We start from the raw sequence: 72089 nt of genomic DNA on the forward strand, positions 1-72089 counted from the left end.
TGTAACCAGCAGGCGGAGCGGGGCTTTCTGGCGGGGGTGATGAACGTCGGGGATAATCGGGGAATGAACGGTGGTTAGAGCCGGAAAAGCGAGGAGGGTAGTCTGCTTCAAATGATTCGTAGCCGCGGCGTTCATTCTGGAGCCTGCGACGACAGAAGCGGGAAATATGGCCTCGGTACCCGCAGTAATAACACACAGGGCGGGCTGGGCGCCAGTTGGGGTAGTATGTCGGCGCTGCGGCAGGTGGTGCCAATGCAGCGACATGAGCAGTGGTAGGCGCCGGTGGCGTAGGCGCTCCAACTGCGGGCGGCAAGGACGTGATCTGGGCGTACGTTGGCACCTGACAAATGGTAGGAGCGACCGATGTTGGCGGGGAATAGGTCATTGAGGCCAGCTCTTCTTTAACAATGCTACGCAGGCCGGCACTTGAATTATGTGGCTCAGATGCAGGGCGGCACAAATTACCTTGAGCCGAGAGCTCTTCACGAATTAATTCGCGAATAAGCACACGGAGGTCAGCTTCGGCAGTGAAACCAAATGAAGTGGGATCAGGCTGCAGGCGTATTGACTGTAGTTCGTCAAGGCGTTGACAAGTGGATATGATGGCATCGATTGTGGTAGGGTTCTGCACGGCCAGGGCGTTGTAGGCGAGTGGCCCAATACCTTTAAGGACGTGCCGAACCCGCTCGGCCTCTGGCATTGTGTCATTGATGCGCCGACAAAGTGAAAGTACATCTTCTATATAAGAGGTGTAGGTCTCATTAGGCCGCTGAAGTCGGGCTTCTAGCTTCTTCTTGGCGGACTCCGTGCGAACAGTAGGAGCGCAGAAAATCTGGCGTAACTTTTGTTTAAAGGTAGCCCAGTCCGGAATCGTCGACTCATGATTTAGAAACCACGTTTTGGCCACATCCGTCAAATAAAAGGACACATTAATTAATTTAAGAGAATCGTCCCATCGGTTGAAAGCACTGACCCGGTCGTAGCTGTCGAGCCAGTCATCAGCGTCGTCGCCGCGGAGACCGGCGAACATCTGCGGGTCGCGCTGACGGCTACTGACAGTCCAAGTGGCAAGGGGAGCTGGAGTCGAGTTGGTAGCAGCCGGAATAGCGGAGTGGCCCTCTTGTGTCATGACGATGGTGGTCGGGGTCAAACGGCGGCCAGAACGAAGCTCCAGGTGGATGCAGGTGACGAAGCAGCGGGGAAATCAAGGCGCACCTCCACCACGTGTAAGGTAACGCGAAGGTCGGACTTGGGGAATCAGGCTTTATTACAGACCTGAAGCCTTGGTCGCACACTGCAGCCAAACACACTCCGCGATGACGATGGGTATCTACAAGAGGGAGCAGGATGAAGATGAAGCAGCACGTTCAGCAGTGTGGAAGATGAAGCGCCACACAGTGCTCACAGTATCTAAAAATGATTTGATAGCAGTGGATCATAAAAGATGTTTTCGCCAGTTACCTGCGACATCCTGAGAATGCACTATTTTGCTTCCTGTGACTGTGGCGAATGTTACGTTAGGCTTTTCATAAAGGCTGTTCAGTAATTCACGAAGTGATCCAAGGTAACATTCTGCATAGCTGCTGGGTAGGCCGCCAATGTCCCAGTACCTTTAAGTAAGCTGTAAATGTCCACTAAACGAGTTAATTTTTTTTTCTCGGCTACTTCAATGGGGCCGTTGCAACCTAACTGTATCTGTTTGGGGCAAGAGGCCCTAAATATCGAACGTCTGCGTTCTACCCTAGTCGTTTGAAATTACCCTGCTATTGAGCCCCCTCCCCGTTCTCGACTCTTTTTTGTTTCTTTTTTGGTAGGTCGCAGTTGCAGGCATACTTCAGGCCGCGCAGCGACTGGCTTTCATGCAAAAAAGTGCGGCAACGCCCCGTGCGCAAGCAGCCAAGGCCAATCGCCCTAAAGTACATTGTTAGCCGGGGAAAGTTCTTTCCTTTCTTGTCTCCCAGCAGGAGTCCATTTGGACGCTTCTTTCCTTTCCTGCATGAGCGTGCGACTCCTTCTCCATCTGCTAGCAGCAGGCAAACAGTGCACAGCACGCTTCAGCGGAGAACATTGCATAAAGCAACTTCGACACGGCAGAGAGAGGGAAAGAGGAAAAGAAAGCGCCAAACGCAACGAGCGAACGACGTCATTAGGCCGCGAAGGAAAGGAAGAGAGAAATCGCCCGGCCGAGACTAGCTTGCATCTACAATGATGCGCTGGCTTGGCTGGCCTGTACGCGGAAGAAATGAAGCGTAAGACTGCGTAACCTAACGGAGGGGGCGGCGGCACGCGCGAACGACCGGCTGCAGCAGCATCTCGCGCCGCGGTTCCGCAAGGCGCTGCCCGTTTATCCTCTTGGTCAGCGGCCCAATGGAGACGGCCGCGTCCGGGTCCGCGGGACGCTGCAGTCAACAACGCCGGCCGAGCGCTGCGAGGGGCTGCCTGGCGCGCCGCGGTCGGCGGGACGACGTCGCGTTTCGCTCCCAACATTATCATTAGCGCACTCAGCTCATCGTACGCGTAAAAGAACTCGTGTTTAACACACGAGTTCTGCACGTGGGGTTTGCAACTCGGTACTGGCGGCATTTTTCTTTTTTCTTTTTAGATTTTCACTAGCCTTTTCATCTGAACTTCGCTTAAAACTTTGTGCCCCCGCACCAGGCCTCGCCTGGATAGCAGAGCAGAGTCCCGTCTATGGTTTGAAGAGCGTACTCTGCATAGGATCCTACTCATAACGGAACCTACATAAATAACCGCCCCAGTGGGAACCCAAGGCGCTTAAAAGTCTTGGAATACGAAACAGTAGTGAACAAAGCAGAAAAAGACGGTAATATTAGGATACGCGGGTTTCTGTAGTTGATCAGCTGGGGTGTAATTCGGCAGGTGCTTCACACCGTTGTTTCACGTGTGCATTTTTTTTGTCATTTTCTTTTTCTTTTTGGAGCGCTACAAACGAATGCAGCTAAAGACAGCGTGCAGTGCTCGAGTCACGTGCGTTCCCATAATCATTCTTGCTCAGAAAAAGTGATTGAATGATGGAATAATTTAAATGAATGATGGAATAATTTAAAATACCCCCCTCAGAAAGACTATATGCGCTGTGAGCGGCGTTGCAGTTTTCAGTTAAACTGAAAAAAAGAATGTAAAGAAACTGGGGCATATGCGCTGGGCATATATATATATATATATATATATATATATATATATATATATATATATATATATATATATATATATATATATATATATATAGGCTTGCACTTAAAGTGTGCCTAGGCTTGCACCTAGGCAAACTTTAGGTGCAAGCCTAAACTCTTCACTATCTAGACCTGCTTCATCTACAAGCATAATGTCTTTTGCTCGGAGACAACCATCGCCTCATCACAGCAGTTTCTTGAATTAAAGGTTTTCGCACGGTAAATGAGGATGACGACGTTTGTAACAGTAGCAAGCCACTATCAAGTACTAGCCGTTCAGAACTGTCACAAAAAAAGTTTCACGTTCAGGTTTCCGCGTTGGCTGAGTGGAACTTTCATCGTTGGTGTTTCTGTACGGAATACGTATTGAAGGTCGTCCAGCTCCCAGATTTCGGCAGCGTTAATTTTTTGTTATCTCTCCGATTAGACACCGAGTTCTTACAAAGCATTTGATGCCTCTATATTGTTCATTTTGACTGTAAGAAAAAACGGTATGCAAGAACAAAATACACCTGTGTTTACCACGGCCAGGTACCAAAATCCCCGTGCGTTTGGCGGTGTACTTCGGGTGGTGGAAATCGCTTAGGAGACTCCAGTACGACGTCCCACATGCCCATGCGTTGCTTTGGTCCCTTAAAACCCACATACCATACCATACCCCATACCCTCCATACCATACCATACCATACCATACCATACCATACCATACCATACCATACCACACCATACCATACCATACCATACCATACCATACATTACCATGCCATACCCATACCCATACCATACCCATACCCCATACCCCATACCCCATACCCCATACCCCATACCCCATACCCCATACCATACCATACCATACCATACCATACCATACCATACCATACCATACCATACCATACCATACCATACCATACCATACCATACCATACCGCACCGCACCGCACCGCACTATACCATACGACCGAGGCTATTCCGACATGAAGGCGGCTATAGGCAGAGAAACCCTTGTTCCACTTCCCACAGCGACGCATGTGATGATGTTTCATACTCCCCGGTTGCCCTCGTCTTCGTTTTTCCTCGTTATTTTCAGTTTTTGGCCAAGCCAGTGGTTAGAAGGAAACATTTAAGTTCCGTCTCAAAGCCCGATCACTGAACCAGCAGGCACCTCGTTGTTTTTTCGCCAATATATTTTACATTTCTGGCCTTACTTTAAACATCACCATTTTTGTTTAAAGTACCTGCACTTAAATTGATTTTGCTAAACAAATAAGCCAAGTTATACAATACGGGATTTCCCGCACACATGAATGGTGCATATTTCATTAAATATTCAGGTAATGCTTCCTCAGAAATTAATATTCGTTGAGAGCAACTGAAAACCTTGCTGTCGAATGAGCACCAGACAAAAAAGTCCGAAGAACTTCCAGGACATGAAAACTGTAGTGAGAGCACCATGAAAGGCAGTGCTTCTAACCTAAGGCCAGTAGAAAACAAAGGCAAAATAGTTATGCGCTTGCGTCTTGTCGCCCGATGGACTTAGACATTAAAAAAAAAAGCGAGATTGTTTCTACAAAACATTCATTCAACTGGTATCCAGCCGTTGCAGCATTCGTTGTCACTAACACAATCTGACGCATGTCTGACATGCTCTACGCATGTTTTTTCGTGCACATGCACAAATAGCAGCAAGCGGCATTGTGTTTTGTTTTCATCATAGAGCTTGATAGCGTGCATCGAGCTGTAAAATACCTACGTGTCCTGAAATGTGAAAATGACCAACTGCGAAGTATTTGTCTAAAATGAAGGAAGCGATGGGCTGCGTTTCCGCTCGCTGTGAACTGCACTTCCTGAAGGCGATGACTTTTGGCTCAACATAACAGTGCTTTGCTTAAAGTAATCTGCATGTTCTGTACATCTGTAAATTTATGGGCAAACTCTATTAGAATATTACTTTTTCTATCGATTTTCTATCGAAGATTTCAAGATAGTAGCAACCGTGAAATTAGTCTGTGAGAAGCTGTCAGGTCAGGCGATTCGTTAGAACTTTTATAAATGGGAGCGTCTGGCAATAAGACATGAACGCGTTCCAGTCCGCGAACAACAGCGCCACCACCTCCCCTTACTCCCAAAGAAAAAGAAAGAAAAGCAGCGTTCCAGCTCTAAAAAAAAAAAAAAAAAAAAAAAAAAAAAAACAGCTATATGGGCACATTATCTTTTCTTCCTCGATGTCACAGCTGAAACTTGCATTCTCTTTGTAGTCATCGCATCTTCACCTGCCCACTTCGCTCGTAGCTGCTAACACCATATCAGACTGCATCGCTGACGGCATCTCTGACTGCAAACTAAAAATTATTAAAAAGGATCGATATCCACTTGAGTGTTGCTACACTTTTGCAAACAAAAGAATCGCAGGCCTCTTCGAAAAATCGCAGAATGTCATATTGCATTTCAGCTGCCAGCCTAAGGAGCTTGATAGTGCTAGACGGCTGTACTTTGTACCCGAACTGCTATGTTTGGTGTGGAGCTGTGGAGAGAATTTGAATAATTCTAATTCCAGTTTAAGAAATCAGACACCATGCCAGACTGCTCAAAACGCATTGTATTTCTACTACTTTGGTTGCGTAACGAATTTTAATGTAGCAGCAAGCGCTGCCACTGGTGGTATATAAAAAAATAAAAGGAAAACCATGTACGGTTGCTCATATTGGTGTTCTTTTATACTACAAGTTAAATAAAACCTGCAAAACCGATGCAGCACTAGGATTTAAGCTTAACAGTCACGATTTCCGATACACACGTAAACGAGACGATTGTCTTTACTAAAACCAAGCAAAGGAGATTTAGTAAGCATGGGCTTATATATACGTGCCTAGCAAGGTGCAATATGGCACTGTCGCGGATTGGCTTAAAGCCGGCTTGCTGCGCGTCCCTATCTTCGAAAGTCGCGTTTATCTTTTATTTTCGCAAGCTCCCTCATAAATTGCACCACCTAACGCTCTAGATATGTGACCAATGTAGGTATACGCCACGCAGCCAGGCATGACTGTAACAAGAAGATGCTAATGGAAATGCAGGTTTCAACTCTGTGAAGCCGCGCTGCTTTGTCGCCGCATCTCCCGGAACAGAAATGTTTCTGTTCGGATCAAGCAGTCTACGCCGATGTAAGGATGCGTAATGTCCCCTACCTTTTCCCCACCTTTCTATTTCGTGCTTGTGTTAACATCAAAGTAAGGTTGCTACTCACTGCAACTTACGCGTAAAAATCTCAAGTTCCACCAGCGCAGTCTATCGGCGACATGTAAGCCGCAAAACTGTTTTAATGTGGCACAATTGTAAGCGATATGTTGAAAGGCTACAGCAACAAAATAGGATATCAGTGTGGTAAGTATATGAGAAAATAACTCTGGAAACAATGCAACTCCAAAATCGAAGAGTCGGGCGCATATCATAACATCTGCTAATCCATATTGCAGAGAAAATATGCCTCTAAGTAATCCTTTAGAGGGCCATTAAGCCCTAGTAGAAAGGAAGTTGCACAATACTCTTGTGGGTGCCCTTTATAGATTTTGCCGCTGCCTGCGCTTTTAGATATTTATCGGTTCGGTAAAAGTAGTGAAGCTCTACGGCCGATCGCAGACGACTCGTTGCTTCTAAGCGCAGTACGGGAGTGGTCGAGGGAAGGAGCTCACTCGCATTACTGATTAAAGGACGTGTACCTAAACTAGCCTGTCTTGCAACGTCTCCGTTTCCTGGTCGTGAAGAATGCTCTACATTGGACCCTTGTACATGCTGCGGGAAATCACGCAACTGGGTCAGATAATCGCTGTAAAATAAAAGCAGCCCGCAAACCGCGATTCTGCGGCCGCCCCGTTTCCGAAATCGGTTGCGTGAAAACGGACCCGTTCCGATAGAAATAGCAGCGGCATCTTCGCGCGTAAATAGAAGAAAAATGATTATCTCCAGAGAAAAAGAAATACGGTGCACTAGCGAGTTTTATTTACTTCGCCGAGATGTGGCATCATCTGCGGCCGGTCAACCGTGTTCTCTTTTCTTGTATATTTTGATCCATTCCCGGAATACAGTCGATAAAGTAACCTTGTTCATTTACGTAATGGCGAGATGCTCGCCGAAGATGGCTAAGCTTGTCTGGGTCGCCCTTAAGCAGAGAATGCAGGCAGAAAAAAAGAAGAGAAAAAGTCAGGTTTGGCATCCGATACGATTCTACGCTGCCGTGATCGAGAAACCAGGACACAGAGATGTATAAGGAATACATGATACAGAGTAGAAGAGAATGCATGACAATAGAAAGTTGCCTGTTGTCATATGATGCCCTGGCCAAGAAATTAAAGCTGAGTAATGAAATAATATAGACTGTAAGTGCCCTGTATATTTGACATTCTCCAGCTCTGTATAGATGAGCGGGGCTTGTCATGGGCATAAATAATGTTTTCTCGGTTGGCAAGATAAATTGGCTCTTGAATTTTGAACGAAGAGTAGTTTTCGTTCATTTCTTCCTGCCCAATAATGATAGGAATGTCTGATACGAGTAACGGCAACATCTACCGATGCCGATGAATGCTAAAAAAAAAAAAAATGCAATTGCATGTGAAACCTGCAAATTTGGCTGGAAACATGTGAGGAATTTTGAAGCAGCAGTAAATGTGATTTCGCAAGCAATACTAGCCAAAGGACAAAGAGAATGAGTGACCGCGAATCGCTTTATGCGCTGAGCGTCGAGCATCATGAATTAAAACATCAGTTTTTTTTTTAATTTCTAGCAAGTGCATGATGTGAAACTTGTTAGAGGACATACGCAGACTTTCAATATTAGACAGCCTCCTGCCATGGCCTTCAATCCTATGGAATCGCCGCATTCCTTGCAGTCTGGTATCACACTTACTATCGAGTTAACTGAATGTTGCGGCGCCAGAGATTCTGAGAAATAAACTTTGATAAGAAGTTATCGAGAGCTTCGATTCTGCCGGCTGTTTTAGACCCCATTGTGCCTGGCAATTACCTCTCAGAAAAGTGTGTGTTGTGTGTGTGCATTTGAGCTGTATGGAAAAAACAGCTGGTAGATTAAGAACAAAAGCGAAGGTAATGCTGAAACACTGCACGCTGCCTTATAGACACTTCGTCTTCGTTTAGCAGAGATTTTAAGAAAATATTTTTTTATTGCCTGCTTTAACATAAATGCAGTAAAACCAGTAAAGAACTCAAGGACGTGCGAAACTTGTATTTTCACACCACATTAAAAAGTCTTCAATGCAGGCAATTTATCAAACAAGCTCAGCCGTTCGGACAGGTCGGCATGTGCTCTGAAAATGCTCAGAGGCAATGGTGGTCTCAGCGCTAACTTCGTCATTTCCCGCAGTTTGGCTTTCCTTCAACCCTCCTGCCTTCCGCTATAGTGTCAGTGAAAAAGGCCTTCAGAAGTATGAAAATTTGTCCCACTGAGTCGCAATTTAAGATGACGCTGGCTTAACGTTTGTGCATGCGCTTCGAGAAATGCACGTATGGAGGACTACAGCCAAGAATTGCTTCCCGTCCCGTATTCCTTGCATCGGCGAGCGGCAACGCTTTGTAACGATGCGAGGTTGTCTCGGATAAGGACGGCGTGCTTAAGGCTGCGCCCTTCCTTCTAGTCCTAACACTCGTGCTTGTTGGGCAAAATGTTTAACATTGTATAAGCATCTCGCTTCTCTTTCAGACCGCTCAGCGTCTGATATACTTCTGCAATTTCCGACAGATGGTCGGCACCGCCTGTCTTCTGTTACGTGCTGGCGAGTGCCATGGGACAGGGATGAAGGGTCTTGACGTAGCCAGCAGGAACGTGATTGGCTAGGATGATATAACGTATGTTTAACTCACTGCCTGCATTTCCAATCAGGACAATAAACCATTTAGGCCAAGATATTAGAAATTAGAGAGAGGGTTTCTAAAATTAATTCGGAAGCAGATGGTGTCAAACAACTACAATTTTATATATTAAACATTTTGTAAGTTGGAACATTCCTCGAAATGTAAATCTACCTAATTTGTCGTTTTCTGACGAAATTGAGCGTTAAAAAGCGTGAGCTGAATTCACTAACATACCTAGCGGTCTTACAGATTTCCAGCACAGCCATTAGCAGCACTTCTTTTGTCGTGGCCGATGTAAAGAAAGGTCTCCCATTTAGTTCAGGCACGCCCTGACACCACATCTCACTCCAGTCATTACCACTATCAGTTGAATGTTACAGTAAGATAGATGAATACAGCGAACTTATCTGTAGGTACCGAGGGAACACTGAATGCACGGTTCCTTTGAAGAGAATGGCATAGGTAGCTTGGGCCAATAAGCACTCAAAGCCCAGCATTTCAGCCATTGGAACCTGTTTTCAACTGGGCTGTAAATCGCATGCCATGAAATAAACATTTTAGTAATTTAATTGTTCGAATAATCATACAGTCCTCAAAGATAATTACAAAATCTACGCTCGCCTATTATTGCCATATGAAAAAAAAAAATACAACAATTTCAAAATTGAGCTATAGATGTATTTGTTTGTTTATTCATGTATTGACAAATATTGTTACTCATGGGGCTGTTTCAGCGGTGGGACGTAACAGGAAAACGAGCAGGTTTTCAATCGAAATATTATAGAAAGAATACAAATTTCGCAATAAATTTCAGTCATATTCTATGAAACGGAGTTATTTGCAGTTCGTTTGTAATTGGGATCGAATTCATTATTTTGAAGGCAAGTGCAGGTAAATCACACAGAGAGGAAAACAAAAGGAAGAGTAAATTTCCTGTGTATACTTTGAAGGGCATAAAACGCCAATGCAAAGCTTGACAGAACATTTTTAGCGTAAAGTACAAATAGCTCTTTCAAATCTTGTTAAAATAGCAGCCTGTAACAGAGATTCTGGTAAATTATTCCATTCTGTCTCGTCCTCGGTAAGTAAGAATTCTCATATACATTAATGCGCGAAATCGAGGTTGGTAGCGATATTCGTGGCTTGGTCTTTGTAGCTTAACTCGTTTGAGGACTATTTATTACAAATGTCTAGATTATTGTAATGTCAAAATATATGCATGCACCGACTCTATCACAGAGATGCTGCGCCTTGTTAGTGTGCCACCTCTAGCAACGTCGGCGGTTATTGGCCAGATTGAAATTCCTTTTCCGCTTTTCCAGGAAATCAAAGAACTATCGGTACTGAGGGATTTCCTGGAAATCCCTGCTAGAGGTGGCTAGAGGTGGCACACTAACAAGGCGCAGCATCTCTGTGATAGAGTCGGTGCATGCATATATTTTGACATTACAATAATCTAGACATTTGTAATAAATAGGCGAGGTATTTGCATGGCCAGATGACGCAGCAAGTAATGACGAGATTGAACATGGGCCCGTATATTCCGAGTTTGCGTCGTTATCGAAAGTGTCGCTATTTCACGTGGCCTCGAGTCATCTGATTGGCGGAAACGCCGGAACCGGGTGTTGCCACTGCGGAACGGGATGAGTTGGCAACATCATGTTCCGGCGTTTTCACCAATCAGATGACTGGAGGCCGGGGAGATAGCGACACTTTCGATAACAACGAAAACTCTCAATACGGACCATGAAGGCGGACATGACAAGTGCTGACAGGGCCGGCGGAGAGAGGCCCGTCCTGTCCGCCGTCAGGTTCGTCTTTTCGCCCTGCATGCAAGCAAACCAGAAAGCCGGGACCACCACCAGAGGTAATTTCCCTGTATATTTCTCGTAAGCCCGTTATACTTTGTGGCACGGGCAGAGGCTCTTTATTTTTCTTTTTTTTTTTGCATGCCTCATCATAATATATGTATATTTCCCGTGTAGCGGCGATTTTCCTTGCTACGTCCTATCGCGTGTACATGTACGCCATTTTCCGCGCACACGCACGCCTCAGCTTGGAGCTCGTACCGCGAGATATAGGTGCGTTCCGCAGTGAAACCGCCGAACTAATTGCTCCAGGTCCTTCAAATCAAAACTACGAGACCCCGTTTTCCTTTGCAACAGGAGAGGGGAAGTGAAGACTTGCAAGTGGCCCGCTATTGTCACCGAGAGAGCAAAATTGCTTCACGCCAGTGCGCATTCAGAGATCTACCGAGTGAAGAAACGGACAGAGTTTATCGTCGTACGTGAATTCTCGGTTCCCACAGCGATGCCATCTCTTGCCAACGAGCCAGCGTTTTCTTGTTATTTCGTTGCCCGTGTAATTAATGTATATATTTTAATACACCATCTCCTATCCCTGTGCTCTTTCTGACTCTTGGTCTCCGCACGCGAGCACGCGTCGCACTGCCTGTAGGAAAAGCTCGGGGCGGTGCGCGCCGCACACGCGGAGCGCGCGTCGACAAGGTCACGGTCGCTGTCTCTGCTTTCCATGCAAATATTGGATAACCTTTCTTCGCTTGGCAGACGTGACACTTCGACATACGCACTCCCGCCCACTCTCTATCTCTCCCCTGTCCCTTCTCTCCTGCGACACATACACGTACACGCACACAGGCACGCGGCGGCGAACGCGACAGCCGCTTACAGGAAAGGCTTCGTCTCTGCTGCCCTTCTCTGCCACGCGGGGGAAGTGCCGGCACCAGAAGGCCTCCCTCGGCCGACCTACATCTCGGCGCGCGCCTGGTGTGAACGAACGGGCGCGAGCGACGGCGGCCGTCGTCCGTGCGGTGAAGCCAGCCGACGCGGGGGCCGAAACTGAAATCGCGCGGCACGTTTCTTCTCCGACCCCCACTCCCTCCCCCCGCCTTCACCTTGTCGCCGTTTTCTTTCGCGGGGCAGGGCGGTCGTGCGATGCTAGCGTGCCAACGAGACAGCAGGCGCTGGCCATTTGTCGCGGTGAAACCGTTTCTTTGGGCTCGTTCTTTCCAATCTCTCTTCCCATTTTAACTTGCCGTTTCTTTCTTCCTCGGTGCGTAATTTCGTGCACCCCTATAGGATGATTATTTTTTTCTTTTTTTTCTGCATCATTCAGCTTTCTCTAAACGTTTGGCATCGGTTTCTCTGTTTGGCGCAGCTTTGTTTGCTCTGCTTGGAGGGGTCATGGTGGCAACTGAAAGAGCAGGCCTTGCCCTGCAGCTTGGTGTTCGGTGAGCGGCGGCAGGAACTCCTAACCGGGACACAGAGAACACGGTCACCATGAGAAATACCGTTCTTGTCAACATTCCATAAGTGGGACGGGATCTACCAGGCTGGATTAATAGTCAAAAAGTAAAGAAGAGGGTGGAAACAACGATGCCTGTAGAGTTTGAGAGCATACATGGACCACCGTTGCTTGTTTACTCTCCTTTTAATTCATTTATTGAAGCCCTTAATGGGCCAAAGGCATCAGCACGGCGCTTCAAACTTCCTCAGATTGATGTAATTCTCGGACCGCTCCGGGGCTTTGGAACGAGTTCCAAGGGAAAGGCAAGAACCACACTATGTCTCTCTGCAAAAGACCGGGTGGATATCATATCTCAATGCGGCATAGTTAAAGGCCTCGAACTCCACAAAATCTGGCGTTGGCGATGTGCACACTGTGAGCGAAAAATCACCGAACGTGTCTATGGTAGGCGCAAGTTGGTAGTCAGCACAACCGGGCACTGACCACTCGTCAGGTTGCCTGACATTACGAGACCACGCAAAGGGCCGAGTTGGCAGGAGCTGCCAAATCGCGCTGCTTCTTTGAGTTGGGAGAGTGAGGCTAACTGAGCCTTCCGGTACTGTTCGATCCCACGCCGGGCACGCTACCCTGATGTCGCGCCGACATATTCATACGCCACGGATGAGCGAAACTTTACGATATTTGCCAGGTGGTCTTTCACACGATGGGGTAGCTTAGGTCTGTACGCTAGGAGTACGTTTTAAATAATACAGACTCGCATTTAGGGATTAGTGGTGAATAAGCGAGTAGCAGAGTGCATGCACGTGAACTAAGTTCCTTAAGGGCAGCCGCGCGGAGCTTAGGTGACCCCCCCCCCCCCCCCCCCCACACACACACACACACTTTTTTTTCGAAAAACAAACTGCATAAGTACGACATGGAAGACAGGAAAGAAACTATGCGTTCGGAGTCTCATTTAAGTCCTGCTTGCACAGTTTTGCACGGTCGCATTTCGCGAGGGTGCGCCATCCGCTCGCATGTGTCGCCGCAGGAGAGAGCTTTAGTGGACGTTAGTCCCTGATGTGTTTGTTTCGCTTTCTTTTCTCTTTGTCCGTGCGCGCATTCAGTGCTTTCTTGTGTTCCTTGAGATGTTCTTGTGAACGCAAAAAGGAAATGAAAAACCAGCTGTGGGGAAACAACGAAGCAAGGCAGAGCGGGTGACAGCCATGTGCTTAACCACGCGTTCGCACGCTCTGTCTCCCTTCTCGCGTCAAGCCGCGCGTTCCGTCACGGCGCTCCAGCGGTGCCTCGGCTCGTCCGTTACGCCGTCCGACAGGCCCGGTGTCGTGCGGGGAGGCCGACGCTGGCGCTCTCTCCCCCACCGACGCCGGCGACCACCGCGCTCTGGCTGTGGCTCGGCCGCTGGTGGCGGCGGCACACTCGGCAACGAGAGAGTTTTCGATAAACGAGCTTGCCCTAAATCTGAAGGGACGCCGCGGCCGCCTTCTCCGTGGAGCAAAGGAGCATGCATGCAGCATCCCCTTCCACCGAGCCGGAGGAGGAGGAGTAGTTTTCTTTTTTTAGCCACGCAGCAGCATCTTTCTGGGAGTTATTTTGTTGGCTTCTGTATTTTTGTGCTTTGTTTTTTCCTCCCCCCCTCCCTGCCTGGGGGTGCCGCGGCAGTAGAGAAATGCGCCTTCCCTAGCGTTCTCGCTCAGTATGAAACGGGCGCGTATCGTCCTATTTCGGCGCAGAACAAGAGAGCTCGCAAGCAACGCTCATCGCGCTCCGCTCTTCCCTGCGCTTTCGTGTGCCCCGACTTTCAGCTGTGCCCGACACAGCCAGCCAGTCACCGCATCCCTCCGACGCTTCGCAGCTCGCACAGCAGTCGCCGAGAGACCGCCACCGCGACTGTCGTCGAGTTTGCTTCGCTTGCACCTGTCGCGACTGCTAGAGACTACATCCCGGGACACTCGAGAACTCCAGGACTTGATCGCTCCTCAGACTTCTCCGTGACTGTGCTTTCCCGGAGTGGTGCACCCACGGTTACCTACGACCACCGTGCTGAACTGCTGAGCACATCGACGACGGACTTGCAGCGAGCATGAAGGTGAGTGCCTTTCATATTTACACGTCGCGGCCGAGTCATTTCTGTGATTGTTGCGAGAACACACTTTGATTTCGTTCGTTAATAAGAGGTTTTAAGGAGAAGAGGACAGCACTGCTGTATGAGGATTTGCGCGTTTCCTTTGCTTGTGAGTCCCTAGAAAATGTTTCCTCTGCGTCTGCAACTAATTTTGGTCTTTAAAGAGGGAAACATTTTCCTTTGACTTCACTGCATGAAGAGTAGGGCGATCATTCTAGCGAATCATTCACGCAGCTCTTACATGTAGCCAATGCCTTCATCCTGAGCGTTCATTGTGCTGCACGCGCTAAAATGCAGCAATTAAGAGTTTGCATTGCAGTAGCACAACTGCGCTCTGCACAAGAAATTGCTGAAATTGTTTCACTCAAAACTGGCAGAGCAACTTCGGTGCAGTGTCATTTATAAAGCGTGCGAAAACAATGAAATACTCAATGCATGTAGCTTTTTCTTATATTTTGTTGTCGTGAACCGCATTTCCTAGGCAGCTAGCTGCTAAAAAAAGGGGGGGGGGGGGGGGTGGCTAAGTTTTGAGCTAATATCAGGTACACGTGTTGATAAAATGCAGTGCTAGAAAATTTCTAAATTGTATTTTTTGTTCGCAAAAAATCACGCACTGCAACTTCAAAACCTTCCCCCAGGAAGGGAAAACTTCTTCGTCAGTTCAGTCATTGGCGCTTCAAGCCGATCTTCCTTTGTGGTGGAAATTTTTACAAAGTGTTCAAACTAAATTTTACACAGCTTTTCTAAGTTTCTATCAACCCACTGAACTATCTTAGGCCCAAAACCTGTTGTAAAATATAAAAAGTGGCTTCACATTTTGCCCATTATTTATCTCATTTCACTTTTAACCCAAGGTTGCACGCAGTGAACAGCCGGCTGCAGTGAACAACACCAATGACCCATAATGACGTTGTCCGTGCGGGGCGTGTTGACAATTCAACCTCCCATTCTTCCGCTGACAAATGTTTGCGTTACGTGTGCTCTCTCTGTAGAGAACGTAAACGAATGCGGACACGGTGCACAAAGCGGCTTTCTGCGTGTACTCGTGGCGCACTCGTTCACGTCATCGTGTTGGGTAGCAAGTTTCAGGGGTTTGAAAGGAGACAAAATATAGCGTCCTGATGCGCATTTTCGGCAAATAAATATAATACTCCGACCCAAAAAAACACTGTATAAATGGAGAGCACTTAGTGAGCAACACAGTTGAAATGGTGAAGAGCTCGATGGCAAACCTAAGCTGCGAACCACTGAAGCTTGTGGAATTAGAGAGCATATTTTATTGAGTCGAACACAGCAATAAAATCACATTTTGTAAACGTACTCTTTCAAATCTACCCACGTAAACATGAGTGATGTACAGGTCGAGGGAAAAAAAAAAAGACGGGGAAAAGAAAGAAAGACTGTCCTGGCCACGTCACTTCATTTGTGTCGTGTAAATTTAAGGAATATCAAATACTACTTGAACTCGGTTCCACGTTGTGTAAGTGACATTGTGGAGGTAACTGTTCAGTGCCGATTAGACGCCAGCAGTGAATGGTTGTAGAATCATGTTTTTCAGTTTTTCCCACAGGCCTGAGGTATTGCAAAATATAGAACAGGGAATTCTCTTTGCGTGGCGCCTTATAGTTAGAAGGTAGAAGGAAGGAAATGAGGGTAGGTTAGTCACGCAAAGCCCGGTTGACAATCTTCCACGCAAGGAAGCAGTAAGGGAGCGAAAGTTGTTTGACTTCACCTGGCAGTACGGGACTTGTCAGTGTTGTCGGCAAAAAGGGCGCCCACAGTCGATCAGTTCACATTTTGACATCCAAGCCTGGCTCTCTTAGTTCTCTTAACGAGAGCCTTGATAGCTTCCCCGGCAGACGTAGGTTGAGTGCAAGGTCTAAGAACCCCTCCCTCAATTAAGGGGCGTGAGTTCAAGCGGCGGAGCGATGCCTTCGGAGCTGTACTTGGCTGCCATAGTGGTGACATCGGCAAAGCAGGTGCTGGCTTTTGTCTTCGCACCTACCTAGCTCACGCGCTGAAGCAAGCGCCATAGCAATCACAAGGGAAGGCGGACCTGCGTAATGCCCTCCCAGCCAGAGGTGGCACGAGCGACAGCAGCTCGAATGAACCAGGACCAAATAATTGCAGCTATCAGGACCAGCGCCCGCTGGAATCTAGTGTTCGGCGCACAACGATTTCAATAAACCTGAAGTTCTTACTGGCGCTGTATAAATATACATTTCTTAGTATCCAGGATGCCGTGACATAAGTCTACACTTTTCTATGAAGGCAGAGAGAAAGAGAGGGTGGGAGGAGAGAAACATAAGGCAGGACACTTTAGCCAGGCATCGTTCTAACCCCGTTTCGCCTCCACCCCCCGCCGCACATCTGAAGGCATTCTGTGAACTGTGTGAGGCTGAGGTGCGAAGACCCTCTTAGAAAAATATTCAGTGCTTCTAGACGTCTTCTGAAGTAGAAAAGAAGACGAAGAAAAAGAATGATCCGGGCTCTCATTCCCATTACTACCTAGGCCAGCACTTGGGTCTCCTTGCTCAACCCGCGCCCCTCTCCGCTCCCCATGAAACACGCAATGCCGAGGAGCGTGAACCCCGTTTGAAAATTGTTGATAAGAGCCATCGATGTTCTCGGCATTGGTCGGCATGTTGCGTATCTTTTCATCTATTTCAATAATTTGCCAGTGCATCTGCCAGTCAGGAGCGAGTTTTGATACTTATTAAAATTCGCGAATTAGGCATTGGATACCAGAGTTCCTCTAAGGTTTGTAAATTTCAGGATCCCGGAGCGCACTTTGTATGGTGTATTTCTTGATAATAGTCTAGAGATGAGCTAGTTGGTGAAAATAGAACGTAATCAATGAACAGGGTGAAGATACCGGACAGCGAAGAGTATGGTTTATGGTTTCATGTACACCGGCAGTATCCGCCGAGGAGAGTTCTGTATAACAGCTTCTTGACAAAATAGAAAATAATTATAAGACTGAGGAAATCGTACCCTAAGTTGCCCCTTTGTATATTCCTCCTTTTCTCATAAAATCAAATAATAAAACACACACACACACAAAAACGCTTTTTTTTTTTTTGCTACCGTTAGCACTCGGACGTTACTCTAGACGGGATTTGGAAATTTCTACATGCAGACAAGAGTGTAAAAGGTGCAGCAACGGCGGAAATGAAGGCAAAGTAAGGTTAAGGAACGGTATGCTTTAAATTTTGCAACAGGTCGCGCTAACAGCACGACAGGGGTTGACTTTGGTGTCGAAAAGGTTTCAACAAGTTTGGCAAAAGAAAAAAGAAAACGAAGGCTGGAATCGGAGAGAGCTTTTCCCCCTCGCCCGTCGGAGAGGCGCGTTAATCGGGGCCGAAAATCCCGAGCGCGCGGATGCCGTAGAGGAGCCAGGCAGTCTGCTCCGCGGGCGAGGGCGAGGCATCGCAATCAGGAGCATCGGCACGCCGAGTGCCCCGAAGGTTAGTTGCGTCGGCAGCTATGCGGGCCGGCCGAAAAAAAATCGCACCTTCCCTCCGCCGGACCAACGACCTCAAAGGAGCTCAATGGCATTCGTCGTCCCCCCCACCATGCACGTAGTAGGCAACCAGCCAGCTGTGTAGCGTTGCGCGCTTAGATCTCCTATGAAAAGAAACAAAAAATGAGAGACAAAGTCGGGGGCTCCTCAGCACGGTCGCCCGGCTCTCCGTTATATGGTTCCGCGCGTCGTGTGTCGGAATGGCCGTGCAAAAGGCCTCCTGGGCAGCAGGACTGTGCAGCACCTGAAAGTATAATGCTCCTCACAACTACCGTGTAAGCTCTGGCAGTGATGGGTGCTTTAGATTCGCGAGCACGGTTTAAAAGCCCGCGTTTGATGTTCGCTCCGTTAATATCTGTGCTCGAGGTAACACAGGCTGTGCACGGCGTCTGAAAGCCGCCTCCGATGATGATCAAGATTGGATTCACGGATAGAGCCTCCAGGGCATAAGTTACGCTTTTCGTCCTTACGTATACATTGCGGCTCGCAAATGCTTTGGACACGCGGTGCGGATGATTCATTCAGAAGCAACGTCGTGGCCGTGGTTCGTTTCAGCCACTCACGACCAACGCCCACGTTAAATTAAAAAAAAAAAAAATTTTCTTTGAAACCATAACAACCACAGCAGCTTGATATCTGATGAGGATAAAAGTATATAAATATCCGATGACCACATAAAACCGCTGTTTATTTCTCAATCAAGTATGCAGTGTTTAAGCAGCTTCTTCACACACGACTGACCGTGAATATTCAAACTGGGAAGCCTGCTCGGGAAGGAAGAGTCAGTTACGGAATATATTTACTAAGTATAAAAGTTTAGAACATTGACAAGTTGACCTCGAAACATGTGACCGCCGAAAGTCGGAACTCACCAGTTTTTACCTACGCTTGCCCATATTTCCACAAAAAGGAGAACGTAGAAGGAACGAAATCACCATGTGTGGCCTGGAACTTCTGAAGCACCGCGCATACGAAGCGTGCATAGCGGCGTAGGATACGTTTCTCCAAATGAATGTCCTTCTGCGGCTTTACTGGAAAGGCGACAAAACGAACTCCTTGATATTTACTTGCTGTGACAGCGCTGCGAAACAACAACATGAGTGTGCGGCCGCTTTGAGAACTCCCTTTGGTGTGCGATCCACGTTTCTAGGGCAGGCTGCGTGACTCGTCGCGTATCCTGAGCACTAAACAAGACTGCGGACATGGTAACGGATCCTGCACCTGCGCTTTATGTACATAAAAACTTGCCGAGTCCGACAGAACGGTATACCACTGGCGTCGCAGACACGCGGACGTCGTGACTACCACTTCTCGGAGACATACGCAGAGAATTCCAGTCTCTTTAGCGCGCAGTCCTCAGGTGCGCGCTGTACTGGTCACAGGGGAGACTGCCGCATGTCGTCGCCAAACACAACACGTGCTCTGTGTAGAGGAGCTCGACGGGCGGTCGTTGCGGGGCCCTCGGGCGGAGGAATGTCCCGATTTCGCGGTCCGCCGCGGACGCCTTTTCTTGCGGCTCCGACAGACGCCCCGGGGCGGCCGCCGAAGAGGAGGCCAGCTATTGCTGTCTGCGCTGGGCACCGGCGCGGGCCGAGGATGGGTGGCAGAAGCTTGCTAAGAGAGGCTCGCGCCACGCCGACACGCATCGGCGATCCCTCAAAGAAGGCTCGGTTCCCACACGTGCCGCTTGGGGTGCGCAGCCGCCGACTCCTCCGGCTGTGAGACTGCGTGCTTTCAGCTTGTGGGCCATAATGGGTGCATCCGTAACGCATACGCAGCTAAACCGCCTCGGTGGGAATTATCCAAGATCGAGAACGTGCTTTTTCTAGAAATCAAGCTGCCACGAGTCGGCAGCGCGTTGAATTGGGCTGGCACTGTCTTTGCGGGGGTTGTGTATATGTGCGCACGTGCGGTCGTGTATGTGTGAGGAAGGAGTGCAGCGGGAGCGTGTCGGTCAGTGTACCTCAGCTGCATAACGCGCTAAGCTGCGCGCCGTAGAGACGCTCGTGGTATAATTAGGTTCTGGCACGCAACATATATAAGGGCGCCTGGAAAGAGGCGGCGGCTACTATGCCACTGTAACGCGCCTCGTTTCGACCGCAACACTATATGCGAGCACTGGAACGAAACATGAAGACGTTAACTGCAACGCAACAGCGGGCTGTGTATCTACACTTCCTGTTTTGCGAGTGCTGTACGCATAGCATCTGCCTTATATCGCCTGCGTGGTTCTTTTCATTATGCTCTGAATATCATTCATTCGCTGAAATGGCGTGAAAGCACGCTTTCGTGGTTACATGGTTTAGCTGTGCTTCCGGTGCGCGTATTCGTTTCATTTATTTTGCTGCAACGCGGCGAACGTCCGTACCCCCTATGTTCGCGAATGGGTAGACGGAATAAGGAGGAGGAGGAAGAGGATGGGGAGAAAAGAACGAAGTAAAACGCATTAACATTTAAGCAGCTGAAATTTGATGCGGCGAAATATCTGCGATTCAGAATCTCCGCCCTTTTAGCATGGTACGATCCATGAAGCGCTGATCAGTAATGGTCAGATTTCACCGCATCGGACACTTCTCTTTGACGTTAAGTGCAATATTACGCCAGGAAAAAGGCAAGTCGATTGGAAATGTAAGGCACGCGGATCCCAACAGCTGCTTAGGGTTCCAGAGTACGATGAGGAACGCTGAACGCACTTCTTGTTGACGGCTGTCCGTGGTCGCTGAAACAGAAACTGAAGGGACGGCTGTCAAGTGAGAATAAGGGCGTACGCACAGTTACGCCTTCGTATCACACTCCCACTACCTGCAGAAAGCCACGCGCATCTCTTTCTCTGAGAGAACGGCGAATGTTCAAGCTCGCAGTGGCGTCAACCTCAACCGTCTCCTATGACTGCTCATTTATCTATTTGTTCGTTCAAAACAGATTGCGGTTCTTGGTTGGATATGAAGCTCAGCTTTGCGCCGCAGTAAATGCAAGTATGCCGCATCGACTTTTAAAAAAAAATAAAAAAAGAAACGGATTTTTCGCTCTCGCGGTGGTGGCTATCGGAGGCCGTCATGCCGTTTCAAATACAACTTTAGAAAGCTGCCGAAGTCAGCGTCTGAACTCACGTGACAGTTTCACTTACCTTTCCTCGTGTGCCTCTGTCAAAAAAAAAAAAAAAAATGAAACTTGTTTAAACTATTATTTGAAAGCAGAGAGAGTACGACGGTCCACCTGCTAACTTGAGGTCGCAGCCAAGGAAAGAAAGCGCCTTCGCTCTACGGCCCGTCCCTCAGAGACCAGCCGCCAGGCGTTGGCAGCGGACCGTGAACAGCGGAATCTTCGGGATGCGCTCGTTCTCATCCGAGTACTTTGCAGACGCAGTTGAGCAAGCACCCTTTCCAGGCCAATATTAACGCATGGCCGGTGCGCAGTTCGCTCACATGGAACAGCATACAATGGCTACCGCCCGCGGAGAGAGGGCCCATTTATCGTGCGCACCACGCCTGAGCACAATGCCATGCATGAATTCATTACCCCGCTAGTTTTCCAATTATAGAACAAAAGTCTGCTTGTCTGAGCTCGCCGAGGAGATTACTTGCTGTGACGTTTGTTGGGCGCAGCACAAGGCAATGTGCTCTCCTTGTGCCCCTTGAGACAGGGGAGGGGGGGGGGGGGGGGCATATATGGTCGGCTGACGCAGGAAGGGCTCGAAGCATTTGCTCTCTTTTCTGACCATGACCTTTCCCGCTTCTGCTCCGAGCCAAAAAATAAATAAATAAACAAACAAGAGAGACCACGGTTACTTCTGAAAAGTGTAAATTTCTCTTGTGGTTAATGTTTCAAAAATCCCCAAACGATAAGTCTTTAGGCTCGTGCGCAACGGGAAACTGGAGGCGTAGCCTTAAATAGTAGCAGCGCCTGAAATCCAAGCAAAACGAAAGCAGTGGGTGTTGCAAATGTTTTGGTTTAGAACGACTGGAGTAGCAGTTTAGGGCAGCTCAGACAGATTGTTATGGCTATGTCACACAAGGAAAGGCACTCTGCAAACGTGCATAAAACCGGAACAGGGCTTGATACAAAATATTTTGGCTTCGGCGAGTTGGTTAATTCTTTAAGTGCTTACTTTCGCGAAGAGGACATGGACGAGACAGGACGTGCGAGCTTCAGTGCGCGCTGTCGTTGTCTTATGTGTTCCTGTATCGCCTTCTCGCAACTACGTAAAGGTTGATCAAAAGCGTCAAAGTTCCCACGCCGCATGGTCTGATTTATTGCCAATGTAGCGGAAAATATATACCCTCCCTCCTACCTCGAGGCCTAATATCTATGACTGATGGGAAGAAGGCTCATCCATACTCATGAGGGCTTGAGGGCTAATGGTATTCTTATAGGCGCCATAAATGTCTGATTAGACTGCTTGAAAACAGGCCCAGTAGCCTATGAACACTTTACCAACCCTGCTTTTTTCAATGGCTTGATCTGCAAAGGGTTCAGAAAAATGTATCCTCCCTATTCTCCAAAGGAAAGTGAGAAAAAAATGGAAATTTTCCTACATCGACAGGTCACCGCATTCCCATGACAAATATACTACCTTCAATTAGAACGCAACTTATGTAGGTGAGAAAAGTACGGAAAATTAACTAATTGGTTCGCGCACTTCCCCTGAGCGGTCACGATAGCCTGATGTTGGATATCAGAAGTTGTGAGCGATGCAGCACAGTCCTGAAGATCGAACAGATCGGACTATTCGGTGCTTGTCCGCCAGCCGGCTCACTTCAGAGCCGATGTTCGGAAAGAGGGCTTGCTTCCGTATGCGCATAGCCCCCGAGTATGACCACACATCTTGGACGAGCGAGGATCAAAGCGGCCTCAAATTGGCTTAGCATACATTGTTCGCAAAATTTTTAAATACTGTCCACAACAGCGCAGCGGAGACAAAGCAATCATGATCTGAAAGGGAAGCGATCGGCAAAATTGCTTATGGTATTTGTGCTTCCTGACTTTATTTTCCCCGGCGATGTAGACTTTGGCGTTGACAATGTTTCTTTATTTTTTTTCCCGCGTACTTATTGCTGGAGTCGCCAGCGATTTTTTTTTTCCTTTTTTACTGCTGTAGAATATTTTAATCACGTGCCATCGCCTGAAATGAGAGCTACAACGAGGCCATGGGCGTTCGGAAAAAAAAAAGGGGGGGGGGGGGTTGAAAAAGTGCGATTTAATTTTTTTTTTTAAATGCGCATAACCGCTTTTCAGGATTTCTAGACAGTTTTATACGTTGCACATTCTATGCAATCTTGTCGGTTTTGTTACGGCAATGAAATAGGTATTGACTGTGTTGTTATTGAAACTCCGTTATACTTAGTGGCACGGGCAGAGGCATATTATTTTTTTATTATTTTTGGACAGATCCACTATAATATGTATTGCTATTGAAGATGCCAAAATGATTCTCAGGAGAAAAGTTTAAGGCTTTCTTTTTCTGAATTCCAATCAGTTTATGCAGCGTTATTGCCAGAAGTTTTTTTTTTTTTTTTTTTTTTCATTTCCGGCTTCGTTTAGGGGAAAATTACGTCCGTTACGTAGAGAGTGTGTAGCACTTTCCCGTGGGCCAGAGTCCCACCCTCTCTTTTGACGAAGGTTCACCCACACGATGCCCTAACCCCTCAAATCTTACCCGTAATACCCACACACTCATCTCCACCGTAATACTCATCTACCACCGTAAACACCGCCGCGTTGGCCCCTCCTCCCGCAGACCGTACGCGAACGACACGGCGGCTCACTAGCGCCGACGTCAGAAATAAAGAGTGTTAAATTTATTGCCATCTGGAATACTGAGCCGAATATCAGGATTGAATCACTCTTGAGGATCACTGACAAGTGGCAAATTGCTGGCAAGACCGATAACCGCGATACTATCAAGTTTCTGCTCAAGCCAGCTGCCGCCGGTGCATTGCGGCTCACCGCTCTTCTTATACTAGCTCTGCGATTAATGCGTCGCCAAAGTTTATCATATCGTTATCTTACGGCGGCAGAATAGGATTCACAATAAGGAAGTTTTATATGTACTACACCATTTCGACAGTGTTGATCAGTTCCAAAGCGCCGACCGCCGCGGCTTCGAAAAGAAATAATTTAGGCCTATCGACGATTAGGGGGTCACGCAGCCCGCCGTCGTTCGCCGCGCTCGCACGCTTCACCACTGCGGTAAGTGTAACGTACCTCAACCTGCTTGCAGCATCCCGCGATGCAAGCGTTGCGAACTTGTGCACTTTCATGATAAAGCTAAGACCGCGCATTTTTTGACGTTCCGCGCTCAGCACCAAGCCGCGCAAACGATACTGCAGACATGGCGTCCGTGTGTTGTGCGATGTCAGTGCTCGTTAAAGAACCCCAGGTGATCGAAATTTCCGGAGTCCTCCACTACGGCGTCTCTCATAGCCTGAGTCGCTTTGGGACGTTATACCCCACAAACAAACAAACAAACAAACATACTGCAGACGCAGGATTCAGTACGCAGACGCTTGGCTGTAGGCCGTAGCCGAAGACGCCGGGCGGCACAGTATAGACACCGCCTATTCAATACGGGCAAAAGAGTACACTGTTGAAGCAGACACGCTCGTCCGCTTCGCGCCCTCAGGTACCGACGAGCAGTCTCCGTCAACAGACGCCGCCATAACCTCGGTTAACGACGCAAACCGAGGTCGCCAAACTCGGTTTGCGATAACCGCGGTTAGGGGTGTAACCATGGTTTGGTCTGCCGTGTAAATAGGCTAACCCCGGTTCCGCGTAACCGCAGTTACGTTAACCGCGGTTAACTCTGCCCGTATAAAGAGGGTATAAATCGACCGCTCAGAAAGCTTCCATGTTTGTACTGCATTGAAAGTCAAAGACAGGTCAGTAGTGTTCTTATTATGCGATAAATTTCAACGGGTCCAAAATAGCACCCAACGTTTTTTCGGTCCCAGCCAAAAAAAAACTGACACCAAGAATTTTCTTTGATCTCAGTTGTTTAAAAAGCAAAAAGTTGCTTTCTGCGGTTTCATTCCGTCTGTCCACCTTTTTCTCACTCCCTGGCCCTCTATGAGCAACGGGTGACCCTCAACTATCAAAAGTTCTGCGGACGCTCTTGAATATGGAACTGCGACCGCATCTTCTATCTTCTTTATTTTTCGTTTTATGCCCGCAAACGAATGCATTTTTAAAGCAGAGCGGTAGCGCCTCCACCTCGAGGCCCGCTCAACGATCTTACAGACAGGTGCAGCGGATTTGCAGATTACTGATACCAAACCATTCTTTATTCTAAACGCTCTTTCTGCTTTTTCGCATCACGTTCTCGTGTTTTCATGCACAGACTTTACTGTGCCGCCGTGTCCACTCGTAATATTTGCGCTGGACGGACATTCGAACTCTTCGACGCTGCTGCTCAGAACGATTACGCGTCGGCGACGCAATAACGGCGGTGGCGCGTAACTGTGACGGTGGTGCGGCGACAGTGCAGCAATTACGCAATTTTACGGACCGTTATGGGCAACAATGCGGAAAGTATAAAAGGAAAGCAGGCGAACGAGGCGCGCGCCACCCCTGACCGCATTCCGCGCACGAGGAGGGACGCGCTGTGCGTCAGCGCGTGCACTGCGAACGATAGCGAGCGTGCGGGAGGGAGCGGCTCCAACGGGAGGTCAGGACAGAAGGCGCAGGGACACACCGCTCCGGGCGGCCAGAGAAGGATCACCCGAAATATCGACAGCCGTGCCGAATGGCTCGGCAGGGGGCACACGTATCGGCCGGAGTGCACGCGTTGCGCTGACGTGCGAAACAGTAGCGCGAGAGACGGGAAACCGCGGCGAGCGTCGTCTGTTCCATCGTTCGTTGCTCCTCGAGTACGGGTGCTTTGAGGGCCTGCTTTCGTTTTGCGATTTCCTCGGCCTTGGTGGATGGAGGTGAAGAAGGAAAAGAAAACGGCGACGGCGCGCACTGGAAATTTTAAGAACGACGACTGAAGATAAAGCCGGGTCTATATAGACTATCTGTAACGGTTCTCGCAGAAGGCAGGTTCTTTCTTTCTTCTTCCTTTCTTCTGCGGCTCTTCGTCTCTCTGCCTGGCGCTTTGCTTCGTCAAGGGCCGCTCCTTTCATTCGTTCCCTTATTCTATTTCGGAGCAGTTTTGCAAGCAGGTTAGGTTACCCAGGGGCTCAAAGGGCTCGAATTATTCGTACCATGCACGCCACCGGTGTCATGTGCCAGTGGGGAACTGGGCGAAGGATTTGGGTATCATCCCAGCCATCTCGGCTTTCTACAAGAGAGAAGCGAATACGAAAAACGTGTAATTTGGAGCGGCGAGAGCGGCCAATGTGAAGATGGGCTTTGTGTGCAAGGCTGTGTGCACCACCGACAACCCTAGGAGGGCTTTGGGAGGTAGATAAAACCTAGAACTGAAACCAGCTTATTAAGTTCAGGATAAAACAAGGGTTGCACGGCTAAGTGGCCCTATGAGAGTGACTCTCGATGCAACGTGGCTGTGGCATATCAAATTAGATGCTTTCTGATTCCAAAGCTAAAGCCGCTCTGCGATTTCTGCTGTATTAGCTAGGAGCGCCGAAAGTTTGCTTTGCTGTTGATGTTTTTGGCAGTTAAACACTACATAAGATTAGAAATATACCTACGAAAACGGCATTTTATGCATCTTTTGACGATAATTCATTGCAAGAAGCACAGAGCTGCTGGCAGAACAAAATTCTGATCATTTTTTGTTTAAGCAAAATGGTTATTTGTGAACAAACCTGGTGGTCTTCAAGCCTATGGGAATTTACGTAATTACACCGATGAGAGCTTTCAAGGCAATACTGGACGCAATACCGACGAAATCTGGGCTCAACCATGCTGAAGCGCCTTAAGGTTAGTGGCATAGATAACTAGCTTGAAGACCGCTGCATTCAGTTATTACACAAAACCACCAAAAACGGGGTGCATCAAATACCTGTGAGTTCTGCTGCGACCGAGTAACGAAGTTCAGCTATGATATATACAGCGGCTTTGTTATGTGGTTTAATGTTCCAAAGTACCTCAGGCTACGCGGGATGCCGTAGTGGAGGGCTCCGGAAATTTCGACCACCTGGGGTTCTTTATGGTGCACTGACATCGCACAGCACATGGACGCCTTGCTCTTCGCCTGCATCGACAAGCGGCTGCTTCGGCTGAGATTCCATCCCGCATTGGGCACAACAGTGGAGCGCCCTAACCGCTGAGCCACCACGGCGGGGTGTTGTAGAGCTCCATTTTTTTCCTCTTTTTTTTTTTTGTGTGTGTGTGTGTGTGTGTGTAGACAGTTTTAGGTTTGTGTCCTATCCCATGACATCCGGCGGTATTGTGGCTTTTACATATAACTATACCCTTAGGAAATTGTTGTCGCACACAAGGATCTGCTTGCAATGCTTTATTGGCCAAACTACTGCAGTTCCTAGCCCAGCAACGTCGTATGACAGACTTAAAGCTGCACCTGCTTTCTTATTAGCGTCATCCTGACGAGCTCCAATCATTTGCGTCTAGTACAAATACTTGAACCGGGAGACGTATGCATCATACTAAGTTACGCATAGCACTTGTCGTCGTTGCGGCCGTTCAGTGGTTGGGGCGCTTGGCGACTGATCCCATGGAAGCAGGTTCGATTCAGGCTGCGGCGGCCTTATTTCTTACTTTGATGGAAGCGAAAAGCAAAGCACCCTTGTGTTGTACGATGTCAGTTTACGGCAAAGAAGCTAAGGTGGTAGACACTCCCGAAGCCCTCTACTATAGCACCTCGCGTAGCCTGATTCTTTTTGGGACGTTAAACCTTATAAATTAAAGTAAACTGAACTAAACATTGTAGGTTGACAGATGTAGCTGATGGGATGGTTTAAGATCTTATATTGTAAGGCAGCACTTGCACGAACGTCTGTTCTTTTCTAGAACCAGCTGGCACACAGCGCGCGACGCTCCGAGCAGCAGTCAGCGATGATGATGATGATGATGGATCGACACAGATGAAAGAGGTGAAAGTTCACGCACTGCGCTCACAATATGAAGATACATCGAGCTATGCTTGAGCTACATGAACGCAGAAGGCAACTTTAATCGAGTTTACGCTATTACACTTGGACGGCAAGTTTTATATAACTTCCCGGAGAGAAACCTTTCCGTTGCTACAGGCGCCGGGCATAAAAATAGCGAGCTCGAAATATATCATTCCACCCCTAGCATTCGCTCGCATAAGGCCTATTTTATTGCGAAATAGTCCCCTTTGCGCGTTGCAAGAACCTCTTTGTACCGCAAACGTATCTTCCATCTCTACTTACGGCAAAAGCTCTATGCATTCCCGAGATTTCAGGGAGACCGTTTTTAGATTTGATCATGTTTTACAGTGTTCACCACTGTAAGAAGGAAAGAGGTGCGCTTGTTCTTAGCTTGCAATATTTTCCTTCTTTTCGTGAAAAATATTATAAATACGCCCAAAATTATCCTGCAGGAAGTGTGCGCTCATATTTGCATACGATATGTACATTCAAAACATATCCTGGGCCACAACTGGCTGGCATTCTCTCCGGGTTTCATTCTTTTTTTTCTGCATATATCATAGCCTAAGTCGCTTTGAGACGTCGAGTCCCATAGATCGAAAATCCATATTTTAAGGCGAGAGCCTTTAAGCTCTCATCGTTGTCAGCAGGAGCTGTTGGCTCAGGTGGCCGACAGAAGCTGTCACGCTTTCGAGAGCAACAGTTAAAAATAAATTAATAAACCTTATCTCCACCAGGAATCGAACCACCATCCCGTGCACTCCCAGCCCAGCGCTTTACCAAGTGCGCCACGCCCTGGATCGTGAAACGCTCTTCATAATTCCCCTTGTCTACCGTGAGGATGACAGTGGGATTCCGCGAGTGACAGATACTGCGCTTTTCCTTCCATGTAAACAAATTATAGAACGCCGGTGAACTTTGATGCTTTCCATGAAATGCTGGTTGTGTTCGACAAGGGGCGCGCGATGTACCGTCACGACAGGTCATGACCGTCACCATGCGATTCATGCCTCCGATCCAGGCGTCCGTGCGGCGCCTTTCATTTGCCGCTTCCTCGAACGCCGCACCACACAGCAAACAGAAGCAGACTCAGATGTCTAGGAGGCGCTACTGCAGGAGGCATCAGTGGCGTTTTAAATTGATTTACAGGATAGAAAAGGCGTAGTACCTGTCACATTTCTCCGCGGGCACATGTACCACGCCGAAAGGGAAGAGAGGAAGGTGGGAGTAAAAGAAGAGAGGGAGATATAGGGGCCGTAGTGGAGGGCTACGATCCACCGCGCTATAATGGCTTTCGCCTCATCGCACTTTAGTGGTCCAAAGTGCCCTCTACAATTTTTTGTTTCTGTCATTGATCGCTCTCACCATGGAACGAGAGCTGCCGATTTAAATATCTTGGCGCCTGTCCGACGTAATATCAAACGTAGCAGCTGCCAGCGTTTAAAAGGGAAATAATGGACCAGATATTAATCGCTGCAAAGTATACGCGCCCTATCTCATTTTGCACTAATTAAACTATGGCAGAATTATTGGCGCTCAACTGATACACTGAGGAATACTTTCGCTCTCAGTGAACAAGTTGTTTCCTTGAAGTTGCAAAATCGACTTTAGAACCACAGAAAGCCCTTGCACTATTAGCCACAAACATTTAGGAGACTAAGAGAAATATTTAAACGCAGAATCGCCCGTTTTCTTTCCAACTTCTAGTGGCTAAGCTCTCGAAATTCTGGAGACTTCCGAAATGACCGGCAATGTAGCGCGGGAATAGTGCCAAGGAGTGCGCCACTTTCACCGCGCCCCGATTCGCGAGAAATTGAAAGGAGACATATGCATCGTGGGCAGATTATTGTTCCCACACGTAGAGTTGAGCGCGTTTTTTTTTTTGGGGGGCCTGTAAAAAAATCAATAATAAGCCACTGCAACTTTTTTTAGGGGGGGGGGGGTACCGTTTGATCGAAACTTTTTCCCATCTCCTGTACCCCGGGGCGTCCACCAGCAGTACTTGTTTTACATTATTCTTGTAATTTCCGCCCCATTTTTCTTAACTTCTAATACAACTTACAAAAAACGGATTATATTATTGGTCATGAAGCGTATTTTCACCCATAGTTTGCGCAGAACATACCTAGCTCAGTCAGACGCATAGATAGCCGGCATGCCTTCGAAAAGCGAAAGCCTACTGGGGCCAATCGGTGTAATGATTCTCCTTTTTATGATGACGATAATGGAATTCCGCTGTCGTAGAGACACTGACTTTCTTGTTAAGCGTTTATAAGGAAAGACGCCGAACAAGTAGAATGATCTAATTAAATACTTTCAAGGCATGCAGGTTACCTTGTGAGGAGAAACAGGATCAGAGGTAATCGTACATGCTGCTAAGCGTGTTAGGCACAAATGTTTCCAAGCATAATATAACTAGCGAACGCTTTTCTTTTTTCATGAAATATAGAAGAGGGGCTGCTTGTTGTATCGCCTTAGGACGTGGTAAGCTCTGCCAGAAACGCGGCCCAGCAACTGCACGCCGCCTCTGTTGATTGAGAGGGGGGGGGGGGGGGGGTAGCCGCGGTTGGTCAGCTGATGAGCGGACAGATGTGATGTTGCTGCCATGGCAGAGCGCTGGGCTTGTAGTAATTTGCGCGAGCATTTACCCCCACTCTATGATTTGGCCTCGTATTCGGCAGCACTAGCGATTGCAGTGGCGCTTCCACATGCAAAGTGCTGCCAGCAACGGGCTGAAGGAAATTGAAAGGAATAAATGCGCAAAAAAAAAAAAAAATTAAGGGGGCCACTTAAGCTCTGCCTTTAAAGGTATATGACGCGATAACGTAGGCTACCACCCGACATTCGAAGCTCCGCTTCAACTAAGCCGTATGAATGTGCCTGCGTGGCCGAGATGTAGCATGCCTGACTGGGCATCCAGGAGCACTGGAAAGGTTCATTGTTATTCCACGTTCCCACCTCAAATGAGAAACATAAGTTGACAGCTCCTATCACCTTTCTGATGTCGTGTGGTCTCATTAAGTCGCAAAACCAGTGAAGAACCAGTGCTTGTCCATGTCAGCTGCCAGCTAAGGCCTGGCAGCGCCATGCTCGTGATTTTTCACTCACTACGCCGCCACTGACGGCGACACTGACGCCGACACCTGAGTTTCTGCGTGACGAGCCATTTACCCGATATTGCTTTAAAAAGTTGAATAAAAACACGATTACGTCACTGAGTCCTTCAGTTTACAACGCGCGTTCACTACACCTGCCTTCATTCAGCTTAAGCAAACGAGCCTTCGTGTCTTACGGCCAGTGTGCCATCTCGGAATTCGTAACCACTTTGCAATCCGAAAGGTTCGCCCTACCTATGAAATAACGCAATTTCTTCTCAGCCAAGTTAGTTCTTTTTTGGTCGTAGGGCCCTCCCTAAGTAGTTTGCCGTCAACCTGAATATTTTAACGTATTACTGTATTGAATGAAGGTGAAAATGCAGCCGTTCAGTTTGTACTTGCAATTATAGTTGCGTTTCATTTATAGAGATTCTCCTTTCACTCTGGCGAACCGCGGACATCACGCTGAACTGGTGCGCGAAACTGGTTGCATCAGTGCGAATGAATGGATATCATAACTACAAGCAAAGAGCAGTGGCAACCATGACGTTTTGAATTTCTCGGTTTCCCACGTCCCCGTTCCAGCGTGTCCTTTTAAAAACCGCATATTGTCCCCATTCGTCCAGTGCCTGCGGCCATTTAAGGAACTCGTTCTAAGCGACAGCGCTGGGTAAGCACGAGGAGATACTATCTAGCAACTCTCTGCTCTGTTTGCCAGCGCGCGGATTACGAAGCGACGGGTGGCCCACCTCGTTCGACAGCGGATAGGCTGTCTGGGATGCCGGCGAGCTGTGGAAGTCGCGAGGGCAATGCCTGTACGGCGCGGCTTCTGCCTAACCACGGGCCTCTCCCCGTTCCGCGCGGGCCGAGTACACAGGCCTGTACATCTCTTGCACAACTTGCCCGTCAAGTACCCCTTTCAAGTGTCAACTTTCAACGAGAGGCTGCCGCTGCGAGATTGTCGCAGCGAGCGAGCAGCGCGCTGGCAGGTCTATCAATCGTGCGCGATGATTAATATACCCGCCAAGTACTCGTACTTCGGAGACAGCAGATATATTAGACTGCTTGGTTGAAAGAAGGGCACCTGCCTTGGTTGGAGCTTCCGTGATCCGCTTACTTGGAGGTCGCTCAGATGTGGCACTCCAGCGGTTTATTCGATGATAAGCGGATGAGAAAATTCGAAAAAGAAGGAAGGGTAACGAATACAAAATATGCAACCGCATTGGGCCAATCAGTAAAATGAAAAGAAAAATTAAAGATATGAAAACTGTTTGTTTTGCTCTTATCCTTGCTGGCTACATGTGTTAGAAATCACGAATTGTTGTTCTTATCCTCTTGAAGGAGGTTCACCACTTCTATGTTTGGTCACATATCGTATAGCTGCTACTGCGACGTGTTGCAAGACTCCCATTACGACTCTGCTTTGTCCGTCTACGTGAGCAATATATTTCGTTTGTGGGAACAGCTGCAGGAGCCAAATACGTATAAATAAACTAAGGTACAACCTAACTGCATTAACGTGAAGCACAAGTATATATGTGAGCGGGGTATGTCAACGAATGAATCAACGAAATACATAGTGCTTTATTTTTAAGGGCCTCGTACGTTACCTCACTTTGACCCGAGAACCATTTGGTTTGCATTTGTTGTGACATGCATTGCTGCTCGAACAGAAATGAAAATAGTTTGCATAAATATGGGTAAGAGGGTCGCAAAACGGATGAGTGGACAACAGAACGTCAACATTTTGTAATTATTATTGAGCGGAAAGTTCCCTGCTCCGCGCACATAGTAGTTCAGTTCAGTTCAGGCGTTCAGTCGTGTCCGACTCTTCGTGACCCTATGGACCATGTCACGCCACGCTTTCCGGTCTCTCACTATCTTCTTAACATCACATAGCTTCATCTGCAATGCCTCGAGAATGCCATCTAACCATCGCGTTCGCTGCCTACCCCTTCTCCGGCGACCCTCAACCTTTCCCAACATCAAATCTTTCTCCAGCGACTCCTCTCTTCTCATCAGATGACCAAAGTAGCTGAGCTTTAACTTTAGAATTTGACCCTCCAATGAGCAGTCAGGGTTTATGGTCGACAATATCGACTGATTTGATCTTCTGGCAGTCCAAGGAACTCTTAAGAGTCTTCGCCAGCACCACAATTCAAACGCGTCAATTCTTCGGCGGTCAGCCTTTTTCACAGTCCAACTCTCGCATCCATACATCACAACTGGAAAGACCATAGCACGGGTTATACGGATCTTGGTTGGCAGACTAATGTCTCTGCTCTTTACTAGGCGGTCAAGGCTAACCATTGCTCTCTTTCCCAGAAGCAGGCGTCTCCTAATTTCATGGCTGCAGTCTCCTTCCGAGGTAATCTTGGCGCCCAAGAACAGAAAATCTGTCACAGCTTCCACTTCTTGTCCATTGATGCTCCAGGACTTGATAGGGCAAGACGCCATGATCTTCGTCTTTTTAATGTTCAGTTTAAGCCCAAACTTCTCACTCTCTTCTTGTACGCGCATCAGAAGTCTCTTGAGTTCCACTTCACTTTCTGCCATTAAAGTGGTATCATCCGCATATCTAAGGTTGTTGATACGTTTTCCAGCAATCTTTACTCCAGCTGAAGACTCGTCCAGACATAGTAGAGGCATGATTAATTAGTGCAGGTCGGCAGGGAGAACAGGAAAGCGAAACATTTTTTGTGTGTGTGTGTGTGTGTGTGTACAGCACCAATTACAGGTTCAAGAAGTTTTGTCGATGAATGCGTCGGCTGGTGAAGAGCTGAACACTACCGTTCTGACGAATCCTCTGCAATAAGAAAGTAAATGAAATAAGAAGCAGAGTTTTCTGGAGCTGGCGCATGCAAGGAGAGTGCAGGAAAGAGGATATAGAAAAGTGGCCTGTTAATTAGCAGCTTAAAGACGAAATGGCTAATATATGCTGATGTACTTCAAAGAAACCTATTACTCACTTCTATTAGCAATAGATGTGCCTCTTTTCGCAAATTTTCGCTGCAGAGTGCCTTCTTATCTTTTGAATGAAGATGCCTTTTGTGCAAACTGTATTAGCTGAATGCTGGAAACAAGTCCAGACACCTTCCCGTTGTGAGCAATTAACTCTAGGAATATTATAAAATACTTTCATGGACAAGTTGATGCGAGTAGTCTAAGCTTCTCATGCATGGCAAAAATTTTATCTCTGCGCTCGCAGCGAGTCGTTAAAGCACTATTATAAATAAACGGGCTGCGGTTTTGAAAATGATTGTGAGGCAACTGTGGAAAAGTGTGGGACGCTACCTGATGAGAATATTGATTTAAACGATCTAAGATTTCGATGCGCACAACATGTTTGCTCCTTAAATTTGTCCTGGGCTCACAGCGAGTAATTATAAGACTATCATAAAAAACCAATGGAGAGCTTTTTTGAATATCGATAGCAAAAACAAAAAAAAAAAACAAAAAAAGAAACTAGGCATCTGCCGGGAGGAGATCTATGAATATATTGACGGTTATTGTTTTGTTAAGCGGAAATGTGAAAAACTTACGTTCAAAAATGATTTCCCTGCAAATGTTCAATTTTTATGGGCATGGTCAAGCGTAAAAAAAAAAAAAACGTTCGTGAAGATTAAGATTAGTGCGAATACGAAGACGCAGCAGTGGTTATTAGCAGGCAGTTTAGAGCTATTCAATTGCGAGTTCCCGAGAACACATTGCAAACTTCGTCGGTGCTGCGTACAAACGCGAACGACTATAAGCAGTATCGAAAATCACCGGCAGAGCTTTGCGCCAAATCTGAATCCTAGACGGGCTTTTGCCCGAAGACTTATACTTTCTGTGGATCAACATCATAATGGGTGTTTCATTGCACGTACATATCTGCCACTTTTACCAACAGCGTCAGCATGCACCGGAGACGAAGGGATGCACGGATGGCTCAACGTGGCAAAGAAAGAAATATTACCGAAGGTTTTACTCTTCAAAACCTATAGTTATACAAAGCGAAAGCATGTCGCTTGCTGACGACGTTGCAAGGTCCTCTGCGTAAGTTACAAGGTGGCCCAGCTTCGCTTGGATTCATGGCGAAGTGTGCACTGTCTAGGCGTGCGATGCGCTCCACTTTAAACCACGGCCAAGGGCCCGACGAGTCAAGCGATCTGACAGCGGGAGAGCGCATGCGCGGCGGCTCCAGCTGCGGCGGCGGAAGCGCCGCGGCAAGTGACGTGGCTAGTCACATGCTCCAGGGAGGCTGAAGGTTGCTGAAGGTCAAAGTGATTGAGTTAGCGAAACTCATGGAACATGTCGTAGTAAAGCTTTTGCTTTAACAGTGAGTTGTCGATGTGACTGAGTCGCATAAGAAATAAGAGCGTCGCTTGGCCGCTTCTCTAGGCGTTCTGTTGCTGCTTAACGAATGTGTAACAGATCCCTAAATGTAATGCAGTGGATGATAGCGCTGATATTACTTTAAACCGCTATTCTCAGTTTAGTGACTGAATAATTGTGTCGCTCACGCTTAATTTCGTTTATGCATGAGCTCGTAATATCAGCTCATATAGTTCTGGTAAGGCAATTGGCCTCTTTCTACGCGTGCACATCATACAGACTCTTGCGTCTATAGCTACTTGGTTGAATATTAGTCTAGATCAGCGGTAAGTGAACTGATCATTCAATTTCCTTTCACTCTTATCAGTCAGCGTCTTGTGCAGACAAAGCCATGGCCCCGATATTTCCGCAATGGCAGCTACACTGAGAGGGGAGATAAGAATGAAATACATTGAAATAAAAGGCCTTTTAAGTGTCTACTACCAAGACTGAGCTTAGAATTACTTGCCTACGTCTTATTGCTTACAAAAAAAAAAAAAAAAAATCAAAGGAAAACCAAAGATGATAATAAAAAGAACATACTAAGGCATTCTGGACAAATGACTTTTTTTTTTTTTTAATAGGAATTACTTATAGACACTTTTTTTCCGTATATCGGAATATTTATAATGTCAGACGACCTTTTCTCCTTGTAGCTTTTTACTGTTTATTGCGAAGAGTGCAGTCATATTTTCTGCGCTAAATTTAACTACTCGGTAAGAACGCAGGGAAAACTTTAAAACAAAGATTTTTCTTCGCGTTAAAAGGGGGACCGTCCTCCTCAATGTGTTCATAACAGTATCTTAAGATATTCTAGAGTTATAAGTGGAATACCACTTGAACGAACGTCACTTAAACGAAGTAATCAGTTTTACGAACTTTATCAAATCTCCCACCGAAGCTCCATTAAACGCTATGCAAACGCCCTTAATTTTAACGAAATCAGTTATTGCTAATTTCAGTTGTACGAACATTTTCCGCGGCGTCATTCTGTGTCTCCCACGTCATACTGAGCATTTCAACAAGCACAGCTCGCACTTTTTGTGGCATATTTTACGAGGAGAACCACGTTTTATTACCACGTGAAGAAAAGTGGCCGTCATTTAGCGTTAAACTGAATTGGCTTGTAACCAGCAGAATCCATAGCTGGCTTTGCACGTTTAATTGGCTCCAGCCATAGCGAGAACATCGACCTTACTAGGCTTCAAGAAAGGCGTATATATGCATGCTGGTTAATCATGATCTGCTGAAGCATTCATCTGCTTGGAGAAAATAAAGGCCTTTGCTGCCCAGCAGACCGTTGTGCCGGATAAAGTTCACGGGAGATAGCACACAATGATTGAGTTCAAGAACACTGCAGACCTAAGTTCGAAAGGCCTGCAAGAGGTTACTGCATCATTTGCTTGCAAGTGAATGCAATGACAATGAATGGGTTGAGATAAGACTTGGACACCCGATGTTTTTTGAAGCTAATAAAATCAACCTTGCACACACTTATTTCAATTCAGCGAACTTTCATTTTAACAAACTTTTTCCTCAGGTCCCTTCACAATTACTTCACAGGTACTTCACAATTAAAAGTGGTGTACAAGTTAGCTGCGCTTTATTTCAGAGGCACAGGAAAACTGCTATGAGAAAATAATGCGTAGAGGAGGAGTTTGCGTGTTCTTGTCGATACATATTACCTGAAATCCGGAATAACTTTCTTAGGCACTGTTTTCTATATAAGAGGAATAACAGTCGTAAGGTCCGACTCACCGATAAAACTGCAACACCCATAACAAGCTCCTGGCACTCTTATCGATTGCTGGCTGTAAATGATCTTCTAAGCCGAAGGTGCTGGCTTCAATGTGGATTCCCTGCACATTTCTGTACACGACATCGCAGTAAGCAAGTGACGTAAGTAGAACCAGTTGGCGAGAGTGCGAACGAGACGGGGCGAACCTTAACTGGTGAAACATATGGCCTGAAATGCATGCCGGGAACAACACATATCCGTCACTTTACTGTAATGTGCGACAGCGTGCTTTATTGTAAAATATTTCAAACGATAATTTTCAACAAATGGTGTAACAGGTCGCTGGCGAGAATCAGTTGCTATCGCAACTTACGCAAGTGCCGTGCTTATACTTAATAATTGCAGTAGCTACCTGCTGGCCCGTAGTGGTATTTAGAACTCTGCCACGTGCAGCGAGGGCTGTTACTGAACTGCTCAAGTAACTATCATATTTTATTTTCTAATAGGGGAGGTGGGGAATTTCAGTGAAAAGCTTCTTTCCGAGCGTTCTCCAAACTATGACGTTCTTATTCAACTCGAGCAGAAATAAGCCCCTTTACGAGCAACTTAGGCTCTACCTGAAAGCCGAGGCAGTGCCGTGCGCTCGAGTGGAAGTTCAAATGCAGCTGCAACTCAGATGGAACACGCAGGTAAGGAGGGACGTATTTATGGGTCGTTCGTAGAGAGAATGGTTATAAGGAACAGTGCCATTTGAATCATGAATGTCTTGGATATATTTCCGTATATATACATGAAACTCAACACGTCTTCCAACGATTCTCCGGCCCTGTCTTTAAAACTGGCATTTTTTTTTCTTTCCCGCAGTTCTGCTACCTCGCACTGACCATCGTGGTCCTGCTGGCGGCGGCCCAGAGCGGCGTCATGGGCCAGGAAGAGCAGCTGCTCATGCCTTGGAACCAGTACCGTGCCTCGCCGCTGCTGGACGCTCTACGGGGATGGATCCGGCGGCCCACGTTCACCTTCACCCGCCCAAACTTCCTGCCCGCACTCAGCGCTAACGCCATCAGGCTGCGACCGGGCCTGCAACAGGTACGCTCGAAACAGGCCACCGGAAGCGAACGGCCAGGTCTGTCATCTATCCAGCGTCCGACTCAATCTTGCGAACAGAAAAAGAAGAGAGAAAGAAATTGAAATAATTTTTCCGCATTGCTGAAGCTAAAGTGGAACGCTTTTACTCATATGGTTTCCAGCAACTGTGATTTGTTCTAGCGGCTATGAGAATAGGAGGCAGTCGGATACTTGACTGAAAATTTGCAGCCCATTTACCAGAACGCCAGAACATTCAGCATTGAGGACACAATAATTCGCATCAAAGAGGCGTGTCCGGGCCGAGAGGTACGCAGGAGAATTACCTCGAAGCTGGTTGCCAGCTAGATAGTATTTGCTAAAAATATCCCATGTTGGAGGTTTCCATGCTGAAAGTAGCATCTGATCTTACAGCTCAGTGAGGGGTAGGAGAAGCATCGATAAGCCTCATAGCGCTTTCACCACACCAGTGTTCGAGCTCCGCAGGAGCTGGTTGTATACACGTAGAGTACAATGTACGTCTTTCTGAGTAGGCCGTGCCGGAAGCGGTATAACGAGAAGCGTTATTAAGCGCGCATATGTCATAGTTCATGAAGGTTACTCGCTTTTCTTCACGAACTATGCGACTGCCTGCCCCCATGCTTGTTTCGCGGAGCGTGTACGTCTGCCTCGAATTTTTATTCTTTTTTGTATTTGGTATTGGAACTAAAGAACCCACCTGTGGTACTTTGCACTGACAAATGTATTCTGGCGTGCAGTGTAACGTGCACTGCAGTGTGCAATTGAGGCCCCGCTGTGGGCGCCCCTGCAATTTGAGTATCGTTAATTTCCATCCTGCGAATGTTTGCGGGACTGGGTTCAAAATTAAGCATTACATCACAGTGTCTCTCTTTAAACGCAAAAACTTTGCATTATTATATTATCTTGTGCGCCCAGTGTACTGCTCACAAACATCAGACGCATCAACTACTAGACGCAAGCATCAAACGCAGGTGCCGAAGCAGGAAATTCCAGTAGTTCAGTGAATCTTTACAATTATCGGGAATTTGTGTTTTAGTATCTACTCACAGCGCGAGAGGAGTTCAGCATTAGTTATAGCAGACGTTAGCTCGACGAGGTAATAACAATGAGCACTCGATTTTCTATTTGTGCACGGTGAGAATCTCAAGACGGCAAAAAGAAAGGAAAAAGAAAGAAAGGACCACGTTCTGGCCAGTTAGTAACCAAAGTCTGATTTAGCTGGCTAAATAGTGCGTAAATGAAGACAAATTTCTGTACCGCGTCTAAGGTTAGCATTGAAGGTTATAGCTTGTTTTGTGAACGCCGACCGCATATGCTATACCATGTGCAGCCGCTGCAGTCGTGCGCACCACGGTTTTGTCTGCAGGTCGCGCCGCGTTGACCCGCGTTGCGAATGTGCCGCGCAGGTTCTGCGCCCCATGCTTCAGCGGCCAGCTATCCAGAACATGATCCGACCCGCTCTCAACCTGCGGCCTGTCATCGCCACCGGCATCGCCAACCTGGGAAGCCTCATTCGGCGGCCCTTCCTAAACCTGGAGGAATGACGCAGGCATCCGCATAGCCAGGCATTCGCGTTGGGAGGCATCGTGTACTCTCTCGCACCCCATAAGGTGAGTCTCAGCGCACCGAGCGATGCATTTCTACAGCCACCAAGGTCCGCCCAGAAGTATGCGATCTGTGTGCCCTTGTTTTTCGGGGTCCCCTATTCTAAAGACTTTCCTTTCAAAAGCAGAGGCCAGGTATACCGGTAATTTTTCTTCAGAGACACAGCTATCTTGCTTTACATTTCTTTTAGCTCTAGGACTATAATGGGGGGATGGGGTGGGGGGGGGGGGGGGGGGGTTCAGCGGACACCAGGTAGAAGACAAGCTGATTCAATTAGTTTGGTAATTAACCAAGTACGTTAGTGAACATTTTAAGTTATAATTTCAGATGGTATGTTGTATTTGCAGAACTGGAGCTCGTTCTTCAAATAATATAGCCTTCAAAACGAGTTCCATAAAGAAAACAATTGTAGCGCGCGTTATAAGGCCCTCAAATGTTACCTGATAGGCAGTTTCGCACGCTAGCACTGCGCCTGTGACTCCATATCACTCCCTCAAAAGATTTCATCACTCTGTTGGCAACACCTGAGAGCCAAACCGGGCGCACGGCGATTCGTTGTCAACTTCGTTTCGACCATCGGGTCGCTCAAGGCCACCGCGTCGCGGTACCCAAAGGTTCGCACTGGCTGAGCGATGTACGCTGAACGCCGCTGGCGCGGTTTTAATAGGTGAAACCGCCTATCAGAGTCGCATTTGTGGGCCTTGTAACTTGCGCCATAATTTTTTGAAATATTTTTTTCCCCGGATATACTATTTGGACGCCGAGCTCCAATTGTGCAAATACAATATATCCCCTAAAATGAATATTAGAAATATTCATTAACTCATTTTGTTTATTAACGAGCTAATTGAAGCCTCCAGGTGCTTACATGGTGTCGGCCGTAGCCCTCAATAGTCCCAGTGCTACAAATAATTTAAAGTCAGTTACCTTTTTTCTTAAATTTTAGACGTTCTAAAGCAGAAAAAAAAAATGGCAAGGGTTCAACGCTGCTGAGCCAAATATTGAGCGGAAGCATTAGTTGCGGATGACTGAGTGTTCTTTTCCTTCTCTTTTTCTTCTTCCACAGTCCACCATATAAAGCTCCGCTTTAACCAAGCCGTATGAATGTGTCTTAGTGGCCTATAGGGGTAACATGAATGGCAGGGTCCTAGCAGGCTTATTCTGACATAACCGTCCCATGTGAAACGAGAGACCCAAGTTGGCAGCTCCTGCCGACCACTTGAGTTGGTAGCCCAGCTCTCACCTTAGTGTCACGTGGGGTGTGACGTCACTGCGTCACGTGGGTAAAACGTGGCTACCAGTCGCGCTACACTGAAGGCTCGAAACCTAGAGTAGTATTGCTTTCGCAATAAAAGAAAACCGGTAGACTGACTTTACGTTCGTCCACACTTAGACATATTATACTATTTATCGTTCCTACGTTGCGAGATGCTTTCCACGCGTTATTGATGTACACGCTTGTGTATATTCGCGATAGGTAAGTTAACAGAAGGAAAATTTCAATGGCAAGGTTGAAATGAAGCTGACTTTATATGAAATAATTGCGGCGAATAGGCTTTGACAGTACTCGACATTTAACTCTATTACTATGTACAGAATGCATGCACGGAAAAAGTAAAATATATATCTTATTTAAGATTGCCTGGGGCATATCAGCTCGCTGCTTTTATACGGACATCGTAAGTTCGGGAGTGGGACGCGTCGAGCTTTCTTAGCACAAGTTCAGCAACTGCTCCTTGTAAAGAAAGTGCCAAGACAGACGATGCACAAGCCAACGAGGTTCAGAACAACGGCTTGCCGGTACTTGTTCGCCGCGATTCTTCGAACACGAGCAACATTTTGTGAAACGTTGAAATGATATAAGCGGGGTCTCGAGATCAATTTCGAGCACCGTTTTAATCGCACGGAAAACCGGCACGAGAATAACTAACAGCTCCATTCGCGTACACAGGTCACGTAGAACTCGGGCAGCCGGCAAAACTGGCGCAGGCGCGCGGGGACTACCGGCGATGATCAGTTCCGGCTTCTCTTCTTATTTGTCGTGAGTGAAACGGGACGCAACACAACAAGGACAGTTTTTCAATGTATAGGCGTCTTATTCGGCGTCTCGCCGCGGCGCAACACTCTCTGCGCTTAAGTTCAGCTTAAACTATGCGGGGCGACTTCGAGAGAAGTGTTTCATTTGCAGCCGGAAAGGATTTCACTGTTCTATTTTTCTTTTCTTCGCTAGCTCACACAGCGTTTCTGGTAGTGAGTAACCCCGGCAGAGTGTGCGCGAGACCGTTACCGAACAATGGGAAACGGCGGGAGACAGAAAAACAGCAACAGCGGCAGCGAAAAGGGAAAGAAAGCGCGCCGTCCTTGACAGAGAAATGCAAGCAGAGAACGAGGTCACACACACACGAACAAAGTACGCGCCGGTGGTTTCCCCCGTCGTTGCACGAAAGAGAAAAGCCTTGTGCCTGTTGACCTAGAGTTCCCGAACGTTCACACGTCATCGGTCTTGGTTGTAGCCTGGTGTGATTTGGCGCGGCCATGACGAAAACACTAAGTGAATATTGCGGCAGTCGAAGAGGCCGGGAGCTACACCTCCGGCTTGTATGCCTGCTGTCGGCTAAGTATAAGCCGATTGGCTTCCGCGCGCCGTGTTCAAACTGCCGATCGCTATCAGAACGTTTTCCCCTTCGCGCCGAAAAACACACGCATCATGTGAACAATTTATAATCCGTGCTCTGCGTGCCCTTTTGCTCGATCGCCTTACCTTCCATAGAAGCGCGGCTCTGTCACTGCTGGGCATACCGCACGTTGCCTAGTTAGTCGGCTAATCTGAGTTCCGTCACCTTTTTTAGCCCGATCCGGTATTCGAAGCGCCGTTGGGAGCTGTAGTGGACAGCGAATGACACGTGTCCGTCGACACCTTTACAACAATGACGACAGGAACGCGTTTTTGCCGCCTCGATAGTGTGAAAGAGCAGCCATCTTGCAAATATCTTGCGCAGGTAACTCGCCGAAGCCGACAGCTATTCTTCTCTTGCTGTAGCCCACCTAGTAACGCATACAATGGCGAATAAAAAGAAATGTTACGTTGAAGTAACAGGCGACCGAGAGGGTGGAATCACACCGCGAGGCGCTGAGAACACGCTGATAGAGACAATGGCAGGCAGTACCCAAGTGTACATCGGAGATAGCTCAGCAGGAAACAACCCCGTCAAACGAGCCCCTCCCCGTGTTCCGGAATGCACGGTGCTGACTCAAGCGTTCGAAGGCTATGGGTGATTCTGCTTATGGGGTTATCTAGCGTTGTCGTCGAGACAAGCATCGCCATCATTTGTATTACCCTTATTAATTTTTTACCATTAAGAATCCCATAAAAAATGGTGACATTAATTGAGAGAACACTGAAGATCCAGCTTTTGACATGACAGAGCTAATTTATGTCTTTATTTACTTATCACTGTACCCACAGCGCCATTATCTGGAATTAGAAGGGAGGGGAGGGGGGGGGTAAAAAAAAGAAAAACTAAGCATGATATGTGCAGATAAGAAACAAAACAACAATATTTAATTAGGGACAACACAATAACATAAAACACCATGGTAAATTTAACGGCGCCGAAAACCGCGCACACATAAATGTTCATAAACGTTTATCACAGTGATTAAGAAAAAAACATCATTGGGTATTATGGACACCACTTCTGGCAACATGTTCCAGTCGGAAACCGTTTTCGGAAAGACATTATTTTAAAGAGATCAGTTCTGCACTTGTATTCTTTTCCCTTGAGGGAATTATCTTTTCGTAATAACACAGAGTCTGGCTTAACTATGTATTTAGTCCGGTCGATGCCTGTTCTTGAATGTAAAATACTTTGGAAAAATTTTAGTTGATGAATTTTCCTGTCCCAACCTGTGTGCCCCAACCTAAGATTTCCGTCGTATGTGAAACAATAAAATACCTGTTATAATTATTAAAAACGAAATGGACAGCAAGATTCTGAGCTCTTTCTAATTTCGGAATGTCACTTGCTGATTTCGGGTCCTAGACTGTATAAGAATACTCAAGAATGCTTCGACCGTTGTACATATACAGCCGGTCTTTAGTTCTGAGGAGAAAATGTTTTGCGATGCGTCGCAGAAAGTCCAAAATTCTCACAGGCTTTGACAGTAACAAAATCAGCATGACGGTGCCAAGGCATACCACTATAGTAAAATATACACCAATATATTTAAATTAGGACGCTGACTTCAGGTTATTATTATTAATGGTATAACTGAAGATATGAGGAGTCTTGTTTTTAGTTAAACACACACGTACAAATTTTTATGGGTTCAGATTTATGCTCTAGCCTTCACACCACTCAGATAGTTTGTACAGGTCATGTTGTAATGTTTCGCACTCATTTAGATTGTGAATAACTCGGTACAACACACAATCGTCTGCGAAAAGACGCATGCTTGAAGGAATTCCCGCAAAAATATGATTTATAAAACTGATAAAGAGTAACGGCCCCAGGACGGATCCTTGGAATACCCCTGACGTTACATCCACTCCATGAGACTGATACCCGTTAACAACAACCCTCTGACACCTAAGACTCAAATATTCTTTTATCCCCCTGAGAACTTTCTCATTTATCTTCTACCATGATAATATTTGTAATAATAACGAGTGTCATACCACATCAAATGCTTTTTTGAAGTGCAAGAATATACAATCAATACAACATCCTTTACCCAGTGCGCCTGTCAGATCATGTGTGCACAAATTCTATAAGCCTAGACACGCGAGTAACCGCTACGGAAACCATGATGGCTCCCTTTGGACGGCTCCCATCTGCTGATTTTCGTTTGCGTACATTGCTACTACTCGCATAATCTCTAATCCTTTAATTTGTACCTTTGTTATCGCACACATAATCTCCAACATACAGTCGTAAGCTTCCAAGCTATGTCAAAGACCGCCAAGCATATACATACACCTCCCCGATTTAACCAAGTCGCTAGGACTTTCCTACGTGCCCTAATGGCAGTCGGTCTGACTCGGGGCCTCAGCACCCGAGACTTGATTGCGATCTCAACTTCTAATCTCAAAGAAGTTGTCCGATTTGGCAGGTTCTAACAACTCGGCCATGTCATAGGGTCGCATGACCTCACCGAACCCTCCGACCAATCAGTGGCTGGCCAGGAATGTCATCTGCAATTTACTATCTGCCATATACATGGCCGTGATTTTTCGCTCACAACGTCGACACCCAATTTTATTTAGAACAGGGCCTTTAACGTGACTGCTTTAAAAACTTTTGGCTGTTGAACTTCCCCTCGCACTTAAGAGTTGGATCGGCCTGGCACTATCTCTATCGATGTGCAATTCAACGGCGCAGGGCCGCGTCTTTTTATTCTGCCGCTGTGATGGTAGCCACACGCGTTAGCTTTTTACTCGCCCCTGTACCTCAGCTAAGCGTACTGAAATGCTGGCATAACCTTAATGAATAGCTTGAGCTTTACGATGTATTGGAAATGAAGGGAAATGGGAAATGAACATCAATTTTAAGAAGCAGTTTTAGTGACAACGCCAACGCTGAGGCAAACTGTTTTTTAAAACGATTTTTAGTTTACTTAAGCCCGCTGTGTAATTGTGTGTCTCCACTAGAGTGGCTGAGAAAAATCGACGATGGTGATTTGATTTCAATGGTGCAAAGGCAGCTTGGCTAAAGAGCACCTTGGCAGAATTACATTTTAGTCTGCAAGAGGTAAGGTGGAATACCCATTTTCAGAGCCTTCAACCCCCTAGAAGGCGAGTCAGCTGCTGAGGAAGACTGGCTTTTGAGTGGTTTTCTTTGCAGGACTATTAAAAACCATTAACGTTTTGCATTAGACGAAGAAAAACTGGTCATATTTTAAGGGCGCTTTTGTTTTTCTTTCGCACTAGAACGCGGTCAAATGAAACCGTCGCGACCATGTGCAAAATTCCGAGAGCACTGCAGAATCTGCAGTGGAGAATTGGGAAAGCCTGAGCGTTGCTGCTGCACAGGGTACATCGCGCGCCCCTTGTCGAACACAACCATACGTTACGTTGAACGCTTCAAAGTACACTGGCGTTTTATGATGGGTTGTGCAGGAAAAGAAATGCGCAGCTATAGTATCTGTTACTCGCGGTATCCCGCTACTATCATCGTCACGGTATAGGCAAGGAGAATTATGATGTGCGTGAGGCTTGATTCCCTGTAAGGGTGGTTCGATTTCCGGTGGAGCAAGGATTTTATTTTCTGGTGACGTCATCGCAGACGCCCGGACGGACACGCTGGCGATTCATGAGCCATAAAATGCCTTCGCCTTAAAATTCTGAACGGAGCACATATTTCACCACAGGCCCATTTTTCGCCCGATCAATCTTTTAGTGCACGGACAGCGTTCCGATGGTTAAATCAAAGACTAAAAAATACCGCGAAGAGGCGAAGAAAGAGCAGGTACCTAAGATGCAGTACCAACTATAGGCAAATTCTCTGTGCTGCATGGGTGATTTTTTTTTTTTTAATGATGAAATCATCCGAATATTTCGTTTCGTTTTTCCCATGGAGCTGGATACTAAGACGAAGCACGCGAATGCGGTGTTAGGTGCTGTTGCTTGCAAAGACGCTGTGAGCAATTGCGCAGTAATTAAAACGGTAAACCGTTCGCTCAATGCTATACGGACCACGCAGATTCTGAGTGCTGAAGTAGCAGAGTCTTTGAAGGTAGTGCAGCACGTGAACAAGTACGGTACTGAATGGGTGTTGAACTGTTAAGGAGGTGAAGTGACTGAACGTCGTAGGATCTCTCATGGCAGTACCTCGCGTATATGTCCTGTAGTGAAACACACGATGCAAACATTTTAACAATGTGTAAGCGATAGAGGATGAACAAACAGCAGAATTATATTTACATGACTCTGAAAGAGCACTAAGAGGCAGACCTCGGTGCATTTGTTTACTATGTAATCTTTTATTTGTTTGTTTGATTGATTGACTGTTCAACTGAAAGCTTGATTTAGGCAGGCATTCGGCATTCGTTAACAAGATGTCATGCTTTTTGTCTGCCTTCCTTGCGCAGGTTCCGCTGGTTAGGAGCCAGACTTCATGCTTCATCAGCCTCTACGCAACCTCGGGCGGCGCAAACTGTAAAACAACTTGCGCATCGTTTCCGGGTGCTGCCTTACCTCCTTCATCCAAGCGCATATGTACAGTTCGGCGATCACCAAGAGTGCCACTGGACGGGCCCCGGTGGCTGATTATTTTTTTACCTATGTTTTTCCTCAGATCGCGCCACTCACCCTCCAGCGCGTATATACCTGACGGCCGGACCACACTTCAACGGACCTTTTTTTTTCAGATAACAATCACCCAACTAATTTATTTCTTGAATGAATAAAAACATATGTGTACGCGCCGTTTTTATCATCAAAGGATGCGTCTGTTTTCATCGTAGTCTGCGTGTGAAGGGCAGTTTGAAGAGGTAGCGGCTGAATTTGCGTTCTGCAAGAGGACAACGGCTGGTTAAAATTCATGCTTTCCAAACGGTGACGCGACTATGTGAGAAAAAGCTCCATCAGTGCCGACAAGGAGATTTCTGTCGCCTGTAGTCGTCCTTTGGTTTAATATAGCTACCTAAATGACCTATGAAACCGAAATCTTATTTTGAACAAGCTAGTTTTTAGCTTCAGCTATTATCCTCATTGGCGTCTCTAATAGCCTGAGTCGCTTTAGGATGTTAAACCTCACAAGCTAAACCAATACTCATTGGAACCGGTAGAACCTAATAAATAAAGAAGCGCGGGCTCACGTATGAGTTTGAGATATGAAAATCAAAGAGGCAGCACAATATGCGAGCAATACCAGGCTTGGAGCCCGTGAGTGAAATAGCCTCGGTAAGTGGTTCATTGAGACATGCTGCGTCCATTTGCTGTTTCAAGTACATCATGCTTACCCTTTGTGCATAATACGCGAAGCGCACAAGGGTACATCAGCCCATGGAAAAGTCTTTGCTTCGCTACGCGACCACGGCTGATCAGTAGCTAATGCGCTCACGGTGGGAGAAGGAGGGGGGGAGAGGGGGGGGGGGGGGGGGGGGGGCTCTCGAACTAGGAAGTAGACAGATCAACCGATGAGGCGGTACGCGTAGTCTGGCTAATCCTTCTTTCGTGCGTTTCTTTGTCTTGTAGACAATTTAGTGCGATTTCCTCTACCGTGAACAACCACAGAGCTCTCGCTTTGTTAGGGTACTCCAGCACTGCTCAATGCCATGTAAATTTGTGCTTGTGGCGGAAAGCAACAACAATGCTGCTCGAGCTTTTAACTTTTATTCAGCATGACTTTGCAGCTGCGGCAAAAGTGCAATGATGTTAAAAATTTGCTAGCAAAAGTTATGTCTTACAAGCCTCAAAACGGTTAAACCACCTCCACAAAAACCTTTTATTGGATGGCAAAAAATATTCGTAGGCATATAAGAAGCCAGTGTCTAATTTCGAGCGTTAAAAGTCTTAACCGATGAAATCAAGGACACCGCACGCAGCAGTAGCTGAAAGGGGCAAGCATGAATTTGAACTGAAGTAACAAGCTGACACAGAGAAACAAAAAAGAAACGCTGAAATTTAAGGAGGGTTGGTGGTACAAAGGGCCTGATGCATTATACCCGGGGAGCAACGTAACTTGGAGAGGCCACTGACTCTCGGGCGAAGCCCCGCCTAGTCCGGATCTCTCCGGCACAAACCGCTTTCTCCTCCCAGGGCGGCTGGCAAAACAGTGTGCGCGTGTACGCTCGGGAACAAAGCTCATCCCATTGGCGAAGAAACCCTTTCTTGCCTTCGACGTCCACGCACTTCTCGTCACGAAAGCGGCCGCCGCGGGCCATGGGCATGCCGAAAGTGGGAACCGGTTCAAGAGCGAGTTACGGAGAAACAGCTGAGTCTTCGCCAAGACGTTGCCGAACTTGGCCCTTTAACTCCTCCTCTCTGACCATTATCCAGGCAGAGCTTCATGTTTCAAAAGTCGCTTCAGGACTGCTTCCGAAGATTTCGATCACGGAAAGCCGATGACTAGCGTAACATCAACGTGGGAACGGGAGCCAGGAACGACTCGCATCGGGCCATTGAGTGGCATTCTTTAAATAATGTGAAAGAGACACTTGACCAACAAGGGTTCAAGACAGGGGCGCCGAGCGCGATCTGGAAAGGATACGTGGCTGGCGGTCATCATTACCCTCTCCCGCTGGGCTGGGGAGCATGCTGTGGCCCTGAGGTTTTACGTCGTCAAAGAGACGGTCGAGACACATGAAACAGTGGCACTGAAGTGACGAAGAGGCCGATGCTGTGTGAGGTGCACTAATTGCCTAGCAGAGCTTTGTTTGCCGACTGATGGTTAATCGGTTCTGCACTCGTGGCGCACTGCGCACTGTGCACGTGGTGCACTTTGACGGTGGTGCACTGTGGCGAATGTATTCGTGGCTCTCAAAGAATCGTCGAAGAGAGTGTGCGACTTTCTTTTCCAGCCAAATTCTCAGCAGCATAAGCGCAAAACGTAAGCGCGAGCATCGGTCACAGCTTTACCTGCGCCGATATGGCTAGTCTTGCTTTCGATACTTGAAAACGAAGGAAGACGGCTGAATAAGTGATTTTATGTTGTTCTGCTTTTTAGATCTTTAGTAGGGTTTATTTTTCTCGATGCTACGACCGATATAAGCAGAAACTAAAGGCTACTGTTTGCGGTCGGTGTTGGTTGGCCGAAATATGCGAAATCACATTTTTCTCAATGTATGGTTCATTTTCTTCCTCACAGGCATTGATGTTTCGCTTATGTTACACCGCAGCTAACAGTGTATATAATCCTTTAATTTTTTTTTTTTTGCCTTCAAGATTATGTATATCTTTTGGCTCTGAACTGTAGGAAATGTCACTGATAGAACGAATAAGGCTCTCAAGAAACTTAAAGATGTACGACCGGTCTTGGAAGCCGCTAAACTAATTTTGACGCATACTCTTAACTGTAGTTACCATTAGAATATGACTTCAAGACACGCCACTTAAGGCAAAGGGCACAATGCATTCACTAAGGCTCCTTCCAAAAGGGAAGAACCAACGAGCCTTCGTCTTTGTCGTTCTTTTAGTTGTATTTTCTGTTTCCTGTGGAGACAGTGCAGCTAAGCAACGGCTGAGCGCTAGATAAATAGTTTGTATACATACTCCTTTTGTACATAACTACATGTAATAAATACCACGTATAAAAAACAAAAAAACAGCGTTTATGGTATATGCGTATCATGCTGGGGTCTCGCATTCAAAGGGCCAGGGTTCAATCCTCAATACTTGGCCTTATTAATCCCGAGTATTTTTTTCAATATTAATATCTGTGAATATAGGAACATTTTCGCCAGTTTTGGATTTATTTGCGCCTTCCCTGAATTGTTCTGTTGTTTAAGGCTCCTCGGGTAATCAGGACAAGAACGGCGCATTCGCCGCGGTGACAACGATGCCGCTTCGTTTTCATCGGCACGGGGAAATGATGCTATCTCTTAATATGGTGAATTAGTATAGAAGCTAGCGGCACCTACTTTGAAAGGCGCCATTGCGTTCCTTGCGAAACACGTGCAAATGGAGTGGAAGGGACCACTCAGCGCGCTAGTTGATGATGCGAATTGCATGCATACTGGCGTCCCCAACAACTGAGCACTCTCTCTTTATGGGTCTTGCGTTCCACCTATGCAGAGGAAAACTGAGAACCCCTAGTCTAATAGAAGCGAGCGCTGAAGTTTGGCATGGAATGTAGAAACTAAACTGTGAACATCTTGTCACGATCGCGGAAAGGTTTAATTCAAGGCGTAATCATATGTAGCGTGAAATGGATGAGTTCAGGAAGGTCAGCCGCAGTGGGGCGTATGCGGATTGCGCAGGTCAGTGCTGCATCTAGCAGGAAAATGGTTTATGCTTTGTTTATAAGTGGCATACGCCCGAACGCGCCATGCCTGATGGCAATGTGGCCAAGCGAAACGCACGAGATGGTGGCACGACAGCGCTAAACCTGAAGGGTTACCGAGCATAATTCGATAGAGGGTATGTTCGTAGCCCATTTCGAAATAACTGGCTATCCGCGTCACTTTTGACGCATGTTCGACAGCTAAAGACACGCATTTATCTCACAGAAAACCTGCAGTTATCACGAGTTGAAAGGGAAAATGCGGAGGCTGTTTTCAATCGCGTATACCTCTGGTGCAAGTTGCAAAAAAAAAAAAACTCATCCCCTACGTACACTCGACTGTAAGTCGTGGCGTTGATATTGATGTAGAGTGTGTTGTAGACTGTGAACTCTGATAAAGTGCCTAGTAGGCGGTTAGCTTTAGAGAACCGTGTTTGAAAAGGCAAATAACACTGCAGTTTGTCGAAAAGGAGTACTTCGGCAATTCCTGTTCTGCGCATTTTGGCCGCTTTTTTCGGTAAAAGTAACCTTTTGCCTTTTGAATGCGGTCATCAGTCGAGATGGGCAAACTTTAATTCGCCCACAGCGTCTTCTAATCATCGAAATAGTAAATGTTAGACTTTGGAATTGCCAAAAAGATGGGCACAGCTCGAAACGACCTAAGAAAGGAAGGATATTGTATGGAGACGACTGGGAGACATTGGCAATACGCGATAAATGCGACGACTGAGTTACGAAAGCCCAATGCACGCACAACTGTGTAAACGCTTGGTTCGTCTGGGCGTATGATATATTTTGTTCATGATTAACGGTCAAATCTGACCTCGCATGATGCGATCAGCCTTTTTTAAAGAGTATTCTTCGCATCGTTGACCTCAATCGAACTCTATTCATTTTTGTTTTTGCACGGAGGATTCTCTTGGCTCGTGTATTATTTATGATTCGGCAATACAGCACAGAAGACAAGAGAAGAATAAGGTGATATCGCAAGCACCGGAATTTCACAATTTCTCATTGATGTTTATGTTCGTTACTTCTCTGTCCGTTTTTATGACGTATTCATCAGCTTCGTATGCATATGATATGTATATTCAAGAGCTCGTTACATAGCTATAAAAGTTCAAAAAAAAAGTGTATGTGTGCTCATAGATGACATCGCTGTAGTATTCTCAGCTTATGCCCGGTTTAGTGAAATCCGCCTTCTATGGTTGTAATGCGTGTCATACCTTTATATGGTATACCTGTGGCTTTGGGGAGCCAAAAACAATTCGCGTATAAATGGGTGAATGTTAAAGATAATGGCGCAAGAGTGCTTTAATTTTGGCTTCCAACCTCCAGATGGAGCAGGCGCACTTAAATGCGCCAAAATATATTTAGAAAAATGACCAGTTCCTTCTGATTTTATCAAGGTCTCACGCAATCCTCTGATCACCCCTAAAAGGAACTGCTCATCACACGCAAAAAGCACAGTAAAGCACAGTAAAAGTGCAATAACCATGACTGTTTACTGCATCCCCTCCCCTTTCGTATAGTGCCTTCAGGATAAGTGCTTTGAATAAATAAACCTTGTCAAAAGAAAGTTCAGAGAAAACGCTCAAAGGGCAAAATCCCGCGTGCTACATTTGAGGTACCGAAATCAGCGAGGAGTTAGTCTTTTTATTTAATGATGAGATTTTGATTCGGTCCATGAATCAAGGAGGAACAGGCAAAAGGCATATGAAAATACCTGACAAAGGCCTGTCCTCCTGAAAGGGCATCACAGGCAGTTGGCAGAAGCAAAAGCAAAATGAACTCGAAAGAAATATACAAAATTAAACTATCTACACGAACGTGCCTATATATGGCATCATGTTAAAATTAATCAAGAGAAACGCATTTATGTCTGAAATGCGTAAAACATAAAACAGTACTACAAATGAGTATGCATAATTCCGGTCTGTTGCAGAACGATCATGTTGTGTACAGTTTTCTTATATTTCTGAACAAACGTATTTCTTTTCCTTCGCTAAAGAAAGAAGTTGTGGGTAACAGTTTAAAGTCATTGGAATTAAATGCATAAGCATTTGATGTCCATAATTGGTACGGGATTTCATAAGATGAAACTGTGTACTTCTAAAATTATAGGCTGTGGGCGTTACTAAATATGTGTTTTCAAAGTTCTCTTTATTCTTATTTATAATGGTTCTGATATATACTGCTAGTTCGTTTTTGAAAGCTTGTTCGATTTTAAGAAGTTTATATTTCTTTAAGAGCTCTGCAGTGCTACTAAGGTCCGATAAGTTTCCAATAGCTTGTACAGCTCTTTTCTGCAGAGTAAGTATTTTTTATTTATTTGTCTCAGGAGTCGTGCCCCCTACTAGCAAGCAGTATTGTATGTCCGAGTAAACGAATGAGTAATATAGCTGTAGCTTTAATTTTAATGGCATAAGAGTACGCGTCTTGTTTAGAATACCAATAGAGGAAAAAATGTTTTTTTATAATGTAGTCTGTGTGTGTTTATTCCAAAGCATGTGCTCCTTGAATACAATGACTAAAATTTTAGTGAACATTCTCATGTTAGCCTGGATTGTTCGAAGGCAAGGGTTAAGTTCTCAGAAAGAAGTTTGTTTTTGGTCCTGAAAAGTGCGTATTTCGTTTTCGCTACGTTCAGTTCCAGGCAATTAGCATTTAGCCAAACCGCAAGCCCTCTAAGCCACCTGTTTGCTGTTTCGTGCAGTTTATCCAGGTTATTGTCTGCGAAAAACGCATTAGTGCCGTCGGCATAGATAACAATGTAATTAGTGGACGGTAGACTATGTCGTTTATATAAATTAGGAAAAGGACCAGACCTTATATTGAACCTTGAGATACACCAGCTGTAATTGTGCCAATCTTGATTTTGCATTGTTTATTTGTGAGTATTGCGTTCTGTTTGTCAAGTAACTGTTAAATAAATGTAGGGGTGTGCCCTTAACCCACACTGTTTTAATTTATCAAGAAAAACAGCATGTTTAACGGAATCAAAAGCTTAAGTCTAGGAATATTCCAACCGTGGTTAAATCCTTTTCAATGTTGTAGAGCAATTTCTCTTTCATTGTGAGTAAAGCGGACTCAGTTCTGTGCTATTGAAATGCATACTGCTGTTTGCTATAATATTATGTTGCATAGATTAATCATATGTGCACCTGCTAATAACATGTTCCGAAACTTTGACAAAAACGGATAATACAGAAATAGGTCTATAGGTACTGAGGTCGTTAATATATCCTCCTTTGTGAATAATGGTTACACGAGCTATTTTCTTTTTGGCTGGGGATTGTCCACTCATTGGCGTTAAATTGGAAATATGGCCTAACGGTTCAGAAATTACATCTGCTACAAACTTACTCGCGTTTGAAATACTACATCAGTTCCAGGAGCACTATTAGTGCATAGGTAGTTAATGATATCTCTTATTTCATTGGTATTGCAAGGTTTTAGGTACAGTGAGTTGGGGAAATGCCTGTTGATATAACTTGAGTGATCTACGCCATGGACAGCATTGGTTATACATGTGCCAACAGTAAGAAAGTAATCATAAATTTGTTTGCCGATTCCTCGCCTTCATATTGCTTACTATTTATAATAAGCGAATGCATAGAAGTCTTGTTTTCCTGGCCCTGTATGTCATTGAATAATTTCCCAGCTTGTTTCGAGCTTGAACATATTGAAAACTTGTTTACGTACTATTGCGCACTCGACTGCTTATATCTGTATTTAACATATTCCTAAATATCTTATACGTACGGAATAATTCTAAATCTTTACCATTGATGGATTTTGTAAAGCGACGATTTTTTTCTTTTATCCGCTCATACAGGGCCTGGGAAATCCATGGCTTTCTAACCTTTTTTGTGTTTCTTTCTATAGCACAACGGAAATGCTTCATAATAGATTTGTTTCAGAGATTGCTGCAAATAAACTAAGATTTGCATGAGTCCTCGTTCAAGACAGCGCTCAAGTCTGTATACTGAGGGAAGGATCGCGAATCTTGAGTAAACTGTTTTCATCAAAGATCCTGATAGGCATTTGGTTGTCTCCTATGTTTCCTACCTTTGAATAGTGTTGGTTCATACAAAACATAGGCATATGGTCGTTAATGTCCACCGTTAAAATACCTGAGATCGTATTGTGATAAGTGAAGTTGCTAAAACATACATCAATAAGACTTTCTGTGCAATCAGTCACCCTGCTTGGTGTTAAAATCACGTTTACAAAACCATAACTACGAAACATCTTTACTATATGTTTAGTAGCAGTCAGGTCATCTAGCACATCCATGTAGACATCACAATTGACAAAAGCTTTTAAATTGTCACTTGATGCATAATCTTGCGTTTGTTCAAGATAACTACAAAATTCATGACTAGAACCTGTCGGGGGACAATACACCGCGATTACTGGAATATTACTTATACGGGCTGTTAGGATTTCTGCATCGCTATTTATTACACTAAGTTCTGGCATCTTATAATGATTCTTTCCTATCTATATATAAACAAACAGCCCTCTTCCGCGCCTATCACTGCGAGCTGGAGATATACTAGAGTAGTCATTAATTTCTACCACATTGCAGGCACCTGAAAACGAAGTTTCTGAAAAAACCAAGACATCGAATTTGAAATTCAACTCCTCAAGAGTATCACACAGTTCACTTTTTGGACGTAGGATGCGTGCATTTAGGTGAACAACAGAAAAATAGTTATTCACAGACTCCATAAAACCTATTTTGCGTTCGTCTACAAAAATAACATCAGAAAAAGTAATTGCATTGTCTAACCGTACACCAGCTATCCTCCAAAAACCTTCGAAGCAGTCCTACACTATTTTTTCAAGATAACTCTCTGTTTCAATGAGTATCGCTCCTTCTCCTGGCCTGCGAACAAAGATTTTACCGCCTCTCTGCCACGTGAATTTGTACCACATCGGCTCCGCTTGGCTGCGTGTAAGCCAGAGTAGATGCTTGTTGCAAGGCGTCAAGTTTTCTGGATAGCTTTCTTCTTCTAGGCCTTTCCTTTTAGAGAACCATTGATCCCTTGTGCTGCGGTTCAAAAAGCGAATGAAGATCGGAGAAGGTTTGTCTTTTTACGCAGCAAGCTTGTGAATGGCATAAATCTCTGACTGAGTGATCGGAGCAAGATCCGTATTATCGGCCAGTGCGTGTGGATCAACGTTTGGGTTCTTCAGCCCATGTAGTTTGAAGTTTTGGCGCCTGCTATACTGCTCTAGGCTGTTTATTTGCAACTTCAAGCTGGAAACCTCACTTTCCGAGTCGCTTGCCTCCAAGTGCTCTACACGTTTTGTAAGTCCTTATTCTCTGTATCTTGGCGGTTTTGACTTTCAAGAAGTGAGTCATACTTAGCAGACATCATCTGCACAGGAGCCTCAAAGGCTCGAATGGCCTTGTTCAGCGCGCCCAAGCGGTCCACTTGCACTTTCATTTGAAGCTGAACAGATAACCTGGCTGGTGTGGTCACATGCGTGTTTAGTCGCAGGTTTGCCGCTGGATTCAGTCCCTCGCATTTTTAAAAGCTTACAGGAAGGGGGGGGGGGGGGCATTTCCATGCGTTTTTAGATTTTGTCTTTGCATTTTTCAATGCCTCCTGAGCAGTTTTCATAATGATAGCCAAAGCGACATTCCGCGCAGGTAACAAACTGACCGTCATCCCCAAGTGTCTCTTTGCACGAGAGGCAAATGTCATCTTCAGTCATGGTTGAAAATAATGATAGCGCACAGTATGGCAGCAGCAACGAGAGCGCGGCCGAAAAGAGTGCTTTCAAACAATGATGTATGTGCAACTTAAAACAGGCCTACCTGCATATCGGGAAGCAAAGGCAAGGTCAGCCATGTCAATGAAAAGCAAAGCCGTCTGCTACTGCTGCTGCCAAGTGCCCGAATGCAATCCTAAGGGGCATATTTTCTTACTTATATTGGTACTTATTCCTATAATTACAGCTATGCTTAGAGGTCTATTCGAAACTAACTCATAGTTGAGTTTGTGGATCCCCATCCAAAAACGAACGCATTTCGCCTTTTCCTATTTTTAATGGAACAAGGCAAGACACACGCGCTGCCACTGGTGTGTCATGAAGATCTTATAATTGCACAGAAATAAGGAAATAATGTAGAAGGTGTAAATAAAATAAGCAAGTAAAAACTAAATTATGATGCCTGCTACCCAGTTAAAATGGTTTTCGATTTCTTGTTCTTTTTGTCTATCGTATAAACTCAGATCTCGTGGTTGCCGTCCTTATTGTCGTGAGACAGCCGCAAGACACTTGTATGAGCTAGCAGCGTTGATATTGGGAATAATAGTTGGTTATCAGGGTACACCTGTAGTTTCCATTGCATTGCCCAATTATAGTGACACAGCGTATAGTGACATGCTGGACGTTGCGATATGAATTACTTAACTAGCCACTTTCAAATTATTCATAGCATCGAAATCAGAAACGCGGTTAAAGAAAGCGAACGTGAGTGAAAATCTTATTGCGTTAATTTGGCTCATTGGCGTTGGCTAAGCCCCGAGTTCCCTTTCCTTCTTTCTTTCTTTCTTTCTTTCTTTGTTTCTTTCTAGACACTGAAGGATTCTTAGCCAGAGGCTAGTCGTGGATCCCAAAATGGATACAAGTATGTCTACTGACGACTCAGGAAGAAAACAAAATACATATTTACCGGTGCGAAATGAAACAACTATAATACAAAACAACATGGTACAAACTAAAAATCTATTACATGACAAAAACAACGAAACGAGAAAAAAAAAGGTGATTTCATATTCAAAATGCTACCTAGGATAGGCCATACGGGAGTCAGATTATAAGAACACAGCAGAAAAGAAGGAAATAACTCTGCTATTGCGCAAGAAGCATATCGATGACAATTATGAAAGGTAGGAAGCGTCAGTGTTGCTTTTCTTGATGTCATTCGTTGATGGGCCGCCGTTGTCGAAAATGGCCAGAATTTGCACGCTGGTAAATTCGAAATATGCACTGAACAAACAAGCTGGCGGCAACAAGAATAAGGATTAATAGAGGTCTTTTGCGGCTTGACATTGAGCTCACATCGTCATTGCTTCTGTACAAATTGTTTCGATTTGAGTGAACTACAGCATGGTTGACTTCCGGTAGTTTAGGAGCTCTACCAAGCCAGCTCTTTTTCATGAGATCTCTCCGGTATAACTATAGCCCATTGATTGCCGATTGATCCCACAAGCGTTGGAAATGTTGAAAGTGTTGGACTTGATCGAATTTCAATCACGGTCGCATGAAAAGTCAGGGCTGCATCAGTTTACTTTTCTATCTGGACTACGTCATTTCTGAAGTTTGGTTGTGTCTGGCCGGATAGACTCAGTATCTGCGCTCGCTTTTTGTCTGTGTGACTGCATACCATCGCAATGTAAGTTACCTTCGCCTGTAGGTAGCTTGAAACGACCGGAGCTTGTGAAGCCGCTGAGTGTCCTATGAAGCAACTAGGGAGGGAGGGAGGGAGGGAGGGGGGGGGGGTGCGAATCACTCTGCGTCACACTTAACATTTCCTTTATTCGCCATTGTTCACTCTCTCCACTGTGGACGGACCTTGCCACTGACTGCATGCATTGCTTGCTGTCAACTCTGATGTCACCGCCGATAGAGACAAGCCAGAAAGGGAAAGAAATAACGGACCATCAAAACAGCGGCTTCGAAATGCGGATATCGCTGAGGTGACGCGTTCCATGATATTAAGAAATTGAATCGCTCTCCTCTATATCTCAAGACAACGGACACTACGTGCGTCTATTCTGCGTTGAGTGCCTTCAGCAGTTTGAACTCCCATATATCTGTTTTCATCCAAAGAATTATCGCATTTCACTCGATATCCGTTTCAGACAAGCAGCTTTTATTTCTTCATGGGTAGAACAATTGATACAGCACAACTCCTGACAAAAAACCTGATGGCGTCTCAATTCGGTTAAGCCTGGATATGCGTAGCGAAAGCTACCAAACAAATTGTTCACAAAGTCAGACTCGAGCGTTCTCATCGCCAATGCACTGGTTGTAAACCATATGGCGTTATCGGCGATTCGGCGCGTTTTCTTGGCATGTTCCGAAACTTTTTGCTCCATTTGACAGGCCTCTTCTTCTCCCTGTTCTCTCTATTCCCTTCTTCTTCTTGGCGTTCAATTTTGGCGACATCAATTCATCTTCTTCTCCTCACTCTCCTCTCTCTTCCCGTCTTCTTCCCTTCTTCAAGTTCAAGATAAGTTTATTGCCATCGATGTAGAAGCCCCTCCGCTCCCCCAGGGAGACCCTAGGGGGCTTCCAAGGGAGATGGAGCGCCCAGGGGGACGTCTTTCGCAAAGCGTCCCGTGCCAGACGGATTACTCGATCTTGCTGCTCCGGAGACCGGCTCCGGAGGAGGGCATCTCAGGATTATTTTTCTCTTATTCCATCAATATGCCCGAGAGGATCGGGGCATTACCAAATGAGACGATCCTGATTAGCTATTATCCCGCATTTGGTGCAGAACTATAGAGGTTCCTCTCCCTCCCTGTATAGATAAGTTAGAAAGAATCGGTTTGTTTGTAATTTTCTCCAGTCTCTGCCCTCCTTAGGTGTGAGAGACCGATCTGGAGGTGGGAGGTATGGTCTTTCATTCCTGTCTACAGCCGTGATTTCCGTGTACGTGATGAGCGGATCCAATCACCCGGGTAAGGGTGATTCCACGCCACGGCCGCCGGGTGTGGATATGTCGGGCGAGACTATTAGCAACGGAACCGACATGATGGACATCTCTCTATCCAATACCGATTGTTCAAGCACCTTAACTGCTTCTTTCGAAACGATCCCTCATTAAAGTCTATTTTGCTGTCGCAAAGTATGAATTTGGCTTTGGGGCTCCTGCAGGCTAACGCCAGAGCAGCCTCTTCCGCTATGAGCGAGTTTCTACGGTTGAGGGATCCGGTAACCGACGTCTCGTAGTTCCCATCAATTACTACCATTACCGCCGCCCCTTCTAGACCGCAGGCCGCATCACAGTACGTAATTTCAGTAGAGTGTACCCTTAGTGGTCTTTTCTTATAACATTTATTCTATGTGCCCTGTGCTCTTTGTTGTGTGTCGGGTGCATATTCTTTGGAATTGGGGCGATCTTCAGTCTTTTTTTAGCCTGAAGATCTATTTCTGCTGCCACGTACGACAGCTCCCTCTGGTTTTCCCCTATGCTGGCCAGGATCTTTCTTCCTGTCCTCATGGAACTCAAGTCTCCAGAGTTGCGCCTTCCCTTCGTCTGACTTCTTGTTCTTGGCGTTCAATATTGGCGCCATCAGTTCAACCCTTCTCCCTTTTCTCTCTTTTGCCGTCGTCTTCTTCCCTTCTTCGTTCTCCTTAATCTAGGTGTTTGTTTTCCTTCATCCTCTCTCTTCAATTCTCCTTCTTGTCTTCCTCTAACTAGTTGCCATGTTTACGACGCATGTGCAGTAGTGACTAGCGACGTTTACCCAAAATGCGCCGCTGGCTTGCCTAGTGTATCTTTCGCTATCGTAAAATAGCTGCAAAAAATACGCTGTATCTGTGAGCCTCCACTCAGGGCTTAAAATATCTGCGCTTCTCATAACATAGTAGTGAGAAGGAAACAACACTCTAGGTGCGCAAGATTTTCTCTATAAGCCGGGATCGTTCATTATACATGTGCTCTTGTTCGTTTGCAACCGGCGATGCTTCCTATAAATAATGGCACTTAAACACCCGGACACACTAAGGTTATCGACACCACTCGCCAAAAAAAAAAAAAAAAAAAAAAAAGGTGACTTTCAAGCTACGTGGGAGGCGCTGCTGACAAATCACGCCGGGCTTTCGTGCTCTCATGCTGTGCCTGGTGCGCCAGAGGCCACGTGAAGCTGAGTGGCGGACAGTGCAGTCCCGTCCCTGCGCGGGCTTTCGCCTTTTCGAGATTACTCTAATTATTTTTCCTTTCTTCTCAGGAGCAGTGCATGCAGTGTAGTTTTCAGCGAGCGCCCACGCATGCTGCGCGGGCGTTTCTTCACCTTGGGTTTTTTCACCGGACGCCCGCAGGGCAACGACAAATGGTTCGGCCACGCAACTCGTTTGTTTCGCGATCACCATGAACATGATCGAAGCTCGTCGTCAGTACTGGCGAACACGTGATGGGGAGAGAGGAGCCCAAGCTTTTCTGCGATGAGCCCCTGCGGCGAAATCGACTCTGCATATGTTAGGAAAAAGGAAGGAAAGAGGAAAAAAAAAAACACGAAGAAGAAAAGGCTGGCACGAGCACGCCGTCTGTACTTATATATACATATTTTCGCTTAGCGCCAAAGGGGCTTCCCGAGATCGTCGCAGACGAAGTGGGGCAGAAATAAACACCACGCTCGCGTGCAAGGGCGCTAGCCGTATATAGAAATGTCGCAATGCCGTGAACGGGACACCTGAAGAAAAAGTACATCCGGAATGGGTCATGCTTGGGCGAGTTATCTATTCATGATTTCCTTTGCGCAGGCACAAAGAACGACGCAGCAGAAACGAGGAAGGCAAATTGACGAGCATTTTACCTGAGCAGTCTTTTTTGCCTGGCTATTCTTCGTACCGGTAACTGACCTGAGGCTGTCAGGTTTTAGATGCCTTGGCCCTGCCAATTTCTATCTTTACACACGAAATCACAAAGTTGTTTCACCAAAAAATTTCTGCAGTTTTAAGAAGGGGAGTTTAAAGATGCACGCATTCTCCGGCACAGCATTGACAGCCGTATCGTGCCTCAATTTGCAGCTGAGAATTGTTAGTCAGCAGGCTTAATAACCAATAATAAATACTTAGCTCTTTACGCACTACTTGTTGACCTTCTAATTATTTGAAATACCTGAAAGGCCTTCTTATGGATGGCATGATATAAGGGGGGCAGAAGAAGAGCTCTGATATCACGTCGTGAGAACTGAAAAGGCAGCAGAAAGAGCAAAGAACACAGCAGAATACGCAAACACCAATAATTGAAGTGCAAATCAAGTTCTCGGGGTGAAATAGAGAAAAACTAAATAAAAGAAAAATAGCACAAAATTACCAGAAAGCAAGAAAATGTAAGGCGCCTGGTAGTCATGACACTAAGAGCAAGGCAAAATGAGAAAAAAAAATGCAAAACAACATCAGCAAAACGCATTGGTGTTAGACCAGCAAACAATAAAACTAATTAAACCCAAAAGCCCACATATATTACAGTTTGGTGTAACTAGGCAGCATTTTGTAAGAATTGACCTGCGCGAACATCAGTGGCAATATCGGACAGGCGGTTATTCCACTCGAATATGGTACTCGAGCGTTTTTGTAACTCGCCGCAATTATTACCCGTGTCAGTTTGCCATTTTTCAAAAATGCAATTCTCGTCGCCTCTGCAGTGTAAGCTGTTTCGCTCATGCGAAAGCACAACTGAGCAGCCGGACACATCGCCAGCACCGCCTACTAACGCGCGTCGCAAAGCGGAACCTGTATTGTGTTTGCTTCTAGTCACAGCCACCCGAGCGCTGCGAAGGGACTGCGGGATTGGCGTTGCTGGCGCTGCTTGCAGCCGCCCGAATGGAGCCCCAGAATTATTTGCACTCTAGCGGCAACAAACAAGGTGTTTTTTTTTGTTTTGTTTTTTTCAAGATTAAAGAACTAAGAACTAGTAAAGGTAGTAGTTAGGGCGTGCATCAAATCTCTGCATTGAATAATAGCCCAACAGTGATAGTTAAAGAGGTAACTGTTTAGTATTTATCGACCAACCTGGAAATTCACACGTCTCCTTTGTATTCGTACGCACAGCACCACTTCCAATGCTATCTCGAAGGACGCGCTCTTCTATATCAAAAATCCTATTTTCAAAACTCCAGAAAGTGTTGGTCATACACGTATGTTTTTTTTGAATGAGGAGGAATGAAGGAAAAAGAAGTTGGGGAAATATTGGAAAAGTCTGCCCAAGCACACAGGGCACCCGTCTTGATCTGCAATCGTTCTAAATGATACGCTGCCAAAAAGAGAGACCCACAGCGTCACAATGGCCTTCAGGTAACACGTTCTTGCCCTTGTGTCCTGTCTGTGTTTTTTGCGCTGTTCAGTTCAGTCGTTCAGTCGTGTCCGACTCTTCGTGACCCTATGGACCATGTCACGCCACGCTTTCCGGTCTCTCACTATCTTCCTAACATCACATAACTTTTGCGCTGCTACCTGAAGATGAATAACCAACAAGCCCAAGCTGCTGTTCTGGTTCACAATGACATTCAGAAACAAGCTTTCTTGTAACGAGAGAACCAGACAAATAAAACATTGTCCCCTAGAATTTTCTGAAGATTTTCTGTCGCTACGTTTTGTGCATGGTGTGTTTCAACCATTTTGTGAATGGCGGAAAGAGCACAACTGGAAGTCACTATGGTTGTTTGTATGGACCCACGGGTTCAAGATTTGAAAAAGCAATAAATTCAACTGTGTTACAGAATCCCTAGGTAAGTGCACATGGCTGCTCAACTGCCCGTCGTAATATTTTCACCGTTATGAGAAGTCAGTAATTGTAATAAATTTTTTTTTTTACCAAATGATTTGCTGTCCGTGATTAGCTAGCTCATTTCCCGTTGAAATAAGCAGTGCAACGCGAGAGGGCCTTCACATGATAGGACCCCTGGAGGGTCTCTGTTTAGAGGGTAGGGTAATGAAACTTTAAGCAGCCCTGGACCGCTCTGTTACAGTGGCGCTCGTCATACGTGTCTTTGCAGCCTTATTAGAATGGGTAAAATTATTTCATCCTCAGTACCCACCATCGAAGCACCTCATGCTCTCTGCAGAATTTCACTTGCAGAGGACTATCTTCAAGCTGTATAAAATAAGCTTACACACATTCCGCTCTCGCTATTAAGCATTTGGAGCCACCAAAGCATTATGCTACCCATCTGAGCTAAGTTTTTAGGGATATGATCTCTTCGGGGCAGGCGAAATCAATTGGGCACAGACACCTCATAGCCTTCGTAAGCTCATGTTGGCTGCCGCACGTTCTTATAAACTCGTATACTCTTTAATAAAGGAGTAATTACTCATTGTCATCTACCAAAGCGCAGCCATACGGCTACAATTTTTCCTTTGTAGCCATATGGCTGCGCTTGGGTGGATGACAATGAGTAATTAATCCCTTTTTAGAAATCTACTCACCCTTGGGGGATTCCCCTAAATATTTCGTCTACATACTCTTTATTATATTCTCTTTGGTATAAGTATTGTGGCCAAAAATTGAGATGTCTCATTTATTTTGAAACGTGCCGTCCCAGACACGATGGGCAATGCGTGGCCTTTCAAAATATAGGTAATGCTTTCGCAAGCAGTGGTGGCTGACACGTATTGGTGGAGCTGCTGGGCGAGGATCAGAGAAAGAAGGCAATGTCTCACGCAGCGTAGCATCCCCGCCAGGAAACCGCGCACATGCCCAGCCAACATTCCTAAATACTCTTGCGCGTGTGTACATTCTAGTTCCAAATGAGAGATATTCCTGCGAGTACTGGATATTGAAAACAAAACAAAAATCTGAGGTCTGCATATGGGGGCACTACTTTGCACAAATCTTGAAAAATTGGGCGATATCTATGAAACAAAAGCACTGAAATATCGGGCACGCACAAGACAAGCGGCTGCAGATGTGGCAACCGAGGACCGGCGGTGTTCTGCAGTGCTTTGTGGATTCTCAGCACCTCACGCCCCCCGAAAGCGAAGACGCGAAGAAGTTAACGAGCAGATTCACTCAAGATTTGTGGCCAGAAATAAAAAAATAAAATAAGACATTTTGGCTATTTTCCTGTTTGAGTATGTTTCGAGCTGCACGGCTAACAGTCAGGGAAGCCAGGGAAAATTTTATCGGAAGCATTTCACACTAATAACGGCCAGTGTGTTGTCACATGCTGTGTGGATGCTTTTTATATAAACCTTTTGTCGGTCTCGTTTCACATGAATGAAAGAACGAATATTTCTTAAGTGGCTCTGTAATTATGACTTTCATAAGGTGAGAACTGCACTAGAAAGTCGGGTCTGTGTTCAAACCAATGCATGATAACGTAGGGCCTTCATATAAGAAGAAGAAAACTTAACCTAAGCACCAATCTAAAATTGTGGCAGGGGACAATACTTGACCGCAACAGATGCAAAACGATAAGAGCATAGCAGAAGGACCCCTTTACCTTGTCCTTTCCTTCTCACGTACTTAATATAGTGGGAGCGATAAAGCTAATTACGTCATGATAGCACGTGACAGGGAGGCCATTGTTGCGGTCGCGCAGCTCAGGAAAGCATCTCCAGCGCAACCGGTCTGGGCGCAATAGTCATTATTCGCATCCTGCTTTCCCGCGAAACACAGCCGAAATTTCTGCCGCTCGCACCTGCGCGGCGGCGTTCGCCGCACGCCCGCCGCGCCGCAAGTTGGAAACGAGTGGCGGGACAAACCCCGACGTTCTCGCCCTCTTCTCTTCCGAGTGTTATTAGCGGCACCGAGGGGGTGATGGGGGAGAGCTCCCGAGTCGACGACAGCCACGGTGCAACGGCTTCGCTGCCCGTGCCAATACGATCAGTGAGAGGAGGACGACAACGGGTGGAGGCAATGGTGGAGGGGGGCAGAAGTTGACTCCGCTAAGGGGGAGAACGTAAGAAAAGGCGATGTGGGCGGCGTCAAAGGCACAACCACGCCGGCAGCCTTGAATGAAAACACAACAAGGGGGTGAAAGCCACCCAGCGTGTGTGTGTGTGTGTGTGTGTGTGTGTGTGTGTGTGTGTGTGTGTGTGTGTGTGTGTGTGTGTGTGTGTGTGTGTGTGTGTGTGTGTGTGTGTGTGTGTGTGTGTGTGTGTGTGTGTGTGTGTGTGTGAAGTGTGAATATGCGCGTGTGCGAGTGCGATGAGGCGGCATGGATCTTGTATATAAGGGCCGCGGTGTAACTCCCGAAGGGACACCATCGGCAAGCGGTGCGAGGAAAGAGACGTTCCGCTCTACCACTCGCGCAACCTCGGTCTTCTGTTCTTCGTGTGATCTCACCCCGACGACAAGATGAAGGCAGTGGTAAGCGCATTTGACCTTCTCTCGGCATACGTGTCCCTGATGGAGAACTTTGGTCTACGTGCTAGGGTGTTCATGCTCAGAAGAACGTCTCCCACACTGCAGACCGACGTCGGAAAAGCACAACGGCACTTAAGTGCAAACTTTTCAACGTTTGCGCAAGTGTTCCTGTGCTTTTCTTGCCGCCTGTCCTCGGAGCTGCAGCTTGCGGGACGTACTTCATTCCGAGTTCGAGCGGTTTCAGCAAAGAAACAGAGTTGGCAAACGCCAAAAGGCCAGCTGAACGACCTACTCAAAGCGAACTGCTAGTTCGTTCTGAGCAGGCATAGTAGGGGTCAACTATGAGCGGTGCTTTAAAGGGAAATTGAATCGTAACTGTGCCGACAGGTTGGCGCATTGTTCGCACAAAGCGGCACCGGATCCCTATCACCGGAAACAGAGCCTTTATAAGCTGCAAAAAAAAAAAAAAAAAAAAAAAAGAATGCAAAACTACAGGTGTTTTTATCATTGGCCGACTTCACAACCAAACTGCGGTGCTTTCTTGCATTCGTTTCTGCGCGGATCCCAGAGGTCAGCTTCCATCGCCTTGTTATCAATTTTCACATTGAAACAAAAACTAAAATGGTGTTGTCCTTGTAGTCGTTTTGAGCCATATAAGCTTGAATTGGGATCTCAAAGTGGTTTTGCCGAAAATGAGACAATGGAGTGCAGTGGTCACTTTGTCAACATTAACCATGAAGTGCTGTCATGAAATTTCCAGAAGCACACAGTGGCTGCTGAAAGCGCGGCGGGTTTACGTCACAACCAAAACCTTAGAGATTGCCGTTCATAAATTTCCTACCGGGAGATTCTTCGCGCTCAGTCCAGTACAAAGAGAAAGGATTGAACGCTACTAGATAGATGAAGGAAGAAGCTCAGCATATCAGGACCATTACTTTGCTTGATGAAAGGGGTGAGCACGGGCAATAAAATTAAATATGACGGTAAACGTACTCTCTAAGCATGCTATTATTAAACGTGACGTGCTCCTTGATGTGTAATATAATTTTCGTTATTATTACGAGTGCGGAAAATTGACCTACTGTGTCCATTTAATGACAAGAAATCGCAGTGCAGAATTTTTCTGCACTCGGTTAGGCTCCAGTGCAGCTATCTTCCCGAAACGCGCACGAAATAGCTGTCATATATGCTGGCAGCTGCGCAAAGCAGTATGTTTCCCACTCAACAAAATTTGACGAAACTGTTGAGGTGGAAACGACTGAATGTAAATTTTTTTCGAGGGCAAGAAAGGACTATGTAGGTTAAGAACAGATAGGAAGACCATATCACTAAATGGTTAAACAGTGCAATAATTGGTTTTCGATTCATGCATGAGCAAAATATAAGAGAACCCAAAACACTGGTCCAAATTTGTATCTTCCACAAGGGGAAAGCGGCCGTGGACGCTTCGTCTCCATAAATTCAAACTTTGGATTCGGCCAATGTAACTGGCCATGCACGAGTGGTCGACCGCTTCGTGCGTCAGCGTAAGACGATGATAGACGCGACTAAAAACATGCAAGCGACCTATTGTGCACATTTTGTTTTTGTCAGATCACCCTATTAATATTGCACTGTCAGGTTAAAATAGTTGCACCTGAAGATTTTAACGCGCAGATGTAGAAGCAGGCAAAGGCGATTGTAGTCAGCAGAAAACAACGAACGTGATAAAAAGGCCATCCGACAGGTGTGAGGGCATTTGCTTATGAAAACACTAGACGCTTGCAATAATATTTGCAGTAGGCAGCAAAAATAGGATGGTAGTATGAAAAGTATCATGGTAGCATCATGATGGTAGTATGAAAGTAGTATGAAAAGCAAATGCGATATATTCATCTGCATCAGTAGAGCCGGAAAAATAACTCGTGCAGATTCCAAGAAAGAAAAAAGAAGACATGATGACCTCAGCGAACAGCTCTTAATTTTGGAGCGAAGGTGATCTGCACCTAACTGTGACATTGATAATCATGCATACCTGTGGGCAGAGAGAGACAATACCAAAGAAGCAGCACAGTCACTCTATTTGCATTTTGCAGTTCGGAAGGGTGGAGGATCGAGCTAGTTGGTGCATGAGTAACTTTTTGTACCCGCTTGAAACAATGTGGACGGAGAAACACACAAGCACAGATAAGCGCTACTCACTGAATTATGCAATCGACACCACAGGCACTTTGTACACATTATCATGCAACAGAGCAAGGACAGCCACTTGAATAATCAGGTGTGTGTTTCCTGTCGCTGCATTCGCTCAAGTGCTTGAGGATGAGCATAAAGCGCTTGAAGTGTTCATTGAATACTCACTTGGTACTAGCGCTCGTCCTTGACTGTGTATTTATCTATCATCGTTGTATCAAGCGCTTTCTAAAATGTAATTCGTCTACAGTGGCCAACAAAAATTGAGTGCACGGTTATTGACAATAAGTTTTGTGAGCGAAGATCTATTAGACTTCTCCAATATACTCGCTATCTTTTTCGAAAATATGAGCTGGTCTTACACGCATCACTATTCAGAAAAACGTTTAGTGGCCGTTCTTGGCAGCGCTTACATACGGAAGTCACAGATCAAGCCATGAAAAAGCAGCAACTGTTGCAGAGAAAGACGTTCTTCGCATTAACAGCGCTCAGCCTTGGAAGTCAAGTTTCGCCGAAAGAGTTTGCCTGAAGGACGTGTTTTGTTCCGTATTTCTACCGCAAGCCGCGACGGCATTCGTTTGCTCAAAGCCGCTTCCACACACTCGGCAATGAATACGATAAAGGATGGCTAAGTGAAATCATTGTACGCGAAGACAGACTGGCACAGTCCTCAAGGTTATTCATTTGCTGTGCAAGGCAAATTGCAACATAGCTGAAATAACGTTTAGCATATTCGACTAGTTTTACTATTAAGAATGCACAATTCGCCGAATGGACTCTGTCTTCAGTTTAGAGGGGCACGTCAGGTTGGCATCCCGCATAGTGATACAGCCGCTTGCAATGTACGACAGAAAACTATAGATAATAAACGTCTGTCTTCACGCACTTTGAAATTGTGTGCATTATTACAGACCGCAATTGTAAAACGGGGAAACACGGCATATTCTTCATGGCGAAGTTTGCAGAAATGAAATCCCAAAAGAGGTATCGAAATGAAAGCTGGCATGTCGAGAAAATAATAATAATAAAAGCAGGGCTCCTAGCACAAAGTGCGTCACGAATGAAATTATCAAGAAATTATAGTAACACGCTTTTATCTACTCGTTTTGTACGTAAGCAGCGCTCGGTTGCAGAGTAGTCTGCGGTGCATAAAAAAAGTTGGGAAATATACGGAGCGCTGTCCATCCTTTTATTCCTACTAGTAAGTACGCGGAAAAATGACCGCTGGTACTTGCAAGTCGACGGCACAGCTTGATAAAGCGGCGAGCTTGTTTCATTTGCTTATTCTAGTAATGCGTGAATCAAGATATCAATTTCCCAATAAATTCAGCATCATGCCGATGGTTGCAATAGCGTAGTTGGAGGTGGCTGTTTATATAATCTTTCGTCTTTCTAATAACCCTAATGTGATTCACGTTTTGACGCAAAAAAAAAAAAAGCTCATGAGTAGGTTATGCTCACACAATGCAACTGTTCTTTAGGTTTTGTACGTTGCAGTATTGTCCTCATACATTGCCTATCCAAGTGAATTGAACATTTTTTGCGTTATACGCAGAGTTGATTAGGCCTTTTAGTAAATTTAACTAATTTTCGTTCCTAACTTCCAGTTGATCCTCGCGGTCAGCTTGGCCGTGATGGCCCTCGTGTCATGCGCTGACGAACCAGAAGTCGCTGCTACCGAGGCGCCAGCCGCAGACAAGACCGAACAGCCGACAACTGAGGCTGCCACCGAAGAAAAAGACAAGAAAGAGGGCAAGGAGAAGGTCGAGAGCCGCGGCGGCATCTTCGGACCAGGCCTCGGTTACGGACCAGGCGTAGGCCTCGGCTATGGTGGCTACGGCTCTCCAGGCCTTGGTATCGGCTACGGAGCTGGTCTCGGATACGGAGGTCTGGGTTATGGTGCCGGTCTCGGATATGGTGGTCTCGGCTACGGAGGTGGATACGGAGCTGGCTATGGAGGCCTTGGCTACGGTCGCCTTGGTTACGGAGGCCCTGGCTACGGCGGCTTGGGTTACGGTGGCCTCGGCTATGGTGGTCTTGGCTACGGAGGCCTCGGCTATGGCGGCCTTGGTTACGGTGGTCTGGGCTACGGCGGCCTTGGTTATGGTGGCGCCGGCTACGGTGGATACGGAGGCGGATACTACGGAGCCGGTCGCGGATACGGCCAGGGCGGTTTCAATTACGGTGGCGGAGAGGCCCAGAAGCGTGTGTATGGCCACACCTCAACGTATGGCCAGACGTCTACTTACGGTCTGCAGGCCAACGCTGGCAGCGCATATGGTGCAGGACACCAGGCAGGAGGAGCCGGTTTCGAGAAGGCAGCACATGCCGGAGGAGCTGCTGGTGGACAGTACGGCGGGGCCCACGTTGGCGGTGTTGTTGGCTGAACCACGTCTCTGCATGGTACGCCATCGCAACCATTATTACACATAAGGTTTAGTTGTCCAAAATTCAACACATATCGCTAAAACAAGTTGGTCGATGAGCACCTATTTCATGTGCGCTTTCAATTATCTATTTTTTTTTTGTCCACTGGAAGACATAATGGTAGTGATCCCTAAAGATATATGATGAGGTCAATCATTCGCAACCTGGACAGCCATGGGATGGCCAAGTCTCAAAAATATATGTTAGTGCTTCATAGGGCATGTTTTTTTTTTTTTTTGGGGGGGGGGGGGGATGACGGAGTAAATTAACATATGTGTTTGTCCCAGCATTGCCACCTCCCCCTACCTTGGAAAGTCTCCAATATTAGTTCATTTCTAACCATGAGCATTTATGCTGGAGGGAGAGTCTGTAGAGCTAGGTTTTTACTGTTGGTTCGTTAAGGTTATTTTTTGTTTTGTACAAGGCGATAAGAATGCATTCTGCAAATAGAGATATTCCGTGGGTCCCATTGACGTCAAATAAAGTTTTCTTGGAATAAAGTAACTGTGGAACATTATAAGACATCGTTTCTGAAATATTGAAGGGAGCGCTCCAATCTTGTGATGCACAGCCACCACTTTCTTTTGTGGTTTTTCCGCCTCTCACATCGAGTAGTTGATACTACCTATTAAAAGCAGCCGGGAACGTTTTTTATGGTAGCAAAATCAGTAAGACCAAAAAACTATGAGCCTCCTGTGGTGAGAATGGGGTATAAACGCAAAGGCGTCCGAGTGCTCTGCAAAGTCGCTGCACGTTAAAGATCTCCAGGTGATCGAAATTATTCCGGAGCCCTCCACTATGGGCATCTCTTTCTTTATTTTCTCGATGCCACCTTCATCCCTTTCCTTAAGACACGGTTCAGGTGTCCCACTGAGAAGTGGGACAGGTTCTGCGCATTCCCTTTCATATAAACCCAAACTAAACCTTAGGTGAGGTATATGCACCTATATTGACAGGTAAACTGAAATTTTACATCGAAAAAATGCATTGATAAACAACTGCCAGTTCAAAAATGTGCTTGTCCAGAATATCTTGTTACGTTAAAGATAATGTTTAGAATCGCTTTTATTTACGTTCGATTGTGAGAGCAGTATTCCATTTGTGCTGAAATCTACGAACCTTTTTTACATATGTAATTGCTGACGTTTCTATTTGTGAACTTACGTTGCAGTTGAAATTTAACAAATCAGTCTTAGTCAATAAATGCCAAGCTAATATCCCAAGCATACTGACATTATTTTAATTGATGCGTGTTTTGTAATTCAGCTGTTCATAATATTTACCCATGGCGCACAAGTTTTAAAGCACCCAAGCACATGGTAAACAATATTACATTTTTAGTAATATAGTGTAAAATGGTCATTCTTGCTTCGTAACTCTGTCTGACCAAATTATTTCAGCCCAAAGTCTGCTGAATCTTACTTCGACCCAGTCTGTGACAAAGAAGAGCTGGATTCTTCATCAACACTGCCTGTCAACAAACTTCAACCAGTTTCAAAACAAGCACGCTTCGAAATAAAATTTGGCCATGTGATGAAAGCTATAATTTGTTTCAAGAGAGCAAACCACCAACAAAGGTCACC

At 46.1% G+C, this 72089-nt stretch overlaps 2 protein-coding genes across 2 annotated transcripts in view; both read left to right on the forward strand.

Annotated features, from left to right (window-relative positions):
- Positions 1–14062: 14062 nt before the first annotated feature.
- Positions 14063–47323, forward strand: LOC146201529 (uncharacterized). The gene is made up of 4 exons (XM_084583119.1): positions 14063–14409; positions 38056–38280; positions 39705–39908; positions 46993–47323. The coding sequence occupies exons 1-3, from the start codon at positions 14404–14406 to the stop codon at positions 39840–39842; spliced, it is 369 nt and encodes a 122-aa protein (XP_084439245.1). The 5' UTR covers positions 14063–14403; the 3' UTR covers positions 39843–39908; positions 46993–47323.
- An 18404-nt stretch (positions 47324–65727) lies between these two features.
- Positions 65728–72089, forward strand: part of LOC146201530 (uncharacterized) — a 6417-nt gene continuing 55 nt past the window's right edge. The window contains exons 1-3 of the mRNA XM_084583120.1: positions 65728–65910; positions 69687–70482; positions 71907–72089. The exon at positions 71907–72089 is cut by the window's right edge and continues 55 nt beyond it. Coding sequence (XP_084439246.1) covers positions 65899–65910; positions 69687–70466 — 792 coding nt within the window. The 5' untranslated portion in view covers positions 65728–65898 and the 3' untranslated portion in view covers positions 70467–70482; positions 71907–72089. The remainder of the gene's footprint in view (positions 65911–69686; positions 70483–71906) is intronic.

This window comes from Amblyomma maculatum, chromosome 1 (genome assembly GCF_055883805.1).
Source record: "Amblyomma maculatum isolate TAMU_Amacu chromosome 1, ASM5588380v1, whole genome shotgun sequence".
In the NCBI taxonomy this organism is placed as follows: Eukaryota; Metazoa; Arthropoda; class Arachnida; order Ixodida; family Ixodidae; genus Amblyomma; species Amblyomma maculatum.

Bases quoted from the DNA above. Each gene is read 5' to 3' on its own strand.
- LOC146201529 (XM_084583119.1), top strand. The intron at 38,281-39,704 runs GTACGCTCGAAA...TGTGCCGCGCAG, and splicing joins TGCGACCGGGCCTGCAACAG to GTTCTGCGCCCCATGCTTCA.